Below are 71708 nucleotides of genomic sequence, written 5' to 3'. Positions count from 1 at the left end.
TGAATGTATTGTCACATAGACTTCTCAGGAAATAATTCCACTGATGAGGGTTTGTTTTAAGAATGTCACTGAAAAAATTGGGTTCTTACACAGAAACTGTCATCAGAGCTATCCCATGGAAAGCTTCATACCTGCATGTGCTTCTCAGTGTACACAATAACCACATTATTATCTACAATTAAAAAGAGATACCAGTCCTATGACTGCTAAATTACAGCTGAAACACAATTTGTGGTGGAATAGAGGATAGGCATCTTACACTGGGCAGCAAGCAGTAGCAAGAATTTTTAGCTATTTTTAAGACCAGAAAAAGCAACTTTCTGTCTTCTTACAATTAGAGCCTGCTTCACTGAGCCAGTGGCCTTTGTGGAATTGTCTCTTTTCCTACTTCCTTACTCTAAGGGATGTCACCTTTGTTGGGGGAATAAAGTTGATTATCTTCTCTCAATAGAGAACCTTTTTTTTTTTTTTTTTTTTTTTTTTTTTTTTTTTTTTTTTGGGAATCTAAAAAAAATTAATTATCCATGCAGACTGATAGACTGATGGCAGCTGAAGCAGACCCAGGAGTCAGGTCCTACACACATCATTAAGGATCCCTTTCAGGACAGGAAACCAGCTTGTTACTCTTCCTTTGTTAATTCACTTTCCTGGGTGATGAAATGGCAGGTGCTGGTATGGGTAGTGGAAGTGTGTGTAGGAACAGGAAAAGTGGATGAAAGCTGCTACAATAAAGAAGAAATTAAAAGAAGCAGCAGTGCCATGAGGACAGGAAAGAATTAAGCAACAGATTTAGGGTGACAGGCATGATGAGGCTATAAGAAAAGAGGAAACAACATGCAGTTCATCATACATAACTTATGCATAACCATAAAATGAGAATTGAAACAGCCATCATTAGAATGCCTATGAGGTGAAGCATTTCCTATGGGATATAAAGTAACAAAGCAGGAAAATAAATGATAATAAGTATTTTAAAATATTTTTCATCATTTCAAGTCAAATTTTTTTTTTTTGTATTTTCTAGATGCCACTTTTTTTGAGAGTTTACTTGGTATATGGGGAGGCAGATTATCTGCGTATAAAGTCCATGTAACAGTGTCTGATACAAAATCCATTTCGAAACCTGATTTATATATTGAGACACACTTGAAACGTCTTTATTCTGCTCAAAAAATGCCTCCTCGAGCTTAGTGGATTACGAGGCCTTCTGAGTGAACGAACAGCTGGTGTGATGTGAAAATTCTGCGCGTTTCCTAAGAATTTTAGGGAACAGTAAGGACAGACTTTCAAGCCACGACTCAGCATTCCCGGTGAAACGTGCAGATCAGTTTTTCCGCTCCCGGGGGCGGGAGACAGGTGTCCAAGGACGGAATTGGGGGGCAGGACGAGGGGGGCGGAAGGTCCCGGCTGCCGGAGCCAAACAGAGGAACAGTGGGCGCCACACAGAGCCCGATTTAATCGCCCCCAGGCGCCGCCGGCCCGGCCTCGCCGACGTGACCGGCTCGGCGCGGTGGCGGCCCCGCTACGTGCGGACCCGGTCGCCGCTTCCCGCAGCTACGTGAGCGCCGGCAGCGCCCGGGGCGGGGGCGTCGGAACCGGGACTCCGGGAAAGCGCGGTCCGTGCGCCGGGAGCTGTGCTGGCCCGCTGAGGTCACAGAACTGGGATGAGTCTCCCAATCTGTAGGTTTGTTTCAGGGATGAAGATCACAGTTGATGCTTAGAGAGTGAGGATACGTGAATTTGGAAGAGACTGCAAAGGAGGGATCCGGGACTGTGAGGTGCCCTGGTTGCAAAAAGAGAAAAAAGGTACCGTGTCCAGTTCTGGACTCCTCAGGGTAAGAGAGATGGAGCTCCCAGAGAGGGAGGGCCACAAAGATGATGAGGAGTCTGGAGCATCTCTCTTATAAGGAGAGACTGGAGCATCTCTCTTATAGGAGAGACTGGAAACTGGGCCTTTTTAGTCTAGAAAATACTAAGAAGGGATTTTTTAAGTGCATATAAATATCTCAAAAGCAGGTGCCAAAAGGACGGTGCCAGACTCTTTTTGGTGGTGCCCAGCAACAGGATGAGGAGCAGTGGCCATAAAATAAAACACAGGAAGTTCCATCTCAACACAAGGAAGAATTTCTCTGCATTGAGGGTGTCAGAGCACTGGAACAGGCTGCCCAGGGAGGCTGTGGAGTGCAGAGATTCAAAATCCACCTGGACACACTCGTGTGTAACCTGCTCTGGGTGACCCTGCCTTGGTCGGGTCACTGGACTAGATGATCTCCAGAGATCACTCCAAACCCTAACAACTCCCTGATTTTGTGAAATGTGATCCTGGGTGCTCCCAGTGTGTTAGGGTTAGCGTTAGGGTTAGGGTTAGGGGGTTAGGGTTAGGGTTAGGGGTTAGGGTTAGGGGTTAGGGGTTAGGTTAGGGTTAGGAATAGGGGTTAGGGTTAGGGTTCGGGTTAGGGTTAGGGTTCAGGTTAGGGGTTAGGGTTAGGGTTAGGGTTAGGTTTAAAGTTAGGGTTTAGGGTTTAGGGTTTAGGGTTAGGGGTTAGGGATAGGGTTAGTGATAGAGTTAGGGTTAGGGTTAGGAGTTAGAGTTAGGGTTAGTGTTAGGGCTAGGTTTAGGGTTAGGATTAGGGTTAGGGTTTCAGTGATGGTTAGGTTTAGGGTTAGGGTTAGGGTGTTAGGGTTAGGGTTAGGGCAGATTCTTCATGTTACAAAGGAAGTACATATGTGAATAAGATGAGGCACGGGAATATGGTGCTTATGGAGAGATACAGGAACTCAGGACATCTGCAGTGAAATATTTCCACCAAAACTAATAGGCATGTATCTCCCTCATTGGTGGAACTGGGTTTTTTACCCAAGAGATCTGAAAAGCTCTGGATCTTTGGTTTGCTGTTTTTCAATTTCAAGAGATTGCTTTTTTCTGTCTTCCAGTTTCCTGCATATTTAATCTCACTGTATTAGGATGACTGTACTAAATTACCTGGTCTTGGCCATTGGTCCCACTTCCAAAGCACTATTCAGGCAGAGTAGCATTAGGGCCAAGCTACAGTCATCATAATTTGTCTTTTCATTACCACCTACTGAGGCTGCATCTCCCTGCAGAAAGCAGAATAAGTTCTGGGCTGTAATAGGAACCTAGAAAACAAGGTAAAATGGTAATAGGGAAAGGAGCACCTTCACGTTAACCTTTGAGACAATGATTTCCAGTTGTGAGTTTGCACTGAAGCAGAACAGAGCACCATTTATGAATGTGTTTCTTCAGTATTGACATGGGGCTGAAATTATCATAGCTATACCCTTTAGCAGTGGAAACTTCTGTTTTCTCTTCCCTTTGTGAGGAAAACTGAGCAAGCAGAGGGGGGAAATGGCCCTGCTTTGGCTCCCCTATGGAACCCTCAAGCCCCAGTGAAGGCTTGCCAAACATCATCTCAGGTTTTCAGTGCTGATACACTGAGGACTGGCAGGCAGTTCAGTGCCCTGTTCTCTAAGCAATGACAGTGGGAAGGAAGAAGAGGCACTACTGGTTAGTTAATTGCACTTTATGCACTGGCAGGGTAGTGGTCAGAGAGATAAGAGCATCTGAAAGTTTTAGGGGAAAGATGGTATCAGAGTTTATAGGTGGAGAACAACAAAGCAACAAAACAGGGGTGCAGCTGCCCTTGTTTTTTTGTTATCTCCACACTGGCATTAGATGCAAAGAGAAACCATGAAAACTGAGCAATCAAATAAAAATGCTCATTAACATAAATTAAAGCACATTTAATCACAGGTGAAATTTGTGCTTTTTAACTGTCCAGAGAGTATTGTTACTGATGCTTAAGCACTTCTTGTGTAAGGGCAATAATGTCTCAGTGTATTGATTAAAGAAGGAATGTTTACCAATAACGACAGACACAAAAACTGAAGCCAAAAGTTTTAAATGAACACACAATGTTTTAAGATATGAGGGCCATGTTAAACCATGATTTAAGTCAGCAAGAGTATGTCTTAAGGACCCTGTCTTTTGGTGACATTACTCATTAATTCAGTCTTTTGCTGTTGACTCATTCAGAGTCCATCTAAACAGGGAGAAGAGATGCTTCTCTTTTCAGCTATGAAATGTAAATATTTTCATGAAGACAGAAATTGTGGCTAACATGCTACATGCTTAGAAGTCTCACAACTTAGCTGAAAGTAGCTGACAGGAAGCAGAAGAAAATGGGAGGTCCCCCAAGGCATTAAATATCTATCTCTATACCAAAGGTATGCCTCTGTATACAAGTTATTCAGGCAGGAGGTCTCAGAAGAAAAAGCCAAGTGATACTTCTTCACAGTTCAGCAGAACTGGTAGTTCTGGTAGTAAGTAGTAATCCAGTAATAAGGACCTCAGCTGAGATATGAGGAAACAGCCTAATTTAGAGAAGGGACAAATTGTGTCTTCCATCTCTTAGGTGAGTGTCCTAATCCATAGGCAATAGATGATTCTAGGATTGGAGCTTCTCCTTCTGTAGCAACTTCTGTTGTGAATCAGATAGTAAATATGGCACTGAGGAAGGCAGGAGTCTGGCTTTAGAGTTAGGTGACAAGAGTGGTCTTCTAGGAAGTCCGAGACTCCTGATACTCTGGTCTTCTGGACTCAGGATGTAATCTTGCACAAAGCTCTCTCGTAAGCCAGGTGACAGGCTACTATGCCTAGACTTACCAGATCCACCTGGAACAGACTTGTCCTGTCCCATTAATATTGCAACATTGCAACAGGGGATTTGATTCATCTGCACCTGCATCCTAATGGTCTGTTTTCCCTCTGACCTAGTTACTAGACCTAAAACTTTGATTGTCTAAGTCAAGCTCAGATGCATGCAAAATTGGAAAGTGTAAGCATGCTATCAAAAAAAAAAAAAAAAAAACAAACAAACAAACAAACAAACAAAAAAAACCCACCAAAAAACACCACCACCACCAAAAAACCCAAACCAAAACAAACAAAAAAACCCAACCCGCTTTCTAGAAAATTTGTGGTTTCGTGTGATACAAAATGAAGAAATACCTTCCAGACTTCAGAAATTTTAATGGCGTTTTAATGGAAAATTATTTCTTTACAGTTGTAGTGCTGTTGTGGACAATGGTAACAGAAATGCTAAGAGTGGTATGAATGTGAGTTGAGTGTGGAAATTCTGAAAGAGACCCAGCCACCACTCTCCCAGCCACCATGTTCCAGGGCAAGTCAGGAGCACCCCAGGACCTCTGTGTCATTAGTGCAGTGAATCAAGCCTGCTGGTCCTAGGACTCTGACCCTTTCTTGTCTGCACACACCTATTTTTCAGTCCTCTTGAGTACATTCATCTCCTCCTTTGTTTTAAGAGAACATTCTGGCCTGCTTTGGCCAGAAAATTTGTGCATCCATTTTCTGTGCTGTCCCTCAGAATTCCAAAAGCAAAAGTTTAGGTGCTCGACTGTAGTGAATCTAAAAGAAGACAACTCTAACAATCCCACAGATGACTGAGGACTGTCTTAATGCAAGTATCACATAAATGAATAATGTCTTCAGTCCTAACTCTTTGTCATGCACAACAACCAGTAGATGGAGCTTATTTACCAGCACTGGAAGAACCAAAGAGTCTCAATTCCAGCGTTTTTTTGGACAGTAGATAGCAGCAAGTCGCCCTGATGATAAATGTATTGTACTGCACCTTACAATGCACATCTTAATGTATGGCAGTGGCCTTGGTTGTGTCATTTTGTCAGTCCTTGAGTTGAAGAGATAACCCCTTGTGTTATGGATCTCAAGGTCTCCAATACAACTGAAAAAAGAATGACTATATTCATGTACCTTAAAATGTCCTTATTTACACACTCAACAAAAAAATCTGTAAGAAATCCTTCCTTCTTTTTCCACCTTAAAACTTGCTGACTGCAAAGTAGAACCTCAGACTTAGGAATTAGGCAGCACAAATTCTCCTATTACCTAGAGTACAGGGATATAAATCTTTTCCATCTGGAGTGGTCTCACAGTATAGTTTTTATGACTATGGCTCACCCTTTCGAGGGTGCTGTTTCCCTTGAGTTGCTAGACAGTGCTTTGGAATGAGGGCAAAACCAAGCCTTGTGGCCAAGGGGAGTAAGGAAGCCTCCATCCATTTATGCTGACCCCTCAGGGCAGGGCAGGCCAGGGCAGGGCAAGGCAGAGGAGCACATTCCCAGGAGGAACACTCTTACAGGCTTCTTCAAAAATTTGGAAGCTAACCTGTGCCTTAGATACTACTGCCCTTCATCACTGCTCTTAAACCAGACCAAAAATGGCTCAGCACCCCCTGTTGCTTTGGAACAGCAACCCCAAACCTTATGTGGTATATTTTTCAGCAGCAGCCAATGATGAAGATAGCAATGTAATAAAACTAACAGGCAGGCCCCTTCACTCTTAGAGTACATGGCCTCCTTATATGAACCTTTATCAAGTCATTTAGATGCAGCATCCACATATGTTTATTTCTAAACCAGAAGCTGACTCATAGCTCATTTGTCTCAAAAAATAGTAAGATAACAGTATGCTTTTTGCATCACCACTTTTTTTTAAACAAAAGGTTAAGTCACTTTAACTACAGACTTTGTGTATGTATGTGTGTGAAATGTGTATACGGACTAAGACATCTGAACATTTGTGTGAATTTTTTTAAAAAAGTGGTTTTTAAATGAAGTGTTTTTTCCTTCCTATCATAATTTTCTGGCTTTCAGAAAACCTTTTCTTTATAAATTTTCTAGTTCCATTTCAAAAAGAAACTTGTATAAGAAAACATATTAAAAAAAGAAATGCAAAACAATTAGCACATTTCAACCATCTCATCTAAGAACACTGCAGATTTTACTTGGGCATTTCCTGCCTTGAAATCTATTTTGGCATTTTCATACAGAGGTGAGTAATCTGCTGAGAGTACTTCCTGCTCCAAGGGTCCCTCTGGGCTATGAAGAACTGGTTTAGGATTGACACATTGGCTTTTCTCCCAGCTCCAGCATCCAGGGAAGATGAGAAGCCCAGCCAGAAGTCACTAAGCTCGGGGTAGTCTCTGCTTCACAGCACCTTAACAGAGGCAACACAAATGACGCCAGACCTGGGGAGGCTCCAGCTCACACTAAGAGTTACTGTGGCCCCTGCAGACTCCAGAATGTGGCCCCAAAGGTAACCAGACAATTTTGCTCCCATGCCTGCAATCATTCACCTCCTGCCTGCAGTGTACGAACTGAGTAACTGTGTAAAACCCCTTAGGTTCCTCTTCAGCATTGGGCTATAGAAGTCAAATTTCTTCCTTTTTTTTTGCCCCCCACAGTGAAAACTGGATATACAAATCAAAGCCAGTACTGCTGTCTCATAGAGATTCTATTGTAAGTCACAGCCACCAGTCAAGGAATTACACAGTAAACACAGTAAACACTTACAAGTTTCCAGCTCTCATAGTTATGAAAACTCCAGAACAAGGAGTCTAGAAGCCAGATGACGATTTATAATGCTCTAAGACTCTTAAAAAGAAAAATCTCATGAGTTTTAAGCCAATCATGATCCTAGAATCTGAGTCATGATTTTTGAGTATTTAGCACAGGTGGGGAAATCACTGGTTTTGTAGCCCTAAAAATGTGGTGGGTGCAGTCCTGAATAGGAGTGGGGCACAAGCAGCCTCACAGGAGCAGCCAGGACAGTGAAGATCAGAACAGGCAGCAGAGGTTCCAACACTTTGTAGATTTTGCAGCCCCTGTGACAGGTTAGGCACCTACACAGGGTTTTGAGAGTGGCAACATCATGTCCACCTCATAGCAACAGCACATCTGTGGAGAACTTCATCTTTGCTCTCTTAAAGTTCCTTGGCTGGCTCCTTGGTATCCAAACTAAGTTTGCTTGATGTATCAAAAAGTGTACTGCTCGCTTGACTGATGTATCAGCTACAAGCTCTTTTAATGACTTTCAAACACGGTGCCTCATTTTTTAAAATAAAGCAGTTTCTAAAGTTTTGGTTAGAGACAGTTTAAAACTTCTGAGTATCGAACCAGAAATTCCTGAGGACCAGAAGTACAGTCTTAGAGATCAGTCACTTTCTACCTTACATATAGGTACTCACTGGACATATCATCAGCTAGTATATGCCAAAGTACACTCTTGAAATTGACACAGTAACAGACTGTCTTTGATTTTCACGGGTTTGTTGTCTGGTGCTTTTCCCCCCACTGGCATATAGCTTTCAAATGTAAAGTTACCTGTTGCCTACTACAATTTTACCAAGGAAAGAAATTCGGTTACTTTGAGGGTCTCAACAGCTGCCAGTCACTAAAGTAAGAATCAGATGAAAACAAATATCTATGAGAAAACCCCTCTCCTTTCTCAAAAGAATGGCATTTTCTCTAAACATGCTATGTTTTGAATCCTTTTAAAGATTTCCATTATTCCAAAAAAAGCCTTGAAATGCAAAGAAAACAAATGAAAATTGTCAAAAGAACATTTGGAAGAAATGTGCATCTCTCTTTTCATGTGATTATGTGAGTGCTCACTGTCAAGGACCAGGAGTTCCTCAGCCAGGCAGTGCTCAAATCAGATCCTTTTAGGCATCACAGTAGGCTTTAGCAGTTGAATTGTTTAGTCACTGGAAAAGAACTATTAACTATGTGGGAGATGTTGTTGTATGGAAAAACACACTGTGAAAGGCCAGTGTCCACAAAGGAGACAGAGGAGACCTGCAAGAATCAACTTTATTCAAATAAAGGGAGAGAGGCCACTACGCCATACCTCCATGGGGCCTCTCCCAAGTTTTTGGAGGATGCAGCCTCCTTTTATCCTAAATTTTGAAGCACATGTTGCCCTCCTCCTTTCCCTGTTGGCTGAGGTACTAGGAAGATATAGCCACCCTTTAATTTAACATATTCCCCCTATAATATGTATCCCCCCTCATCACGCATTGTATGACCATTAAAATTTGTTTTAAGGTGACCAGAGAATTTAATATTCATAAGGCTCTTAAGTCTGTACATTTTCCCTCCAAAGTTCAGAAGTTCAGCCTGTGCTCAGTTCTGCAACAAATTTGTGCCACTTGATTTTCATAAAGACACCAACATCTCTTCTTCCAGAACCTAACAGGTTCTTTTGAATCAAGTCACTTGTGAAGGAATGCCCATTTCTCCTGTTAGTGGCCTAATGACTCCCTACTCCATGCTTTGTCACAAGGGGAAGGAGATGATCCTGGCATTTCAAAATCTGTTGCAATTTTTCTTTGACTGAGGTGTAGATACTTTCTTGGAAAAGTAGTATCTTTGGAAAATGGTGCCCAAAGGATCTGGCACTCTTTTCCATCTTTATTAATGGCCATACATAAATTACAGATTGTGTTTCTGTAGGTTAGAGGCACTTTTCACTGTGGTGGACAGTAGTTGCTGTAGTTTAGATGGGAAAAAAGATAGTGGTATTGATGTGGTATCTCTAGATCAGGTTTTAAAATCTGTGCCTGAGGTTCTTCAATAACCTGAAGAGGATGAGAAATTTCAGGAATGGATGCTTTGTCCTCTTGGTTAGCATGAGTTAGTGAGAAGCCTCATTGCAGAGAATGCTTTGAAGCTGGAATCATTACTCTGAGCATTAAAATCTATTGAAAACTTTCCTCTGCCAGCGAAGGTCATGCCAATATTTCCTTGCATGTGGAAATCTTCTTTGCTGTTCATTTGCTAATTCTCTAGCATCAGAACATATGTACTGCTGGTATCCATCTCAAAAAAAGCATTGATTTCCTGGGATTCTTCACTGTCAGCCACCTCCTGCCAAGGATTTTTACATTTACTTAGAGGACAGGTTTCATACCTGCCATGTGAGCTGAACTCTGGCTGCCTCTGGCTGCCCATATCTGTGAGGTCGCTGATGTTCAGTAGTTGCTCTTTTTAGTGTCTAAAAAATCAAGGCCACTTCCTCACAGTCAGGTAGTCCTTGCCCCAAAGAGCTTATGAAGCAGAAACATTAGAGAGAGAAGAAAGAAGTTTTTTCCCCTCTTATTGCTGACTGACAGAGTTTGGCTGACATGATACCCTGCTGTGATACAGGCAGAGGGGAGCAAGAAGCATAAAGCACAAATGTGGCTGTTGCACATATAACTTCTTTGTTGTGGGCAACCCCAGGAGTGACTCTGCCCTTCAGCACATTCACTGTTAACCACTTATGTGCCTATGAACAGATGGGGGTGAGAAACAGAAGATGGAAAGGAAGGACAGAGGATGGAAAGACAAGGTAAAGAGCAAAGTGAACTGCTGCAGAGCAGCAGCATCTTATGGAGTACCTCTGCACTTCCAGGGACACAAGGCGATACAAGCTGGGGGCCTATTTGTGTTATATAATGTGCACAGTACATCTAGGAAATTGTTGAAGTTACCACTACAGGAACATTGTAGTTACCACTACCCTACCATCCAAATATGGATGTCTTATAATGTATTAATATTTCTTTTTTGGTCAAGTTTGACTACTGTGTTAGGATGAGGGCCTAGGAATCCTGATGTTTCAGTCAGGGAGAAAATCTGCTCATATACAAGTGAATCTGCTCCTCTGCCTTTTGTGAAATTTCAGTGCAAACTCCAGTTTGTAAATTGTGTAGTTGAATTTACACAAGATGCCAACACAACTTTGATATGCTGCTCTGTGACATTTACCTTGCTCATCATGTTTTTTCAAGTCACAGTGGGGAACACTGAGAACACTGCAGCAAAAGGAAATAATGTCAGGAAAATTGCCTGGGTTTTTGAAGGAACCTAGTTCCTTACTAGGGATACACTGGGAATATAATGACTTTTCTGTCCTTTGGTATGATTAAGCACATAAATGCTCTGCACTTAAGGGCACATTGGTAACTGAGATGTTCTGGTATTTGAAGCTGTAGGATATATGCCAGTTTAAATCCAGATAGCCAGGGATTAGTATCACAGCTTATTTTAATACTGAAGCCACACAGGATTAAAGGAACTGCTTGCTTTTCTTCTCATACAGAGAGGGTGAAAATAACTCCTGAAGAGCTCAAGATTTATGCATCATTTAAGTCCTGTTCTGATGCTGCTAAGTAGAGCATTGTGATGTATCTCTGCATAAAGGTGACCTTGGCACAGCAGGAGTACCCCAAGGTGTTTATTGGGTCCCTGCCAGGACATGTGAGAGAACTGAAACTCTTCTTAAAGATTTATAGCACTAGCAAGAACCTGATTAAACAAAGAATTCTCTCCAAGGGTTTTCTGGCAAAACCCTCAACGTAAGTATTTTATTTCAATATTTATTGAGTTCTGTACTGTGTCTCATAAAAGGTATTTGTATTATTTAAATGTCTTCCACATGACTACTTTTGAATCCTGCTTCTAATCTAACCCTTTTAATCAAGTTCTCTTTATTTTAAATTAAATCTCCGCATTGGGATTATACAGTTTATTGCTGATTTATATCCTAAATCATTGGCTTTCTACAGTTTTCCAAAATAAGACCTGGCATGATGGAGTTTCTGCTGGAGCCTGCCTGCCAGCAGATGTACAGCAGTCTTCCGTGGACACATGAGATTAAACTCCCTTTAAGGTCAATAGCACTGTTCCCTTGTGTTATTGAAACAAAATCTCAGTTTCAAAGAGTTTAAAGTCATATATGTCAATTATGATGCTCTAGTCTGACTTCTTCCAGAGGACTGACCAAAGTAACCTAGGAATTCCTGTTTAAAGTCCAGGGCTCTCCTCTGGAAGGTAGCCAGGCTTCTAGGAAGATACTCTTTCTTGTCATAGAAACTACGAACAACAGGGAATTCAGTACACCCAACTGTCCTTCACTGTTAAAACATGCAGATACATGCACGAGTTGTAGTAAGAGTTTTAGATATTCATAACACACTAGATCTCTCATTTCTAATTTTTTCGAGTCTTTCTTCACCACCTTACCATGAGGTTTAGGTTTACTGCCAATCTTTGCATACCAAAGGCAAGCTCCTCTGATAATTTTTTTTTTTACTCCTTATGGAAATTGTATTTTGACTGGCAATCATGACACTGAATAAAGGCACAGAATCTAGAAGCTCTGAGTTCCTGGGACTCTGTGGGAGCAGAAAAAGTATACTCATGGCTATGACTGACAATGTGGGGCATTCAAGCTACTCTTCCAGTTACTGCTGCCTTCTACTTCTATGGGTCCAGAAAACCTAGAGTCTGTGGGGAAGCAAGAAGGAAGGAGAACACCATCAGTTTTATTTAACACCACCAGTTAAATCCCCAGCCTTTTCTATCAGCATAGAAAACAGTCACAGACTAGCTCCTGACACAAGAATGCAGGATCAGTGGATTGCTGTCAGTCCGAAGGATGGATAAATGCCACACCTAAATATTCATAGAAGAGTTGTAATGATTTAGCTAAAAAATATTGCATCACACTTCTTTAGTTCAGCTAGTGCACAGAGTGTGTATGTACATACTCTGTACTAGTCTGAGGGAAACTTCACCAGGATCAGCAAGGTTTAAAGGGAGCACACAGTTAAACTGGTGCAATATCATCCCTCTAATGAAACAGATCCATTTCCTCTGTGTAATGAACTGGTTTTCAGACTCCACTGCCTGGAGTGCACCATCATTTATACTGACAAGAAAAGAGTACCTTACCAAATCAGCAGAGAGGATACTTCTTATCAGATCAAAAATTCTCAAGGCAAAACCAAGGCTAATCTAATAATGACTTAATGCCTTTCCTGTTAGTTTTTTTGTTTATAAAGCAATCCAGGAAATGGCAAGGACTATAGGTCAGTATGATTGATCTCCATAAGCCTATGAGTATGGAGGTAATTGCTTATTTGACATGTGTGTGTGTCCATCAGGTTTCTTAGCTAAGCAAATTCCTCTGTGTAAATAATCTTGTCAAATGACACAGGGACAAATTCTGTCCAGCCTGCACTTTATATGCAAGCTGCTAGCAATTCTAGGATTCTGTATCTGTAGACCCCAGTGAAATGAAACCTTGTTCAAGAGTCCACACAACTATCTTGCTAAGTGCAGTGGAGGTCCTTGCTGCATCCTCCTGTATAACAGTGCTGGAGCAGCTCTGGGATGCTGCAGCACCCTGATGTCCTTCCTCCTGGAACAGCTGACTCCTACCCAGCTCAGTAAGCTACAGTCCTTAGAGGCTGACAGCCTGAAGAGCCAGAGAGCACCCAGAGGATGGAATATTTCAATGATTCACCCCTGGAACATGGCAGGGATCAATCATGTGTGTGACACACACACACATAATGTGCTGGTTCTGCAATTGCTCTGCAGTTCACTATTAGAGAAGGTGTTAAGCTGTGGGAAACAAAAGGCAGGAGAAGGTAAAAATTGATTGAAGGCCTATTTTACTTCTTTTGCTAGATGGCCTGCCAAACATACAGTGCCAGAAAGGTCTAGTTCCTGGCCTTTGTTCCTTCAAGACCTCCCATGTGAGACATGGGCTGCACGGAGGAGTATATGCCCCACAGATAGCCAGCTAGCTGTGAATAAGCAGAGATCTTATTTGTCTAAGAACTCTCCCTGAGCAGACCCAGTGGCCCGTGGACCATGGACTTAAATTCTTGCCCTGCACCCTCTGTTTAGCTCTATGAACAAGGAGTCCAATGCATCTGCAAGTTTTGAGGTAATCAGAGGCCACAATGCCACACACAGACACATGAGAGGGGCTGGGATCTGTCACAGTCCATTTGGTTGTCAGCTCTATTCTGATACCTACAAGAAACATTATCCCTTGCTTTGTAAGAATAAGCTTATTTGCTCAAGATTTGTATTTGAGGCATGACTCTAACGCTGTCTGCCTTAGTTATTCAGCAGGAAATCAGCAGTCTCTCACTGAAATTATACCAAGTCCCATATTTGCTCTGTATATGTTATGTAAGAGTTACTATTCTGGGCTATGCTAAATTTAAAAGAGAAAGCTATCAGGGACTCCCACCAGCAACTTGGGCATTGAAATGTTCAGGAGAATCTCCTTCTTTGATTAGGCAGATTGTGAGCAGAAAAGTAGAATTTGGAGCTTAATTTACATCCCAGTTCTAGTCAAAAGAGAAAACTGTAAAGCCCTAGACAACTTATCACTGATACTGTCATTTAATTTACCCGCAGAATAAAATTTCAGTTAGAGTGACACACAGAATTTTTAAGGGGCCATATCTGAGGCCCCTCACCAATAGATTAAATTCCTTTTCTAGACTGGTTAGGATGGCCTACACCCAAGCCAGGTAGGCTTACTAGAACCTTGTGAAAATAAGCTCTCTTCACTCTGGAAGGTTCATGGCTTAGGTAGGGCTCACATGCAGACCTTGTACTGTTTTACCTCCTAGAAGTGATTTTTAACTACTTTTGAGTGATTAAAATGTCAAGTGAGTGCCATAGAATATGTGATTGCTTGTTGCTTTCACCTCTACTCACATTTTACTAAATAGCAACAAAAATTGGATAACAATTTACCAGCACTAAGAAAATTATGAGGAGGGGAGGGGAGATAAACACTAAGAACTACATGTTTAAGTGTTTACTGGCTCCTAAGTGTATGGCATAAACCTGTAGAAACCTAGATGTTTTGATCAATGTTTGTAACATAATGAATATACACTGTCTCTGAAAACTTTTCATTGAATGACATAGGACAGCAGATTGTAAAAAGGCTTGAATAACTCTTTTTGGAAAGCTTTAGCAAGAAGGCAGATAAAGTGAGACTCCCCAAAGGATGATGTTGTGACAAACAGGTCAATATCTAAACCCATGCCTGATCCCACTCTGCTCTCTATCCTAACTCCAGGCAATCTCATTCTATTCAAATCCAGCTCCAAAGGCTGTGCAGGGCCTCAAAAGGTGCACAAGGTTTCTGTCCAGTGTTTCCTGAGGTGCTCTGAGCGTGCCAGAGGGGGAAACCCATTCCAACCTGGGCTAAGTCAGTTTGCTCCACCAGCATCAGGGTGACCCTCCTGACTGCCAGCAGCATTTCAGGAATGATGGAGCTGCTCAATAGCTTATTTCCCCCAAATACTCGCTTCCAATTCAACGATAAGGTGTTTACCATTAAACACCTTATCACGGCGGTGAAAGCCTGAGAGCCGTGTTTTCAGCGCTCATTTAGGAGGAGCTGGGTGCAGGCTCCCCGTGCACAGGAATGGAGTGTATTTACCACCATGTGTGGTGTGGTGTGAGCAGCAGGTCTCTGCTGCTGATGCGGTTTCCACCGGGACGGTGCCTCCTCTACACTGGGAAGGAGCTGGGGCTCCGAAAATCCCCATCTCCACCCAGCACAGGGAGGCATCACAGGTGGGGTATTGAAACCGCGCTACAACACTTGGAAACGCTTATATTTCTCCCCCTAAGGAGAAGGAGAAGGGTCCCCTCAGTCGGCGCCGCTCCGTGGCCGCACCGCCGCCTCCCTCCCGCCACAAGATGGCGCCCTGCGCGGCTCCCAACATGGCGGCGGCAGCGGGGCCGGCAGCGCTGCTCGGTGCTCCTTCTCCTGAGGGAAAACGCGGAGCCCCGGCTGTGACCTGACCCCCTGTGACCCCCTGTAACCCCCTGTGACCTGAGGGAAAACGGGAGCCCCTGCCCGTGGCCTCAGGTGCCACGGAGGACACACACTGCACTCGCTGGGGATGAAGGCTCAACCATCCAAGCACACTCCAAAGGACTAGGAGACCCTTGCTTATGGTCAGGTAGTGACGATTAACACACGTGTAGCACACACGCACGCCTCTCCTTGCCCCCAGATTTTCACGTTTTAATTTTCTTTCGTTTAAGAGACGAAGGCATTACACGAAGGTCTCCAGCGAAGTCTGGTCAGTGACAAAGCAGGGCAGGAGCAGCGGGTGCTGAGCTGCTGGTCCTGCTGGGAATGCTCAGGCCTCAGCTGGGATAACCCAAATAACCACCGCCCTCTGCAGCCACAACCTTTCGGGCAAACACCTTCATGGAGCTGAAACCCAAACGTGGCTGAAACCCGCTGTGTATCAAAAGCAGAAAAATCCCAGCCAGTTCTGATGTGCTGTCAACATCAATGGGGTTAAGTGGGCTCCAAGGATCCAAGGATCTTACTGCTCCAAGGATCCTGGAGCTGCTCTCACAGAGCGTGCCACATTTCAATCCAACTCCAGGCTAAAGAAAAGAAGGCTTAGAGGCAAGTAGTTAGTTGTACAGAAAAGTCTTACATTTTATCTTTTGGAAAACTGTGAAGCTGTATGGAAAAGTTTCAGGTCTGTAGTCCATGAATAGCTGCAAAACGCAGCCACGTTAGTGAGAAAACTCTAAAATATACAAAAATCTCTGCACTTTTAAAACACTTCCCATTGGTGTAACTTGTAACACTGATCCCCAGATCAGTGCCAAAGCTGGGATTTTAATTCAGGACTTTTACCTCTCAGCCAGTCTAGTTCCTGTGTAACAGTGTTATGATAGAAAATTATCCCCGTGGAGCCAATTGCACCTTCAGAAATTTGGAAAAGGTGGGGTTCCCCTTCCTGCTGAAGTGATGTTCAGCTGTTGAGAGAGTATCTTACTGTGTCTTCCTCCCAGGACTTTTCTGGGAATTGCATAATCCAAAATCTATGCCAAAAGAAGCGGATGGACTTAGGAGCTCACTCAGTGCCTCTGGAAAATCTCCATAAAGTTATATATTCTTCCTGGATGTTCAATCGTGCTGTGAAATCACCCTGCCAGAGCATCCAGAGTGGCTTCTGGAACAGCATCCGGGCAGAGATGGCCTCCTCGTGGCTGCAGCATCTCTCCCAGATCCCTAGAGGACATCAGAGCTTGCAGCAGCTCCACTGTCTGCAGGGAAACCTGTGGGGAGTCATGGAGGCATTTTTCCCCTCTACTGCACCTCCTGCAGATTTTTCCTGGGGAAGGGATGATCTAAGCCAATGCGATTTGGGATTCAATGTTTTTACCCTAACAACAACTGTAGTGCACTTCCCAAGTGGAAGTAAAGAGTTTTGCTTCTCTGCCGCTGTTGAGCAGCTGTTAATAGTCAGTACAAAGTATATCTCTGTGCCAAAATTCAGGCTTCTCCTTTAAGTAACTTACAAACTAGCCTTCTGGAAATGTCTTCTGCTTATTTAAGTGCCAGCACTGCCCTCCTCACTGGGGGAGGAGGGGAGAGCCGAAACATGAGGTCATGCTCTAGTCATGTGACTGCTGCAGCATCTGTCAACTGGGATACAAATACTAAGCCATAACTGTGCATTTATGACATTCAAACCTGCTCAGCAAAGTCTCTCCTCCTCTCTGGTGCCTTTGCCCTTTCTCTGCCTAGGGATCGTCTTAAAAGTTGCCTAAGCAAACCTGCACCACCAATCATAAAGCATACATTTTGGTGGTCCTGTTGTACTGAACATCGCATTGTACCACAAAAATCACATTCTAATTAAAATCTTTCCCTGCAAAAAGCTTCAGGGCAGTCTCTTGGGTGGGACTGTTAGGAGTGGCAAATTTAACCACTGTGTTTCAGGAGAGCTCTGAGCCTGTTCGGCTGAGCAGGACTGAGTGCAGTCTCCTGCCTGGAGAGGCTGGGATTTACGACCTTTTTCCAAACTATCTGCAAGATTCTCACCTCAGCTGCATTGTGGCTGTGGAGGTTATGCAATCACTGGATAAAGTAGTTCGGGATTTGGTGTTTTTTTTCAGTGACTGTTTTATGACCACAGGGATAGCCAGATCCATTGTGAGTTACGTCAGGAGGTGCAGCAGCACACCAGTGTTTTCTCTCTCTCTCTCTGCAGCCTGCCTTCTGTATTGCAGACTCAGAAGCACTGCCAGCACAGTGTGAACACATTCCCATTGTTTACAAGTTTCCATTTTTATTTGGTGAGCCATGGCAGAGAAGAATGAATACAGAGTGTGCACTGGGTAATCCCTGAATTATTAGAACCACAGATATATTTAATTGCATAGGATCCAGCAATAGCCAACATTTGTAGTTGAGTAGTAAATTCATCAGAACTGTACAAGGCCTTATAAATTAGCCCCTGTATGACACAGATTACTCACTACATTAGCCAAATGTAGTTTTTTTAGGGAAAATATAAGAACATTATGCCATACCAGAATTCAGCTAGCTCAGCAACTTAACATCAACAGAGGGCAAGGTCAATGCTTAGGGAGCATTTCTCTCTGAAGAGTGTTTTTTCTCCCAGAACATTGTAGCACTTTTTGGCAAGTTGAACAGTTCCCTGAGTCAGAGGTGGCATTTGGATCATCATATTTAATAGCCAAGGATGGAATCATCCTTCACAAATCTTTCCAATCTTTTTAAAGTACACATCCATTTTTGCTGCTACAACTGGTGGTTATGAGTCACAACAGCATTAAGCACCATGTTAAAGCAGTTGTTTCCTGATTGTTTAAAACCTGCTGCCTGGCAATTTCTTTACTTTTCAGCTCACACTTATCTCGTCTATTAAGCACCATAAAACCACTGGTCATATTTGATGAGTTATAAGCTGATTCATTATTCTCCCACATTCAGTGGAGAATCAGAGAGAAAAGCAAGCAAGCTATTGAAGTGGTGGGAAGAAGGACTATGATCCTTGCTGGCAGTATTTGGGCTGTCTCTGACAGCCAGTGGTGATGTGGGAAAAGAGCTGTACTCTGTAGCTACCCTACAAAACCCATCACATATTCCTGAAGAAATCTGTTGAAGGGAGAGTGCAGAATCTCTAAGGCTCTTGTAGCTGTTCACTGGAAAAGGTGAACAGAGGAGAAAAAAAGTTCACCAACAATTCCCCTCAAAGCTTTGAATCCCTTCTGCTGCTGCAGAAAGAAACCAGCTCTGTGCTCCTGCCCATATTCCCTCAGTTGAAGAAGACACTTACCCAGGTGACAGTGAGTGTGAGGCTAAGACAGATCACAAGTAGATGAACATATTAAAGCATCCTGAGGATGTGATGGCCAAAAATGCTTCAGGAAATGGCAATCTCTGGGAAATTTGTGATCTATGAATAATTTTTACAGAGCTTACAAAAATTGGCAGAGGCTAAGGCTGGCAAGGGAGAAGTTACATGGACCTTGAATGCAATTTGCTAGCAAAATCCTTAGTGACTAACCCAGCTCTGACACAAGTATCAATAACAGCAAGAGTGAGACCACCCTTTAGACATACCCAAATTTGAATCAGCCTCATCCCATGGTCTAGTGTTATAACTGACAGCTGTGCTATGAGTGTGATGCTTGCAGGCAACTAGGGACAAGACCTGTGTCACATCCCTTGGCAGAAAATGGATGTCTGTAGGTACTTGACATATGAGAAATTTCAAGGAAAAAGACCAGTAGGAGATAAGGGCAGGCTTCATATTCTCTCCTAGGTATGTAATGAGCTAAGAAGTGCCATCAGGCCCAGCCTCTCACTTTGGACTGTTAGGTGCAGTACAAGCCGAAGTCTGCGAGTTCTGACTGTCAGCTTTAGCAGTTTGGTGTGCACTCTGCCCTCTGCTTGTCTGCTGGTAGCTTCTGACTGTTCCCTTGCATTCTGCATCCCTGCAGGAGTCAGGCTTTTCTCAGACTGAAATCTCCTTGAAGACAGCAATATCTTACTTTAGGCCATAGTATGACAGAGCCTCTAATTGCAGCAGGAGATGTGTTGCTATGAATGCCTTCATTGTATGTGTCATATTTTGCATTTGATAAATAAGTTCTGCAATGGGAGAGGTTTCCAGATGCAAGAAGTTCTCTGAGAGCTTCCTTAATAGAAAAAGCATTTGATGCTTGAAAGAGCATAGTAGCAAGTTGGCACTGCATCTAAGCCTTTCATAACAGTTTAATTCACACCCTCTCTCCAAATGTAAATTAATCCAGATTGGGAAATGTTGGAAATCTGAAGCAATGCATGTAGTTTGGTACTAGCATAGGGGTGAGGAAGGAAGAATAAAAGAAAACATTCTGCTCAAATCCTTGTATGAACATTAAGCCAATGTTTTTAAGCCTTGTGGTCCTGAGGCTAATAGCACTGCTGACTTCAACAATGAGAAACTGAGCATACAGCCCCAAACTTCCAGCCCTGCACCCACTAAAAAAATTTTCTAGTATTTAAACTTTACAGTTCAGCTTTCCACCTTTTTCAAAATTTGGAGGGTGAAATTTTTAATGAAACCAAACTAAGTTAGGACTTTGGAAATTATTACTTCAGAGCACAGATTTTGAGGAAAAAAGGAACCTCTCAATAAAAACAATATGGCAGAAAAATATGATTCTTGCAAAAAAGTGCTTGTTGTGCATGTGTTGGAAAAACATACAGATACAGACCGAATCATGTTTGGAAATGCTTTTGTCTGGTTGCTATTCTGTAACCCATTTTTTTAAAAACAAAATTGTCCCCTCTAATTATTGATTTTTAAAAACCAGGCCACTTCCCACTAAAATATTCCTAGGCATACCCTAGCAGAGCAAAGGCTGGGATCTGCAGTCAGTCAGACAGGTGGCAGGGCCCTTGCATAAAAGCTGCCATTATTAGCATGAGCACTCCCTAGATGGTTCTGCTTTTAGCCCTTAACCCTTTTCCATGCCCTTTGGAAAGGATGGGTGTATCAAGTCCTGATCCTGGGAGCTGTCTGGGGGGTGAGTCTGTATTTGTGTAGGTGATGCAAAGGAGATGGAAGGTGTTTTGGTTACTGCAGATTACTGTGTGAGAAAGGCACAACCTAGTGAACAGGACTCATTCTCTGCAAGAGATTAAATTAATGGAGATAGCAGTACATCTGTTAATGCAGCAGCTTTGCATGCAAATACACAAAGCTGGCTTCCACATAACTATGCTACATCCAGCTCTACTGCCAGGAAAGGACCTGAGGTGTTGATGTTATCTCTGATTTCAGAGTACAGGTCATTCAAAATTAAGGGTGTTCATAAACACAGCAGTGTTACTTTCCTAGGGGGAAGGTGGCCTATATTACTTTCCTCTGATGACTTTATAGTGTGTAGTTATTTCTGCAAATGCTTATGTCCCTGTGTCTGTCTCTTTGGATTTCTTGTGGTCAGCAAGGCAGATTCTGGAGACCCACACACAGGAAGCAGCAGCATCTTTATCTTTTCCAGCTAGAGGATAACTCGAAAAGTGCAGTTCCATGTCTGAAAACATGAAGGAGAACTTTGTAGGACAATGTGAAGCTGGATGGTGAGTAAGGGAACTGGGATTTGTCTGATGCCAACAGACAATTCTAGAACAACTCAGCCGGCTTGAAATTAAAAATATTTACAACCATTTCTTCCAGGATTTTGGCACTCATTCTAGTGAACAGATATTATGTATTTCTGGGAAAGGAAGGGGGCACACATTGGAACATGTGAGGAGGTGGCCATTTTAATTTAGGAATTTGTGAATTCAAAAGCAAGCCTCTTTTGACCTGGGAAGAAACAGCTTTCTGAAAATATTTTGCATGGTTTTAATCACACTCAGTCACTGGTTGCCACAGAAATCTTCCTCAGAAAGAGTGTTGGAGTTGTCTGTGCTCAAGCACCCTTTTTTCCACTTCTGCACTGTTCAACTGCACAAAGGCTATGTAAAATTTATTTCTAAAGCAAGATTTGGTTTGTTTGGATTCATCCACTGACCAAATTCAGATATCACAGGAGCTGATGCAACTGGGCTGACTCATGCCACTGATGAATTCTTTTCAAAACCTATTACTATAAGCTGAAGTCTACACCAGTTTTATCTCCCTGAGCTCTTGATATTGCCCAGCATCAACCACCATTTTCTGATGATGGTTTAATGGGTGGAAGGAGCAGTGAGTTTGGTGGCAGGTGTGCTCCTGTATATTCCTGAATATTCATGAACATCTCCTTAGGTGTTTCCCCATATTTAAGCTGGCACGGTATCTCCAGTTTTCCAGTGGAAAACATTTCTTCATGCTATTCTTTGAAAAATTGAAATGCTTGAATTGATTTTAAAACATTTTTCCTTTGCCCTTGCCACCACAGCATTTTCCAGCCATCCTGGAAGGAGAGTTTTCAGGTTCTGGAAATGGAAGGTCAAGAAGGTTTCAGTTACCCTTGAGAGACAGTTGGGGTATACAGGTTGACATCAGAGGATGGAAAGGGTGAGAGGTGTGCATCCCCTGTTTTCACTGACACTGCTAGTCCTTCCTCTCTACTCTTCTGTCAGCATGACTCCTTTGCCACAGCATTTCCAGCCTTTTACGGAACTGTAGAATGAAAAATTCAGTAATGAGTGTGTGGCTGACTTTTGACAGAACTTGAACTGAAGGATTAGATTATCTGGTGTCCTAGGTCAAGACTTCAGCCTCACTCTATCACAGTTTAGATCAATTTTAAAGGGTGTTCATGTACCTCACAAAGAGCTCACTCATATACTTCTGAAAACCCAGCTGCAAAATGTGCCAGTGAGATCCACAAAATATTTTGGTTTAACTACCCTTTTTCTTTTTCTTTTTTCTTTTTCTTTTTTTTTTTCCTGAAGAGTTAGAAGCTGAGCTCAGTTGAAAACTGGTGCAGTGTTTTAGGCTTCAAACAGTTATACATACATTTTTAAAAGCTGGTTTCTCTGTTTATACCTGCTAAAGAAGACAGCTCATCCTTAGCTCAGTGCTTTCTGACTCTTATTTAAAACAGAACCCATGAGAGCAATAAATAAAATAGCAAAATGGTGGTGAACACCATTCATCTGGTATAAAAGAGTCAGTCAGCAGAAAAGTGTTGAAACCAAACTACCATCCCCCACACAGAAAAAACCCCAACCCAGTCTACCAATGTATCTAGTCCTTACTAGAAGCTTCAGGACACTTCAGAATTTTTTTCTCATCCTGAATCATGGACTGACACATTGCAAAGATGCTCTCTCAAATATATTTTAAGGATCAAGGAAATAGTGAATATCAGGTCTTTAAAGCATCTTTCCTTTTTACTGACTGACAAAACCCCTTAATTAATGCAGAGTTAGGATTTCCTGGCAGTAGTTGGAGCTCTTATAAAATACCTGCTTCAGCAAATTTCAGACTTTTGGAAGCCAGGAAATACAGAGTTTAGGTCAACATTCAAGCAACTTTATTTTTCCCTCCTGGGAGCTGGCAGCAGGAACAAGGAACTGGCAATATTTGCTGAGTTGATTATTGCTGTGTCAAATGCTAGAAAACTTAGTAAACTATGATAGTAGTGAAAATATGAGGCCATATCTTCAGATGGGATCTCAGCCCCACTGTGCTCATCAGTCCTGTGGGTGAGATCAAAAGTGCAAAGTAAAGTAGGAAAAATACTCTATGCACTTAATAATACACGTGTGACTAAATGGTGAGTCGGGGGAAAAGATAAAATTGAATTGTCATGGAATTTTTCTCTAGGAAATTGGGTCAGAGCATGCATGTAAAAGAAGTGTCACTTTGAATACAGTCTACTTTTCCAAAGACAAGGGGTGCCTGAGCTATAGCAGTTATATACTATGTTCTCCGAAAATCACTCACTGAAAAAGTGAATTATTTCCATTACAGGTATACAAGGATTGATTTGAGTATTACTTTATTATCCTCTGTATTTCCTGGTTTCTCAGAAGTTCAAATAATGCTGATATCGACTTTATGGAAGCAAGTGAGCAGCCTTAACCATATGTCAGCAAAGTTTTCTAGCAAAGTAATGTTTTTAATAAGGACTTTTTTTTATTTTTAGATCTTACAGGTTCTTCAGGCACTTGTAGTTACTATTGCAGAAACAGCACTAATGAAATGAAATAAACATGTGACTCTGAAGCCCTGTTCTCTCTGTTGTTATACTGAAGGAAGTTATCACCACTCACTGAAATCTTTGGCATGTGAAATTATCAAACACCATAATGAGAGAATCCTCAGAAATTATGGTTCCGCTTTTATTCCAATAAATACCTAAGAAGAAAATTATTGGTCTCTTCTCCCTCCCCTTCATTTCCCATTGGACTATACAAAACCCTGCCTGAGAAAATTTCCAGCATGTTCTTCTCTTTCAGTTCTGTTAAACCATTAGCTTTCTAGAAGCTGTTAGCACCTAAGGAGTTTCTAATACTTCACAGTGAGATGCTTACAGCCCATGCTCCCTTGCATATGCCAGACTCTCCAAGCCTGGACTTCTGTTCTCAGGTCTGTTTTCAATGCCCTCCAGCTTTCTCCATATGCCAGATTACACGACAAGTTGTTGAAGGAGACAGCCAAAGAAGGACCTGTCTTTACCTGCCAGTGCAAGGTGCGTTTGGGTCCTAAAGCCGGGGTGGGATACTGCGGGTGCTTCCCACTCACTCCTCTTGTTCTCCACCCACATTTCCCAGTATCCCATCCACTACCGTCCCTTACCTCCACATGGTGCTAGTCTTCATTTCACTAGGACACAGATAACTGTTGTGGGTTAAAATGTGGCTGCCTTTTAATGTGTGAAACACCCTTAAATCAAGAAAGGTGTATCACCATTTGGCTTTACAATTGAATCTTACTGGTGTACAGAAAATTAACTAATTTAGGGACTTCCTTCTGTCTGTCAAGCAGATCTAGAATCAAATTCAGAGGAGCTGTTGAAAGAAGTCCAAGCTTCATGAAAATTCAAACTCGAATTCAGACTTCATCAAAGGTTGGGGGAAATCCAGATGTCAGTTTTAGAGTTAAATTAATTTATAACAAATGGAATTTAAAAGGTATTTTTTTCATGCAAATATATCTAGAGCTGGAAGGTTTGTTGGTTGGTTAGTTGTTTTTTGCACAAAGAGGAATATTACCAGATTTACCAGAATTAATAAATAATAATTACTGGTAAGAATCAGGGGAAATAATTTGCATTGGATTAGTGCAGTTCAATAAAAATGAAATTTGGAACACATAGGCCTTGCAATGCCTTGCAATGATGACATCTATCCTAGTAAATTAAACAAAGTCAGAGTATGTTATCAAATGCTAAGACTCAATTGTCAATACTGTGACATCCCTAGAACATTTTTTGGGGGTGTTTTGAGTGGAGCAACACCACGATTCTCCCAGGGAACTCACCAGTGTCATGTAGCAATCAATTTTATCTTTCCAGAAACAGGTATTTTGGGGATTAGTTTTGTTTCAAAATACAGGAAGGAGCCAGTATTCCTATCTCCAACCCTGTCCCATTCATGTAGCAATACTTCTTCTAGCAGTGAGCCAAGGTTTAAGGTTTTATTTTCCTTCTCCTTTAGGTACACTGTGGTACAAACAGCCATTCCAGACTATACAGTCTTGAGTGCCGGGATGAATCCGGAGTGAATCAGAGGTGGGTATTTCTCAGCGCCTGTGAAAGGGACACTGATGCTGTGGGGATGTATGAAGCCATAGAGGTGGCATCAACTGAGGAGGTTAAGTGCTTAGTCCTCTCTTCCATGCCTGGGAATGGTGGTTATTCTAGCTGTACAAAAAGCCCCACCATGATGCAGATTTTATTTCCAACGAAATGCCTGATGAATTGCAAGGCATTGTTATGAGGCTGGCCTGAGGAAAAGAATTGCTGCTTCTTGACACTTAGCCCAGTGCTGAGTAGCTGAGTAGGAATTTAATTCTGCTCAGGTTCCTTCACTAAATATGAAATATGACCAAAAGAGCTCTAGCATAATTTATTTTATATTTTAATATTCTAACTTTAAATGCAAGATTTGTCAAGAAATCTGTGGGAGGCAGGTGCCCTAATCTCACCAAGTTTCCAACAGATTTATTCTCTCTGGTGCTTTAAATTCTTGTGTAGAAAACTGAATTTTATGTCAGTCTGAATAAAATACAAGATTAACTTTAAGCATGGGCCTGGATCTGTGGACTTCTCATATTTGAAATTTAGTACCCACTCAGAAGTTATCAAACACTTTTGTTTCTTTTTTTGTTTGGCTGTTTCTTTTTTCTTTTTCTTAGTATCTCTTTTGCCCCTGCCAAGAGTATGAGGAAGACATAAGCTGTTCAGAGGATGAACTGTCACTTTTATGAATTTTTTTGAGATTTGCCTTTGTTGTAATTAGCAATGCAATCTGAAAATTTTGCAGTCCTTAAAAAAACCCCAAAACTTCTGCAAGAAAAATGAAGCTGATGGAAATGATGGCACCTTTTCATTTATGTTACAGCATATGCTAACACTATGCTAACTTAATTGAAACTATAGTGATTTAGAAATGAAAATGTTTTACTCTGCAAAAAAATTAAAAAGGGAATGCTTTGAAGCTGTCGGAACATTTGTATGGCTTTCTTAAAACATTTTAATGGAATTGACATGATTTCAAAAGTTATTCTTCTCAAAGGATCTGATTTTTAAGAGAAAATGTTTCCACTGATGTATTTTCTTTGACCACTTTTAAAGCTCCTGTACTAGAGTTATTAAGAAAAAGCACAGAGTAGTGATTGTGACACTTTGCTGTGGCAAATGTAAATTTATTTTTGAAACATTGGATCTCATTCTCAGCAACTCATTCCAGTTTTGGTCCTGGTGCTACTATTTCATGATGGCGATTTTGCTGCTATGTTGCTTTTGTGAGAACTCCCATCTTACATCCATGCAAAAAGGAAGGAAATGTTAATAAAGAATCACAAGGTGCAACAGCATAACAGAATGAGATGAGGCCTGTGCAGGAGCTTTCCAGGCCGGGCAGCATACTAGGTTGTCCCTTGAAGAGAACAAGTGATGTTTCCCCTGTTTGCAACACTCATCCCCATTCAGAGATGGGGGCCACTACAGGTACAGTAAAGGGCCAGTGTGCTCTGGCAGACAACCACCACAGATGGCCTAAAATGTGTCATGCCATCATTCTGATTTCATATAGTGCTTGCCCTTGCTTGGAGATATCGCCATGTTCTTGAAAGAGACGAGGAAGGCAAACTCCAATCTTGCAGCTGTGACCCTTTAAATTGAGAGGAAATTAGAGTGGAAACTGACATTCAGAAGGAATTAGATCTGCAACTATCAAATTGCCTATCCTTTTCTGGCACATTAGAAATGTGATTTGTTTCCTCTGTATTAGCTGAGATAGAGACACATTAGGCATTACCTAATCTTGGGCAAAAAAGCAAAACTGTAATGATCAGATTCATAAACTGTAAAATTGGTGTTCCCACCATTTACGACAACAGTAAATTATTCTGATTAAAAACCAGGCTTGTCTTATGTTCATTCAGGTGTAACTCTCTGCTTAGGGATGTCTCAGCTTGAGGATGAGAGATTGATTGGTCTGAAAGACAATATGGTGCAAACAGGGCATTCAGATGGCATCACCCTTTTCACTGACTTTCCTAAACACTTAAGGTTCCTTATAAGTCTAGAAGGTGGTTTTTTTTTTTTAGTGAACCATAAACCATGGCTCAAATCTTCCAGACAGGGATGCCTAAAAAGAAATTAATCCTTTGATGGACTTCGTGGGACTAATTCGGGTGGTTTTCATACATTGCTTTGAGCTTTGATTAGGACTTGGCATTTTAGGGGTGTTTCCTCAAATACTGGCTATTTCCATGGAGTCATTTCAGCCAACGTGGGAAGATGTCCACCTCTGTTGTGAGATGCATGACCACACACTAGTGATGCACAAGAACCCAGTGATAAAGTGAGACACTGCAGTTTATCTGGCAGCTGAACAGGAGAACTGGGACAACACAGAGTGGCAGCTCAGTTGATGAAAATAACAACACTGTGTAAATTTCTAGGTTAAATTCACAGACATGTTAATAATGGACATGGACAGATCTATCTTTTCAAAATGTGTTGATTACATGATTAATCCCTCTTATTTCCTGGTTCCATAGACCAAACAGATCTTTTGCTGCTTGTACTAAGGCCTGGCTCCATTCCTTTCTCTTCTATTTTCCATGTTGCTGGTAGTGCAGATGAAGGATTTTTTTTTTAAATCCTAATTCATTGTCCTGTGCTATGCTCCCACTCACAAAGTCTGTATACCCCAGAAATTGCTTCCAAGAATGTTCAGCTGCACAATCATTATGGAGTTTTACTAGACTGGTGTCCTCATAGGCTTCCCATCATTTGTTAGACCTTCTCTTCTACACACTTTCCTCCACTACTGACCTGAATTATTTGGAACAGACCTTCTTTCTAAGGGTAATCTAGTTACATTTCGTGCTCCCAAAGGCTGCTCAGCCTCATATGCATATAGAAATCTTACAGAAATCCTACAAAGCAAAATTTTAAATCCTTAAATGAAAAAATGGGCTGTTTAGTATTGATACATGATACTGAAGTAATCATTCAGTGCATAAACTGGAACTAGTCAGATATTGTCTCTTTTGTGAAAAATTAGATGGAACTCTTTTCTCATTTCCTATCAACTTTATAGCAAACAATGAGGAATAAAAATACATTTTAAGTATCACTAAGATGATAAGAGCTTCTTTTTAACATTTCATACTGGTTTATTTTACGACCTTATGAAAGAAGTTAGGGGGAAATGGCTAGATTGTCTTTAATAAAGATATTTAAAAGAATATTTGTTATAGGTAATTATTTTAACACTTTATATTTGTACTGCTGAAAATGGAAGCATATTACACAGAACAGATTATTAATCTATGTGAAAGAAGGATGTGATAAGGTATCCATTGTGCCAATACAGCTGAACTGAAAACCTCCACTCAGCCAGTCAGTTGACACTGAGCAGACTATAATATAATCTTGAGGAGCTGCTGAAAGCCAGAGAAGTTTAAGACAATAAACAAATTCCCAGGAACTTTTGGAATGTATATTCTCCTTACAGCTGCACCTTTCTTACCCACTGCTGTGGGTGCTGGTTGGAAAAGGACATCTGCAAAGGGTGAAAAACAAACAAAGTAAGTAAGTATGCTGTGGATGAAACCAACGGTCCTACACCCCTATGGGTGATTCCATAGAGCCATATCACTCTGGAACTCTTGTTAGGTTTTATGAGATCCCAGTCCTGCAGCTATGTGATTCCCTGGCTGTACAACCAGCCAAACTTGTGAGGAGAGAGCCGAGGTGAACGTTTCCATTTGCCAGTTCTGTGTCTTCATTTTCTCTAAATATTTAGTGCAGACTAATTGGCTATCCTTTGTCTGAGCAAGATGGAGGACTGGATGAGAATCACTTGGCTGAGATTGTGCAAGCTCAAAATGATGATTACAGGATTTGGGAAGCAACACTAGCAATTAAACAAGCAGCAGAGTGGAGGAAGTATACTTCCCATTGATTGTGCAGACGACAGCCTGGGCTGCTGTTGCTCAAGAATGTAAGTGTTGGGTACTCCTAAATGTGTACATTGGCAAGCAAAAGGGAAGCAGATGTCACCTGGGCCACTGAGTATCTGCGTGATTTCAAGTCCCTCATGGACACCCAGAAACCTCTAAAGCTGCTCATGCAGGACGTATCTGCTCACTAGGAAAAGCTGTTGTCTGGGAGACCTCTGTGCTGAGTCCTGTGCTGGCTGCCAGTTGACTGACTTCTCAGTAAATCCAGCTTTCTTTTAGAGCTGGTATTTTCCAAGGGCTGAGGAAATACCTCCTGAGGCAGCTTCTGTCTGTTCATGGGTTTGATGCTCTCTGGATGAATTGTGACGAGATTGCACCAGAGCAGTCTTGGATGTCCTGCTCACGCCCTCTGAGGTCTGAAAGCATGAAAGCTTGACTGACTAAGCTGAAAAACTTGCAAAGTAATAACTTTTGTATCTTGTCCTGGTTTGAAAATGTGTTTTATTGAATATTCAGATAAGCTTTGTGCAATGTGGGATTTGCATTTATTTTCTCCCTGAAGCATGTCAGATCAAATAGAAAAACAAACTACATAACACAGAGGTCTCCTTGTGGCTTGCACTGTCGTGTGCTGGTTTTGTTGTAATTGGATAGGGCTTATAGGATAAATCTGGAAAAATTGTAAACTAAAAAGGCAATTGTTTCTGTCTGACTGTAGACTTATTTACACCATTGGAAAATGTGAAGTTGGGAACAGCTTGCTAAGGTGACAGCCTAGTGCTGCTGAACAGTGGAACTTTTGCCACTGACGCTAGTGGGAGCATGATTTCACTCATTTTTCATGCAGTATCTACTCTTTCTAGGTCTTGTCCTCTGGTGTTTTAGCCCTCCACGGGGTGTTCAAGCCTGCTCAAATGACACACGTTGGTGTGTTAAATCTGTTCCCACTACTGAATTCAGACCCAAAGACAATAAACTCAGAACTAAATCCTTTCGCAGCCCGTTGATTATTTTCATACCTACCGGCACAGTTAGGGGCTAATATCGGAGGATGCTACGGGAGGGATGCTCTGTACGCGCAGGGCGGTGGTGGGGGATGGCGGGGGCAGGGGGTGCCCGCAGCGCCCGAGTCCCTTGCGGGGCGGGGAAGCGCCGGGAGCCGCCGTGCGGGCGTGTGGGGCGGCGGGGCGGGGGCCGCTCTGGCACGGCCGCTCTGGCCTGGCGGCCCCGGCCCCGCAGCCTCCCCTCCCTCCCCCGCCGGGCGCCCCTCCCGCCTCCCCGTCCCCGCGGCCGGGCGGGCGCTCGGTGCGGCCGGGGGAAGGCGGCTCCCGCCGGGCCCAGCGCGGCGGCGGATGGCGGGGGGGCCGCGCCCGGCGGGGGCCGGCGGGGGCGCCCGCTGAGCGGCGGCGGCGGCGGCGGCGGCGATGCCGAGGGGCCCGGCTCGGCGGGGCGCGCCCGCGGGGCCATGAGGGCGGGCTCCGGCCATGGCCCATGGCAGCGCGGCCGTCATGCTCAAGTGCGTGGTGGTGGGGGACGGCGCCGTGGGCAAGACGTGCCTACTGATGAGCTACGCCAACGACGCCTTCCCCGAGGAGTACGTACCCACCGTCTTCGACCACTACGCAGGTGAGCGGGCGGGGGGCGCCGAGGGCGGCAGCCGCTCTCTGCCCTCCCTCCTCCTCCCTCCCTCCATCCCCTGGCCTTGCCCTGCCGGGGACTGGGGCCGCACAGGGGCCGGCCGGGCTTCCCCCTCACCCGCTGTGTTTCTCCCCCTCGCAGTCAGCATCACCGTCGGGGGCAAGCAGTACCTGCTGGGGCTGTACGACACCGCCGGCCAGGTGAGTGCCCCGCGCCGCCCCCGGCCCGACCCCCGCCCCGCGCTGAAGTTGTTCGGGGCTCCGCTCCGGGCTGGGCGCCGCACAGGCGGGCTGGCGGGGGTGGGGGGCGACTGATAAAACCCGGCTTTAAAAGAAAACCATCGGTTCAGCCTCGATTCCCGAGAGCGGGCAGGAGGAGAAGGGCGGTGTTTTTAGCGGTGCCGGGGCCCGGCGCTGGGGTGGGGGTGCTCCCGGCCGGGCATCGCCGCCGGCCAGACCCCCTTCCCCGGGCCCTCGGTGGGGAAAGGTGCCCCCAGCAGCACTGAGGGCACTCGCTGCCCCAGCCGCCCCGGGTGGGATGGAGAGCCAGGCTGCCGCAGCTCGCCTCGCTTGTGGTTTACAGCGCTCAAATAGCTACAAAGAGTTGTTCAAACTAAAGGTGGAAAATAATGACATGTAATTTTCAGCCGCTGCCTTTGAGATTAGCTGGGTTTCTTTTGCTTTCCCAGACAACTGAAGTGATTCGTTTGGTTGAGATTATCACAGCCAGTTGTGAAAGATGCCGTGATGTCAGCGTGGCTTTTAATAACTTTAGTGATGGATAAAACACTGGATGTTTGGAGGAGTCACTGGTCTAGTGGTTTCTAAAGGGCTCCATGATTCAAGTCATCTCTTCCTTAGCTTAACTTGCATGGCACCAGCCACGGGCCAAGCACAGTCTCCGGGAAAGTACTTTCTGGGTTCCCTTATTTGAACAGCTTGTGAAGGGCCTGACCCCAGGAGGTGCAGGCCTCTCCCAAGGAGGTGCAGAGCATATACGGAAAAGCAGCATGGGTTTCTGTAAAGTCGTGTGTTCCCTGTATTAAAACTTCTTCTTGCAGCGTGAGCATGTGCTTTGGTCTCACATGACCTCAGACATGCTTCCTTGTTGTAAAGAGCAACTAGTAAGACAATCTCACTGAACTGGCACAGACTGAAGCTGTAGTTTTTAACCATGTTGTTCCTATACTTAATTGAAAAACTGCTGCCTGAATTAGTGTACCTTTTTAGATCTGCATATATAGCCTTAAGTTAGGGAAGCAGCATTTAACCAGTCTTATAGTTCGGCCTGAAATCAGTAAAAAAATTAATTCCATGTGAATTGTAGGAAACAGCACCATTTCCAGAAAGCTGATACCCTGAAGGGTGAGACTCTTCCCACAAAGTCTGACTTCATGCTTGTCATCTCACTGACGTAAACACAAGCTAGTCAAATTTATGCCAGCTAAAAGCATTTCTTATTACTATCATAGTCCTGTTTTTGAATAGTAAGTGGTTCAGAACACGGCTTTAAAATGTTGCTTAAGTAGGTTGCAAAGGGAGGATCTAGTGCTCAGACGAAGCATTTGGTTAGTGTGCAACTAATTTTTTTTTTTTTTTAATAATGTGTGAAAGCAAGCCTAGCACTTCATGCACAATTTATTTGGGGATGCCATCTCAAACTGCTTGTGCTGGGCATGTTGCTATTAATGTATGTGTTGTTAGCTCTGAGTAACCTTAACTAAGGTGGCTTTGTGGTACCCCACTCTGCCTGAATGTGCTGACTGCAAACACGGGTGACCTTTGGCCTCCTCAAAAGTCAGTAGGGTAAACTGACCAGTTTACAACAAACAGCAAATTAAAGTGTTCCTGTTATACTACAACAAACTTTTTAGTGTGAAGCTGTATATAGAGAAAGTTGAGATAAGCTTTTTTTTTTCCAGTTTCTGAAAAGCTGAAATCTTCATTTTGAATTCCAGGGCAGTTTTTGAGGCACCTAGAAATAGATCTTGCTGGCCTGATTCACAGGACCCTTAGTTCACATAGGGTTTTTTAATGAGGCTATCTTTACAGATATATCTTGTCTTGTCAAAACTCCCCTTTTTGCCAGGCCTGTGGTACTAACAAAATCTTTACCACTATCCTCATCCCACTTCAGCATGTTTGGGGAACTGGTGGACATCAGAAACTGCCCACAGGAGCCCCATCCCAATATCCAGTACAACTAAAGGGAGTCTCTATCAAGATACCAGTCCAGCAACTTCATTCAGTTAAAAGCTGCTTTGTCAGAGCAGCTGACAAGTCTGTCTTCCCAAAGCTATGCAACAATAGAAAGTTTACATTAAAGCTTACATATATATATTAAAGAGCAGAAAAGATAGGAGTTGATGATGCCTTCTGTGTGTTGAGGAAACAGCATGCTGTACCTGGTACATGCCTGCTGCTTCCACAGACTTCCATATGGATCGGATACATTGCTGCCCAAAGTTGGGATTTCTATGCCAGCATACATTGGTACTTTTGTCTCTAATTCTGTAACTCCCAAATAATGTTACTGTAAAATATTGGCCTGATAGTATCATTTTATAGAACTTGGCTGTTTGTGATTACTGTGGTATCTAAGCAGTTCACAATCATCAGCATGTTTATACTTCAGCTCTGGACAAAGTAAATAGGTACAATCTACAGATCTCAATTTGGAGGAAGAAGAGTGAAGGGGGTTAATGAAAGTTCAGACAGTGACTTACTCCAAATCCATGCAGAAAGCCTATAGCAGAAGAAAGATTAAAAACAAGATTTTGATTCATAGCTGGTGCACAGCAGGCTCATTACTCTGAAATGCTGGCTTATCAGTGTGTGGGTCTCTTTAACTTGCGTGGTTATGTATTTAGCAACTTGTGACAGACTTTGCTTTGGCAGAGGAGTTGCAAGCTTTTGAGTTCATCCAGTACTCATTTCTAGCTCGCTTCCTCACAACACACACAGGATCACATGTAGTAACTATAACGATGACATAAGGCCTCATATCTTCGTGAGTTTAAAGTAGGTTGAAAATAAATCCATTAAAATCCCTTTTTCCCCCCTGGTAATATATATAGCAAGGAAAAATGCCACTAGTGGTTCACAAAGTTCAGTTTATACACAGGCCTTTGGGTGTGTGTAAGTTCAAGAAGGCTTTTCTCTGGCTGAAAATACTGAGGCCCTGGTTTAGCAAAAAATAGACAGTACAGCTGCTGGGCTGTGGGGGCTCTGAGAGCCCATTTGGGTTTGCAGCTGTGGAGACAGCCTCCTGTGTCAGGGAGGTGGCCGGGAATTTGGTGCCATTCCTCCAGCAATTCCTCCCAGAGGTGGAGCTAGCAGCTCCTTTTAGCCTTACTGCAGCATGCACTGGGTGGGTTTAGAGCAGCTCTTGGTTTCCCCAGGAGAGGAGAACTGTGGAACCTACCTGTGTTGAAGACTCATCCATGCACTTAAGTTTAAACATGAGGTGCTTGTCATACTGATGCTTGGATACCTCTGGCTCTGTTCTCTTCTGGGAGACTGTGTGTCAATACTGCTCTTCATTGAACAGGGGTACATGGCCAAATCAGCTTGGGAAGAGAACCATGGCTTCATCAGGGGTGTGTTAAGATCACCATGTTGGAGTGGTTTTGAACTGCTGGCAAGTGTTTATCATTTTGCTCTTCCGTGATATCAGAAGTAATACTGCCAGCTCTCAAGATGTTAACATTTTTGGAGGAATGTCTGCAAGCACTAAGGAAGAGGTGCCACATGTCCTCTTCCATGTCCCAGGTGGTCAGAAGAAGCATAGGAGTTGCATTTTGGGGATTTTGCTCTATATTGAAGGCTGTTGTTTAAAATGGCAGTTGGAGTCCATCCTTTTGCTGTAGGATTTTAATTCATGGTGTCCCTTCCTTCCAGGATGTGCTGACCACATACAGGGGGAAGTCTTGCTCTGCTCCTATGTCTTTGCTGTAGGATGGTTGGAACCTAGAGGAAAGATGGAGGAGGCTGCAGTAGCAGAGCCTGTAGTGCTTGTGTAGTTCTGGGAAGAGAGATGCTGAGGCATGGTGTGGCTGGTTGGTGCAGATTTGGCACCAAGCCAGCATCTGGACAGTGCAGAGCAGGGTACCGTGAATCTTACTACGGTGTAGTGCCACATAATAACATTTATATCCCTCAGCATCGCTTACTGTTGATACTAGTGGGGCCTGGTTGGACAAAGCTGAGGTGAACTGTATTCCTTGGCTTTCTGCTTTTATATCTCTGCCTTAAACACCCTCATACAGGGTCTGATACAGTGAAGCTCTTGGTGCCTTCCCACCTGTCCCCAGAGCAGTACCACACAACATGGTATTCACAAGCACAGAACAAGCCACTTCTTTGCACATCTCAGCCCAGATGGTCACACTGGTTGCAGCCACAGCCATCTTAAATTCAGATACACTGATTTTTTGGTCATAATAGAAGCCTTGATGCTAAAGCAAATTTATGTTAAAGTTGGTCAGGCTGCTGAAGTGTATGAAGTGAACTCTGTTATTAGGGAGATGAGTGTCTGCATTAAGGAGAGGTGTAAAAACAAGTGGTTACAAATGTGAAGGTATCTGTGCCTGAGCTGTGGTTATTAAAGTGGATGGTCCCAAAACTGTAGTGGTTGCCATAATTAAATAGCAGTAATCTTTATACTCCTTGCTGGCTCTTTGTCTTGGTTTTGGTAGGTAGCCCTGGTCTAGCCCTAGGTACCACTCCAGTATCTTACTGAGAAGAGAGGCAGCTGCTGGTCTGTTGTGAAATAGAAATGTCCCTCCTCAGAGCACACTGCTCCTTCCGAGTTGCCCCTACCAGGCAGCCATAGCTCCAAATGCCAGCCTGGAGTGAAGCAGTCTCACACAATGCAAACCTGCCACCCTTTATTGCAGAGGTGTAAACACCAAGACCTCCAACATAATTTTGGCAGATCTAAACATGAAATGTTAGCAACTAATATCCTGTACCCTTTCTGCCCCCCCTGTGCCTCCCTCCTCCCACATGCATTTTCCCTTGCTCCCTTTACATGTCCCAGCCGAGCTGGCAGCTGGCACTGGGAGGCTGGGAGTTCATGAGCTCACTCCCAGCCCAGCGTGCTGGCCTATGAATAGCTCAGCCTCTGCTGAAGCTGCTCTGTGCCTCAGGATGTTGCCAGCCACGTAGATATAACAACTGGATGTATGCAGATAAAATAAAAACATGCCTAGATTCTCCCTTTGGAATTTTTCAGTGTAAGAGGAGGTGAAGTGCCTGAGCTAACAATCTCTGTTTACAGCTCTCTAGATAAGGGTTTAAGTAAAGACAGGCTTTCTCTTTAAAAGGAAAAGGACTTATACTTTCAGATTGGTTATTAAAAATGGCCTTGCAACAATAATACTCTCAGTGCAAAGCCTGCATCTAAACGCCTCCTCATGAGCTGTGACTCATGCTTTGAAAGCACGGTAGCTTTCCTAGAAGGATAGGTAAGTACTGTTCTCACCAGATGGGGAGTTGCAGAATGGGAGATGGTGTTCTGAGTTCCCAGAAGCATTCACTAGATAGATGTCAGAAACTCAAGGCAGTTACATTTTTTTTTCAGAGTGCTGAAAGCTCCACAGTACTTCTGAACAGTGACACTGAGTTATGTTAAAATCAAATCTAAGGGATGCATTTGAAAATGTAGATCCAGAATATCTTTGCCACGTTGACAGTTGAATTTCTAACAAAACTGCTCCTCCTCTAATGAGAAAAAGTGCAAAATAAGGATATAGAGGAGAACTGTGTCTTTTTACTGCTCTGTTCTGTGGTTTTATAAGCAGTCTGTTTGAATTAGTGATTGGGTGAGTTACGAAAAATGTCTGAATGCTACGTGACACTTTCAGCAGTTCTGAAGAGGTTGTGTCATTTGACACTTTACAGTTACTGTCCCCAGTCTGTTTTAATCCTGCTCCATGCTGCATCTGTGCTGTGGCACGTGTGCAATAATTCTTTGCTACGCCAGGCACTCGCTGGTGTGCACATAAAAATGCAGGTGGCAGCATTATTCTCCAGAGCAAAGCAACATCTGTCAGCATCCTAGGTGAGTATATTGCTTCACATGAATAAAACACAGATTCATGAGTACCCCAGGCAGCTTGTGCTCTAAATTAGATGTAGTCATAAATGCTTTAAGATTATCATTAGCAGTTAATGCTAGTTCCTTGTTGGTCCAATTTCCAGTTGGGATTCAGTGTTGGAGTCAATAAGGGATGGATGCCAGGTGTGACCCGGGATGCATCTTTAGTTATGACCAACAGATAGGCCAGCCACAGGCAGTGAGATGGCTTACAAATTCCTCACTTAAGAAAAACTGCCTACAGTTTTTCTTTCAATTGCCTTAACATCTGCTGAGTGTTTCACCACATTCTTCAGTGGAAGCTGTTAACCCTAGCAAATGGGACTTGATATAAAATAAGGTGCAGAAGACTGTTAGAACTCCTTTAATTCCAGAAACTCTTTCACTGTGATGTGTTCATTCAAGGTGCACATGATGGCCCTGGCATTCTCCTGAGTTGTGTGATGGGAGTTAATCTTGAGGAAGCAGTAAAGCTGTAATCTTCTATGCGTTCCTCAACACTGGACGGAAGAATGTGCTTTTGGGGTTTATTTGTAAAAGGTGAAAGGGAATGGGACACCTAACTGATCAGTCTTGTTTGTCTGATCAGTCTTTATATAGGTAGCAAATTAAAAGACATGTCTGATATGATATGGGTAACTATTAAACTCTGTTCTGTAGGCTGTTTTGCCTGTGAGAACAGGTCATACTCTTCTGTGAAAATGAAGTCAGAGAACCCATTTTTCCAAAGAGCAGGTTCTGCAGAGGACCTGTCCAGATCTCCCATGTCAGGGTGCATTTTATTTTTTAACTTTGATTTGCTATATCTGAAAGAATGGAAAATCCTGATTGTTCATGGCTGCAGACACAACTGGGGTGAATTCCTTTCTCAGGGAAAATGGAAATCTGGTGTGGAAAGAATGCTGTTCATAAAGTCACTGACAGAAAGAAGTGCACTGCAGGACTGAGATTTCTCATGGGCAAGGAGTGAAAGGGTTTGTCCATGGCAGCTACTCTGCCATTTCTTACAAACTCCATAGTGGGTAGACAACAGGTTTAAGTGAAGGTGTTCAGGTGAAACTGTGCTTGCAGTCAGTTAAAAACATGTTCTGTTGATACAGATGTTAAAATAATAAGCCCTATAGAGAAAATTCAGGGACTTTTACTTTTAAAAAACCAAGAAGAAACCAGCAAGCTGAAATTCTCCCAGTGGAGTAGTGAGTGTGCTATTGAGACCATCTAGGAACGTAGTTTAGCATCACCACATGGCAAGATGTAGCATTTGGACAGTACCGAACCCCATATTAACACTAGGATCAAATCTGATCATTTAAAGACAATTTTGTGTAAAATATAAGAAATATTCTGTCCTTCCTGTCTCTAATGCTCTAAAATCCACCTTAATAGACTCCATCTTCCAGCTAGTTACTTCTCTCTCCCCAGAAAAGCTTTTCAGACATGTAAGCAGCTGCACAGTTCCCAAATATGCCAGGAGGAAAGTTTTGTTATTAAAAGGTAATTCACAAACCCTGGGCTTTTTCAATGTATAATTCATATGTCCTTTGAACAGTCCTCCTCACAGGAATTCAGAAATGGATTTAGATCAGTTTACTTCATTTTTAGAATACAATGGAAGAGCACTTACTCTGCATACTTGCAGTCTTTCCTATAAATTAAAAATAGATGCTGGGCCCAAACCAGCAGCTTTTTGCACTCTCTGGGAAACCTATGCGAACAAACCACAACAGGACAATTCTGCTTTCTTTAGCAATGCAAGCCGTATCCTCAGAAGAGACAGAGGCTCTGTAGTGCACTTTTCCCCTGCAGCCAGGGAATAATCACTGCATCTTTCTTGTTTTGTGTGTTCAAAAGCTAGGGGCTACAAATGTAGGCAACTGAAAAATCAAATGCAGTCATCAGCATAGCAGAGCTTGGGTTTCAGAATTGGATAAGCAGATGTTTTATGGCAATGCACTGTCAGTCCAAATTGCAGCTTTATGCCAAATGGTCCTGCATTAGTGGTGCCCTGTGAGTGGCAGTGCCAGGAAACCAGCATCCTGGGGGATGCTCCACACTCCTTCCTTGCAAAGGGTTACAGTGTTACACAGCCCAGACTGAAAAATTTGAAGAGTGTTCCTTAGCCAGGGAAGCAATTTGTGCTTGGCATGGGGCAGTAGAGGCCACTTCCCTCTCTCTCCTCCCCCACCAAGCATCTCCTAGAATCAGAAACCACAGGGTGATTCAGCGGAGTGAAGTCTGTTTCCTGGTGTGCTTTTGGACTAAGCAGTTGCCTTCAAAACCTTCAGACAGAGGCTTTGCCTGGTGCTTATGGCAAAGCTGCAGATCAGCCTTCAATTCTAAACAATCTGGGGGAGATGGTGAGGTGTGTCCAGAGGTAACTGTGAGCTGTTACTAAGTCCACATTGTCATGTACATCAGTCGTTATGGTTCACTTGTTATGTTTTCCAAAATATTACAGGGAGCCTCTAAAACAGAAACTTATTTTCAGGGAGGAAAATTGAAAAAGGCAGTCTTGAAGGACAGCTTTGAAATGCATTTCAAAAATTGAAATACGGCAATTCGTAATGAGAGAGAACTTCTGACTCTTGTTACTATGAAGGGGTTAAAACTTAAGACTTTTACCTAGGATTTTACTCTGCAAAACTCTGCCTCACTCAGCCCCTCTGAGCAGTAGTGATTACCCTTTGCTGCATGAAGGTTGGATTCCTCTAGCAACTCTGCCTGATGTCTATTTTTGGCTTCCCCTCTAAAAACAGATGGTTGAGAGTGAGAACCTCTTCTTACGATTGCTGTTGTAAGCTGTGAAAGCAACAGATGGTTGCTAACACAGAGATCACAAACGCAGAGATTTTGAGCTCCAGTTTTTCTTCCAGTGGTGCAAGCTTTATTTTGTTTCCACTCATCCACTTTACACCTCTTGGAATAGAACTAGGTTTATCAAGAATATGTCAGTATAACAATTGAAGATGCACTGTTAAAATTTCATTCCTAAGCTGCAAATCACATAAAATAATTAATTACTTTGGTTCTGTCAGAACATGACACATCTTAGGCCCCTGCATCACTGTTAATGACATACCAGAATTTGGTTTCTCCTATTTTCTTAAAAACACTAGCAAGGAAACAAAAATCAAGCAGACAGATCTAGGTTAACATTATCTTCACGACTTGCAATGGCAGATCTGAGAGGTGTGGACTTCCTCAAAGGTCTTGGTCACGGTGTGGGAAGGTATTGGTTGCACAGGACTAATTGCCTTTCATCTCTCCAAAGTGGACAGACATAAAAGATCCTAATACCATTCCAGATGAGCAGGAGGCCTGTGGTCTCACACCACTGACAGAGGGCTAAGGACCTCTGTCTCTGTGCACCACTTCAGCTCCAGCAGGGAGGAGAGATACCATAAATCAGGGGAGCTACAAGGTCTCTAGTAGAACAATCTCTGTCTGCACCTTGCACTTCAGTGTTCTAATAAATATAAGGAAATAGTGCTTTTTGTGGGTCAAGAAGGTTGTCCAGAAATTATTATGCTCCACTTTGTCTGAGTTTATTTTTTTTTAAATATCCCACTGCACATAAGCTGTGTACATCAAAGGCTTTTGGAGTGCTTTGCAAAGACTAATGCATTATTAAGCTAGCAAACCCCTACAGATGGGAAGATGCAAAATAGAGAGAGGATAATGATTTGCTCAGGACTACATACTGTGTCAGTGGCAGAATTCAGAATACAGTTGGTGTGGCTTTAGCTGTGTTTCAGCTGATATCCACAGAACTGGGCAAAAGTATTAGTTCAAAATCAAGTGCATGACTTGAAACGGGACACTGTGTTCTGCTTTTGGTCTGAGCAAACCCATGAAATGAAGGACATAATAAATGCTGTGGAATTGCAATACTGTTCTTCAGTCTGCATACAAGAAGTTTTTCAAGACCTCTGTTTCTGAACAGGTAAATGTTGGAAATAGCCAGATTTTGGATATGTTAGACCAAATGCACTTCACCATCCAAAATACAGTATTCAAGTACAAGGCAGCAGAAAATCTCAGGCTGATTATTAGGTACTGTAACATGGAAAAGGAGACAAAAAGGACAGATTTTAAGGAACTAAGATAAAGGCAATGCTAGACATACCTTCAGCCTACTGTAAGAAAACATAGTAATTTAAAAGTCTGAATTTCTATTCTCCACTCTAAATACAAAAGCCCCCATTTGTAGTTGAGAAGCCAAGTTCTTAGTTCCTTCATCTCATCTCCTTTTTCATGTCTATTGTGTACTGGCAGCTGTCCTGGGTTTCCACAGGGATAATAGGGAAATGATGAACAGCCCTGCTGCAGTGTCATGTATTTTAGAGGGATCACAGCTCCATAGAACATTAATTAAGTCAACATTCTTGTGTCCAGTTTTGTTTGAAGTTATTACAGCCCCTGTATTTTCTCATATTCACCTGCTTCAGCAAGCAATTTTGTTTTAAACTCTAGACTATGTTGGAGAATGAGCTGTTTCACTATTATAGCCTGGAGTTTTTGAGACTTACACTATTTCAATCCTTAGGGGCTTTCTTGCCCATCTTATTCATATTCTTAAAATACTCCTGCTAATATCCTTAAATATTTTTTAAAGCCTAAATATATATACAGTCCCTCCCCCAATCAGACCGTCTAATCAATCTAATTGCCGTATAGTGTGGTGTGTACCATGCACTCAAACTGGAATTTATGTTGACTGGCTAGTATGATCAATTTTGCCATTGCATTTAATTTTAGAATAAACCACATTTATTTCCCTTACACTAGATTCAGGAAATAAATTATAGTTGAAGGTATAAGATTTTGTCAGACTTCCCTAATATCCAATCCAAATTAATTTGGTATTTCAGATTCTTCTATCAGTTCTGCAGAAGTTATGTTGGCCCAATATATCAGAGAAAGTTTACAGATTTTATTGCTGTTTCTGAGGGGCTGTTGGGAGGCAGAAGGAGTCTTTAAGCACAGATGGCCTACTAGATGCTGATAAAAACTAAGCAGGGTTTCTCCCAGGAAGACTCAGGACCAGTCCAATCATGTGGTGGGAGCTTTTGTTAGAAATACTGCCACTATTAGTATCAATGCAAACCTGACATTCAGAGCACAGATAAGGTTTAAAGGAGAGCCTGAGAGCACTGACAGAAAGTTGTTTCAAGCAGCAGGACTGGTGGGTATAGCCAAATTCCCTGATAATTTAAGGAAGCTTAAATGCAGTGAAGCCACTGTAGCAAAATATCACACACATCTTTAGTCAGGGTACATGATGCATCCAACCATATTGTACTTGCCTTCCATTTAACTTCTTAATTACACTGGATGGACCCACAGCTTGCCCAGTGCAAGTGGGACAGGGTATAAATCAAAAGGCACATAAACAAATGCAGGAGCAGGAAAGGAGTTCAGACCTGAGACTGGCTTTAAGAATATTATTAATATTTGCTATGAATAGCAGGTCCACCTGTAATTTGAAATGGATTAACTAAAGAGCTATTTTAAGGTTAATGGACTAACAGTAATTTCTGGTAGTAATTTTCTCCATTCTAGCATTTAGTGTAGTATTCTAGATATCCTAAGCCAGATATGAGATTTTTAGAAAATGTAGAGTATAAAGATGGCAGCTCTTCAGTGGTAAGAACAAATTACAGCTTTTACCTAGATTTTTTAAAAACACAACTTATTCACTAATACCCCACGTATGATTTAAAGCTGAATTTCAGAGCAACTGATGGAACCACTGTGTGTTCTTTCATGCAGATTTTGTACTCCAGGGAACAGAGTAATTTGTAGTTGGGAAGCTTCTTTCAGGATTTTCATCTCCACCCCAGAAAACAGAGTGCAACCCTGAGCAGGATCTAGCTATATTCAGTAGTAGAAGTGAAACATTAAATACATGCCTAGAAAAACGAACTGATTGTTAAAGAGTTTCAACTTCCTGTGTTGACGTGTTGAAGTAATTTCTGCTTTCTCTGATGAATGTCCACAGATTTGGAAAAGACAGGGTTACTGTTTTTTTCTTCAGAATCAGGGCAAGAGCCTGACATTGACAGGGAAAAGGCCTGTCAAGTTTTAGTTTCAAAGTGGTGTCAGTTACTGTGGTTGTGAAATTGGGAAGCCATGTCAACAATTAAGCATGCTCTAGCTAATTGGCAAGCCTGTGTACAAAACTAGAGTGGATACTCAAAATGGCACAAGAGTATGACAAGTAATGATCACCTCCTCGCTACTGCAGAATTTCTTTCCTCCAGTTCATGATGAGAATACAGCTCTCTTCCCACAGCTGTTGACTTCCAAAAGATAAGCCAAGCAGAAACTGTTCTGAGGAAGTTCCACAGTTTTTCTGAAATTCTAGTGACCATGTTTAAAGCCTAACAAATCAATGAAGGGCATTTTTGAGGATGTGACTATAGGTTAATAATCTGGTAATGTGGCTGTTGCCAAGGAAACAAAAAATTCATTTTCTGGCTCATTTCAAACATGGGCTTGAATTATATTTCTGTCTCTATGTTTAATGAACAAATCATTGCAATATTTGTGAGATTTAATTAAGATGGGGAGTTTACATGGGGAAGAGGGAAACTGCTGCAGCTGCCCTAATAAACTGGTGTTTACTGTGGGAGGTATAAATCCAGCATTTGTCAGTGTCTCTGCAATGCCTGGGTTAAGTGTTAGTTTTCCATGTTACAAAAACCACCAAAATTCTATGGTAGGAATGGTCAGGAATTGGTTTACTGCCAAAGACCAAAGGAAGCCTTGCAGAGAAAAGCTGGGGCATGTTCCCTCTGGCTGTTAGCTAAAACACAGGGCAAAAATCCACTTCTCCCCTTGCTAGAGAGAACTCTTATTTACAACGGGGCAATGCTCCTAGGTACTTGTCTTGCTACAGTATTGTACACCCTGGCAGTAGGACTGCTGGCTTTAAATGCTGAGGTGCTCAATGTCGTAAATAATCTTTTCACACTAACTCTTTTCTCATACTCCCAACAAACAAACAAACAAACAAACAAAGGCATTAATATTCCACTGATAGTGTTATTGATCCTGAATTTCTGTTCCATCTGATCCTTTGCTGGGCTTGCCAATAGAAAGCACAGTCTGGACAAAAGAGGTCCCTTCTGATCCTTCCTACTGCCCTGAACACTAGGCACAGGACCATAAGGTTTCTAAGAGACAAAGAAAATTCTAAGGAGTGCTTTAAATATCACCTCTGTGTATGATCCAAAATAGAACATTTAAGTGCATCAAATAGCCTTAATCTAGCCTAGCTTTGTATAACCTGGATGACTCTACAGCAGTCACATCTGCTCATTTCTTTACAAATACTAATCTTTGATCTGCAAGTATGTTTGAACCATAAGCCTTTTGGTTTTTTCCTTAAATGAAAACTTTTTGAATGGTAATCTTCTGTATATTCTCATAGAGAAGCAATTTTCTATCAGTATTAACACATTTTTCAAAATACTTATATTCGCATATAGTTATCTTCATATGTAGATTTTGCTCTAACAGTGACACGAACTAATCTGGAATAGCTTTAAACATTCAGAAAGTTTGCCTCAACAACCTTCATGAAATACAAGTACAGTTTCTGAATATAACTGTTAAAATACAGGCAACAATTTAATATTGCAGATAACAGAATTTTTCTTCCTTAGGAAGACTATGATCGTCTGAGACCTTTATCTTACCCTATGACCGATGTCTTCCTTATCTGCTTCTCAGTGGTAAACCCTGCTTCATTTCAAAATGTGAAGGAAGAGTGGGTACCGGAGTTGAAGGAATATGCACCTAATGTTCCCTTTTTACTAGTAGGAACACAGGTATATTTGGTTCTGTTCTACTTTATTTAAACAATTAGGATCATTGTCTGGTGCCTTTTCTCTGGGCTGGAAGTTCAGGCCTGACAGGACCCGAGCAGCACCTCCTCCTGCCTTTGGAGAAACAACCCTTACAGGTGGCAGAAAAACATATATATGTTATTCTCCAATGAGCTATCCCCATTTTGTTAAAAAAACTTACGTCCATTGTAAACAGAGTGACAAGATGGGCTACATGTCTCCCATGTGACTTTCTAAAAAGTCGTGGGACTTAAGGAATAAAATTGTCCACTCATGCCCATGTTACTTGGAATTACTTGGGTCTACAACTATTAGTCACATGCAATATTTGCTGAGGCAAAGGAAAAGGGGAGAAGTGAGACAATTTCCTCTTGCTTCTTGTGGGTAGTGGACTGGACTTCATTTATGAAGTGGCCTACATGGTGGGTAATCTTTCTGCCACTGCATTTGGTATTCTAAGATGATCACATCTAATTGAAGTGCTGAATTACAGAATGAATGTGTTTCTTCCTTCTGGATTAAAGAGCTTAAATTTAGAGCTTTTGAATCAGGAATGGTCCATAATCTGAATCATGACATGACTCCATTTTTTATAGAGCTAATATTCCATTGAATAATTCTCCTTTAAAAAGAGGGCATCATATTGCCTGCTGGCTTTTGTTTAGAGAAAGTATTGCAGCATGACTTCAATCTTTCTTGCTAGATTGATCTCCGTGATGACCCAAAAACTCTGGCAAGACTGAATGATATGAAAGAGAAGCCCGTATCTGTGGAGCAAGGACAGAAGTTAGCAAAAGAGGTAAACTGGATACTTCTAAATGAAACCAAGTAACAAACAACAACAACAGCACCACACCCCTATTTCTACTTGACTTTGTCTTCCTTTACCACTTTTTGCATTATCTTTCAGCAGTCCACATATGAAATCTTGTGACTGCTTACCAATTAACAACACTTACTTACATTAATGAATATAGGTAACAAACAGACCTATGTAATTACACTTTCTTGGCAGTAATAATTCTAATTTTCAGTGTAGACACTTGTAAAAGCTATATAAGCTGTATAAATATTGGTCAAAGATAATTAAAATCCACAAACTGGTTGAGGTTGGAAGGGACTTCTCCTGCTCAAGCAAAATGTTAGAAGCATCTTTTAGACATTATGTGAGAATGTTATACTACCATTGTAACTACTGTGTTACAGTATGCTTATCAGGACACTTACAGAGCCTTCATTTTTGAAACACAAATGGGTCATGTCTTTTTTTGCTCTTTAATTATTAACCATATCTTAGGCCTCCACTGCCAATCTAAAGAACTTGCTTCCCATAGAAACCAATCAACTTAAAATACCTTCCAGATCTTTGGACAAAAGACAAATCTTATTTTCTCCTACAGGGGGGTGTACATGCAGATAACTTTTTTAGATTGAAGCCAAACATTGTAATGTTGCTGTGGGGAGGGGCGGGGGGGGGGGGGGGGAAGCAGAAGTGCCCAGATGGAATTGAACAGCTGAGACATTCTGCTATTGAATTAACTTATTTTCTTGACAGATAGGAGCCTACTGCTATGTGGAGTGTTCAGCTTTAACACAGAAAGGACTGAAGACTGTTTTTGATGAAGCTATTATAGCCATTCTAACTCCAAAGAAACACACAGTGAAGAAGAGAATAGGCTCAAGATGCATAAACTGCTGTTTGATCACGTGAGAGACATTTGACAATGGCCAGGCTTACTGTGAAATTCTACTGATTTTAAATACAATGCATTAAGTACATAGCGAATTTGTTCCAGGTTTGGAAGTTAAACTTATGATTCTGCCTTCTACAACCAGTGAAATCCAGAGGAATAAAATCAAACTCAACGAACATGTAATAAGAAGCCACTACATCTGTTACAAATATTTTATTCAGACTGGAAGGTACAATCTCTCAGGGTTACACAGTCTAGAGGAAGCAAAAACTGCACCATGCTGAAACAGCATCTATGTGTTTTTATTGAGTGGAGATGCTTGGCCTGAAATACTCTAACTGAATTTGAACAGTCTTCTGCTTTGACTATATATATATATATATATATATCTATATATATATATCTTAAAAACCCCCAACTTTTGCACAGTCTGTATGGAATCTGCACAAAGAAATACCTTGTCTCTTTTTGCTCCAGTTATCTGCTTTTGTATGTAAGCTGCTTCCGGTTCCAGTGTATCCACAGAGGTGCAATAATCAGACCAGCCATATAGCCAAAGGTAGCTCCGAGGGAACAGGAAATGGGCCATACCTGAGGGGAGAAGGCAAGGTAAAAGCAGATAATGAGGAGAATGTCTGTGGTTTTTGTACTTCATGAGCACAAACTCTAGGTACTGAAAGACAGTAGACTTATTCTACTTTGAAGCTTGATGTGCTTTCCTAAAAATGCCAAAAGCGTAACAATCATCTTCATGAACACTAAATGCTGTTGTACAGTTTTTAATTAATATGCATTAAAATGTAAGCAGGCTTCTGGCTATTGCAGACTTTAGTTTGATAGTCCAAAAACTATGTGGAAAAAAAACCCCTTAAAAGTATTTATATCCCCTGAAGCATTCAGCTGACCTAACTTCCTACTCTGCTGCACACATTTAGATACCTACAGATTTCTCAGCAATTTCTCCTTTCAATCTCTTATGGTGTTTTGAAACTTTCAGGTATGTATAGACAAACTAGTATTCAAATAAGGCCAGAGACTGAGATGGATAGAGATTTGTTGGCTTTTTTTCTTGAAAAATATGTAAAAGGATAAATTTTCCTCTGGCTAGCAGTAGGGAGAGAACACAAATTCACAAGTTTACTGAATATCTTGCACCCAGATCATCAAACTTGTAGTAAGCAAGTTATGTCAAAGAGAGCTTTAATGATATGCTCTATTTTCAAGTATAAGAAAAAGAAGCCAACCCAATAGAGCTAACTCACTTTAACAAACCATCTTGTACTGAGCCAGAGTAGTAATGGAATTCTCCCCTGCCCTTTTTTTGCTTTAATTGGTATTGATTTGCAGGGAGGAGTGGCCAAATCAAGAGTTAACCAGTTTGTCATCAGATGTAGCTTATAGTACCAGTCCACTACATACTGCATTTGATGAAAGTCTCAACTAAGGTGGTGATTAATTTTTTTTTTTTTTTTTTTTTTTAGAAAAAATAGACTTCCCAAGCCTCCTCAAAATTCTCCTTTGCATTTTTTTCTTTTTTTGCAAGGACAGTTTTGCAGTTCCTGCTGTACAGTGCATATTCCTAAAGCAAGTACAGACTAGACTCTCCTATTCTTTTGTTTTTTAAATTAAGGGGGATACTTCCCCCTCTATAGTACTTGAGACTGAGAAATGCACTAGACAATAGAGGAAATATCCCAATCTCCAGTCTTCTTTTCTACTTCACTTAGACTTGCAATTCATGAATATCAAATGAACTTACTCTTAACAGTACTGGTTCCTCCTTTCATTGATTTTCCTAGCTCTGATTCTTCTCTTTACTTCATTATCACTTAAAAGAATATATTTATTCACACCCTTTGATCATGGGAATTTTAACTATGAATAAGAGTAATGTATTTTGTCCTCTGCTCTTTCATCTTCAATCTCCTCAGTTGTTTCATCTTCACATTCCTTAGCATTTACAGCTTTATATGTTATTTGGAGGTCTTAAGGAGTGTAGCAAAGATGACTATTAAACAAGGTGCCTTAGGTACTCTTTATTGACCTTGTTTCATTCTTTCATACATTCTGTCTCTGCTGCTTGTTTTTGTTGCTGAGTATTTCAGCAGTTGCCTCTCAAGCCAAAGATTTGCTTGTTTTCATTCATTAACTGTGTATTATAGATCATCTACAAAAAGCCTTGAGAGGCTTTGGCATGGTAAGGTACTACATGTATTTGAAACTCACATAAGTTTGTGGCCTTGGCTAAACTTACACTTCAGGTGGATCTTTTCAACTTTTAAATGAAATGTAATTATTTCTAGCATTTTGCATATTACACACGTCTAAAGGACAAAACAATAAAAAAGTCCCTGAAACCCTTTTGCTCACTCAGTAACATTCGGATGGAACACAAGTCATACTTTTTTATCCACTGATGAAGTCAAATACCACTCTAATATTCACAAAATTATGAACAAAGGCTTCTTAACTTGGTGGTGCTTTTACATCAGATTTGCTGAGTGATCAATGATCAATCCTTCGTTAAATTTTTACCTACATTAGGTGAATTTGTAGTTGCCTATTTGCTTTACAGAACTATAGGTAGATGATGGACTCCGAATTGATCATATTCCCCCACCTAGAGAGCAAATATCCCTGATAACCCAATGACCCTGTATATTGTGCTATTTTGTGTATAGTGGGTGATTATTGGTATGATTAAAAAGATCTCTGATGACTGTTGTAGCCTCTTTCACCTGACTGAACTGCAACTCGGGATGTGTTTTTTCAATAGCTATGTACGTTTTAATATTAATTATGCCTCTGTCTGTTTTTTAAAACATTTAATTTTTGCTTTGGTTTTTAAAAGTCATTGTTACCTTACCTAAGTTTCAGGCTCTCTCTCTTAACAGTTGAATCTGACCTCTGAACATTCACAAATGGCAGGTGGCAAAGACAGGGAACAAAGGGAAGAAAATATAAAATATGCCATCTTCCCATCTATGAATAAGACAGAATGAGACACCACCTCATCCCTTCTAGTGGCATGGAACAGAGGAGTACTAGGCCAGGCACTTATTCTTACTGTGCTGCTTGGACAGCCCAGAGTAGTTTGAGGGCAGTTTGATTGGCCTTTTGAAAACTCCCGAAGCACAGCAATTAAAAGCCTGGACTTAAGAGCATTGCTGTCCTTATGCCATTTTCTCTAACCCTCAAGACAGGGAAAAACCCCCTAACAAATGGGTAATAATACCAGTTTCACAACTTTGATTCTTGGCTGATGGCTTTTAGGCTACCTATAGCCAGAGGCACCCATGGGTATATCTAAAGCAGCAAATTATCAAAGACAGGTTAATATATGGCTCTTAAGCATATCAGCTGCACTAAAATAACACCGTTTTCACATGCTTTTGACTGTCTATGAAAATGGGTTGCTTCTTTCTGTGGAAGTGGGTTGCTTTATTTTGTATTAGCTGCTGGCCTCATTTTTCTGAGACCCAATCACTTCCTTCTGGACCTTTTTAAATGACCTTGACTTACTCAATTGGCCTGCTTTTGCCCTCTCTTTCTTACTATCTCAAACTTGATTTAAAGTCCTTGACTTGGTATGAACTGCCTGTAAGTGATAAAAATCTAAGCAACAAATATCTGTCTGCCTGTTTCAAGAGATTCCATTCCGCTTGCTTAAAATATGCAACTTGTAATACACCCCTCTCATCCCCTGAGAACTTCTTAGCTCAGTTCCTCCTACATCATGCTCCCTTCTGCCTTGAGGAAGCTGACATATCCTGCCCCAGTACTGATGTCATGTCTGGGCTGGGTCAGCAGCAGGGGAATAAGATGTTGGGCCACATGACCTGGCTGCACTTTCGTTGAGGGGAAAATAGGCTGATATGGAGAGAAGAGTGTGGGGAGCACAGGAGATAGAACAGAACATTTATCATAAAATGCCTTACCTGTTTCAGCAGCTGGGAGGCACCAGCTACCATTCTCATAGCCTACCACAAGAAGAATCAGAGTTTACATATCAAATGCATGATGAAAAGGGCAATTTTAACAACCTGTAGATGATTACTAGGAACCTGAACAGCAGCTTGGCAAAAACAGATCTTAACAAGAACAAAAAATGCATTTTAATGGACAGAGCATGAGCCAGCGTTTAATGCAAAATGATTCTGACTTCTGCTACTTGTTTAAATTTTCTTTTTGCCTTTTCATCTGGCAGCAGTGTTAGGACTTCACAGGAATTTCTTTAGGCTAGCTAAATAGCCACTGCAGAACTGCCAGGTTTTTAGTATATATTAGAACTCATTTTAAGCATAATGACTCAAAATAGGAATTGCCAACCTTTCAGGACACAAATGAGCTAGTTTTCCTCAGCGCTCTTTAGAACACCTAAGATTCTATGATGTGAGAATGCTTAGCATATTGCATGGAAAGCAGAGCATGGTGCAGGATCTCAGCAAGGTATCTAGCTCTGCTGGACTGTGCATGTAGCTAGCTAAACCAGAATTCTGACTGCATGACAGTTTTGTCGTCTATTATGAGTCTTGCATCCCATGCAAGGGAATTACCTAGACATTGATAAGGACATAAAGGCCAGATTCTTATAGACCAGAGGAGCAACACAGTTTTTAAAGATACCATGAAGTAAGCAACTGCCTGCTGGAACTTTCATTTTACAAATGCAAATACAGTGGGGCAATCTACTGTACTTACTTTTCTTTTTAGTAAACTTAAGAGTGTTTTTCTCATATTCCTAAACACGATTTTTTGTACGCTTACTGTTTCAATAGACTCATTTCTGACTGTCAATTAGAAGGCTATGTAGTGATTTTTGTTTCATTTTAAAACTGAATAAACGAGCACAATTATTTTCCCTCCCTGTTTCTAACATGCCTTAAATTCCTGATTGTTTAGTCTGTACTGTCTTAAAAACTTCAGTACATGCCTTTAATCTATTTTGGTTGCATGCACATGTTAACTACAAGTGTCTTATCACATTGTACAGAATGTGTGTGTTGACAAGCACACACCAAGAAGAAAGTGTGAGGTTTTTTTTTTCAGGATGGCATTTGTAACTAGGAGTTGGTTTCATGGATTTGTGTTCTAAAGTTACAGCAAGCATAACTACCTTTGATCTCACCATTAAGGTTTACATTGAGAAAACACATTATTAAATAAACAATGATAACCACACTGAAGTGGAGCAAGCTTCTACCTCTGTTTAAAACAACTCCAGCTGCATATTATCCCTTCTTCTCACATTAAGCAACTTCTCTTATATCAAAACTTTCACAGCAGATAGCACATCCAAAAAGGAATACAAGAAGGAAACTCTCTGAGCTGTCAAAGTAGAGTGAAAGTTTAATAGTCCCATTTCAGCTTACTTGAGTAAGCACCAAGAACTGTACCCAAGATTCTCCGGATTACTTTTCAGGCTGTAAATGTCTGAGAGGTATCTAAGGCTAATATTTATAGTCATATTGTCTAAATTTCATGGCAGTCAGTCAACTCAGGTGAGCTGTATCAGCACTACCTATTATGTTTGCAGTATCCATTATGAAGTAGGAACATAGCAATTTTATTTTTACCTAATGATAACGCTGTATGCAGAATATTGTTTCAAAGTCACTTTTTACCACTAGTAACAGGTACTACAGAGCAAAATTATGCTGCAAAAAACCCCCAGATGTATGGGAGGGTGTGCACACAACAAATGCAGAGACATGATTTAAAAGTCTGTTATCAAAACATGCAATAAACCCAGGAACTCCCCAGTGAGCTAAATCCAGTTGTTGTCAGTGGCAAAGGCTGTGTCTGGAATAACAGTTCCACCACATATAAAGTGTGCTGATAAAGTTGTGGTCTTTAACTATACCATGCTGTTCTGCAACCAATTTCCTCAGGCTGAGTAGAGAAAGGATGTGTACCTCCTATGTCATCTGTCCCCTTCCGTTTCAGTGGTGGTGTGTTTTAAGGTTCCACTTCTCAGTGACAAGTGAAGCAGGATCCTGATCACATGTGGTTATTAAAAGTACACCATCAGCTTGAAACAGGCAATCCCGAAAAACTAGGCAACTGTAACAAAGGAAGTTATTTTCTATTTTTTCCCTAGAACTATCCTAGCTAACTGTAACCCTTACACACCCATTGTGCTTCAGAGGCCTAGAGGGACCAGGAGACAGATGTACAACTCCATAAATTGTCTAGAACAGCCTTATTTAAATCACCACAATTAAGTGTTGCAAACTGTTTTAAAAATTGCTGAAAAATAAGAATCTTAAAACACTGGCAAAATTAGTCTACCAGTCTAACAGAAACATGCCTGGCAGAACAAATCCTGGAAAGTTTGTTGTTTTGCTTTTTTTTGTTTTTAATACAGAAATGTAACTACTGTAGCACCTAACCTGCATTCCTGTAAGGCAATTATCTTTACCTTCCTCTGAGATAGGCTGAATTAACAGACTTAAAACCAGGAATAACAACAGACTAGGCCTCCCTGACCAACTGTTTTGCATAGTTACAAAATTTTTCTTAAAGCTAGTAGAGGAGTAACATACACAGCAGGCTTAAAAGTTGCTTTAAGAACAAAAACAGAATAATGAAAAATAAAATGACTCACAGGACACAAGCTGACTTTCAGCAATATATTTTATACTTCTAACAAAAATGCTTTATATATTTTTCATTTCCATTCTCAAACATTATTCAGATAATTAATGTTAGTTTATTTCTGAAACAATATTCTGTTCCTGTTAAGTAATATTTACTTAGTGTAGAAGTTGTTGTATGCTTTAAAAAATGCAATTAACATTATTATTTTTAAGGGTAGAGAGGCACACTAGTCTGAATATCCCCTGTATGCAATATTTTTCAAACATAAACATGGAAAATAAAGTGAAGATTTTCTGAGACATCTGTATTAATCTCAGTTTTGTTGCGTGTCACAGGATGTATGTACAAAGCAGCAATATGTTTCCTTTGGTTTGTAAATAAGTCAGGATGAAGTAGCATTTGGGCTTTAGTCGTTAGCATGTGAATTGGAACTCTCATTATGAAAGTCACCATCAGGTTTACTCCACAGAACCCTGAAGTACTTTGAAGTAAAAACAAATTCTAGTGAAGGATACGTAGGATGCTGACATCTGATTTCTGACCAGGTAAGATCCAGGTAATAATAGTACAAAAGACTTCTCAGCTTCTACTGATACATCTCAACCAATGTAAACCAATGACTACCAGGTAATTCTGCAGTTCTTCTGTTAAGTTTGCAGGAAAATATGCTAGACCCAAACCAGACTGCCAAGGGCAGGCAAACAGATTAGCAAAAAATGAAACCAATGTTGCTATTTCCTTGAAGAACACAAAACAGCAAAGTAACAGCAGAACTGTCCTATGTATGAGTGTGGCAATTCAGACAAGTATAGAACAGTGCAGACAGCTTTATTTAATACTCAACTGAGGTTGCAGCATTCTCAGTACTCCCTCCAACCTCTTGTTTGCTTTAGGTGAGTGACTACAGACCATTTTCATCTGAAGCTATTTCTATGAACAAACCAGACTTCACAGAAGCAGCTTTACATTCTCCCCTTTCTGAATGATTTGTCAATTTAAAAGTTAACTGTAGACACTCTTGAACTGTCTACAGTGTAAACACCAGATCTGATTAAGTGCCAAATCCCAATTAAGTGGAAAAATATGCCAATTCAAGACAGTGACTTTTTCTGTGAACCTTGTCCCATATTATATTCTAACAAAGCTAAATCAATAGCAATAACATTTTTCATCCCAAACTCACAGCACATTTCTGTATGAGGTAGATATTTTGTGGTTTTGACAACTCTGACATTCCAGGGCTACCAATAGAGCCCAAGGGCAGCAGCAACAACCCTTTGGTTGGCTTTATCACATGATATTTCTCAATTATTGCTGATCCATCCAGGTCTTGTAGTACCAATTTCACCTGTTTGTGACAGTCTGCCAATAATGAATTGTCTGAAGTTACAGGCAGCAACACAGCTGTGTTTCCACTGAATGTTGTTACACCACAAATACTAACTATAATCAATACAAACATAGAAGCAGATTTTGCAATAAACAGGCTTAAAGACCTTAACACTGCTCTCTAAAATAATACCACTTCAGTCTTCCCCAAGTAGTAGGATTTAAACCACATTTTCTGCTTTTAAACAGAACCACTTCCAATACAGATTAAAAAAAATATGTTTAGAGCACTAAGGCTAAAATACAAAAAGGAAAACAATCACTAATGAAACCTCATTTTATCTCAGAAGCTTGCCTTGAGTTCAAAGACTAAGCTGTTCCATTCGAGTCCATTTTTGGATAGGAAAAGGGTAAATCCAAAATTGTAATCCTCAAGCTCTCTGCTTTTAGGCTAATATGAGGAACAGCTGATGTCAGAAGCAGGACAGCTTAATTCTTTACTCATGCAGATGTTTAGAAGTAATTTGGTTTTGACTGGGTTCTGATTACTTTTAAGTCTACATTAAGATCTCCGTGATTTCTTTCAGACCTTGCTTGGGACTTCATCTGTAGGTGGTTCCTTTAAACATACCAGCTGGAGTTCTAAGCAGTTCTATGCAAACTTAAGTTCTATGCAAAACACTAGCAGTCCTTGTATTTGGGGGGGGGATTAAAAAAAATGTTATTAATCCTGCAGCTGTATTATGTGCAGGTATTTTTATGTTCAGTGAATGAGTTGTTAGGTCACTCAGGGACAATCAGCACTTAAGATCTTCTTCCCAAACAAAACAGATCTGCAACAACAGCAGACTCTTCTATGAGGATTATTCTTCTTTCTCCTGTCTGAGGCTGAAGACAACAAAGAAAGCACCTCTCCTCTTATTGTTACAGTGAAAGAATTTACTATGAGTTTCTGTAATCACCTGACATCAGGTAGCAAAAGGAATACTCTGCGAAAAGGGGCTTTGTGCCAGTGCCCAGTGAACTTGTGAAGAACACAAATGTCTTTTGGTTCTGAAGATTGCTGAGACAGCCATGCAGCTACAACATGCAATATCTGGGTTGCTGAATCCATACTGCTCAGCAGGAATGGAAAGACAAAAGCCATCAGCTGTTGCATGAAGCTGTATTTCCCCAGAACCTGCTTCACAATGTATCTCAGCCTGGCTGAGCTGGGCAAGCTGGGAAGCAGTGTTTCCTGGGCCAATACTGAAAATGCCTGGCCGGGACACTGCCCCCACTTCTATGGTTTGATGACCAATATTTAAGAGATCAAATTCACAAAAAAATATTACATGATTAATAGGTGATTGAAACCTTCTGAGAGCTGCGAGCAGGATCCTTGACAAGGTATTTTAAAGAGGCTGATTTCTGCCTTGAAGATCTGTTACAATTTTGGTACTTCACTGTGTTGCTTTGCTGAAACAACTGGACTTGTACAAACTACGTTACATTTTAACAAGAACTTCTTTTGTCTCCCCTAATACAGCAGATATTTTAAAAATAGCATTTAAAACTGCAGTTTTCAAAGACTGTTGGAATGGCGGCCTGCAGGACTGATAAGCAAACGTCTCTGTCGCTGCTCCTGAACTGCCCACATCATTAATAATCAAGCAGGTCAGACTCAAAATAGAACAAAAAATTTATTCCCCCACCCCACCATTTAAAACTACAAGGTGTAAGATGGAGAAGTGAGCAAATGCTGTAGATCTAGGCAAAAGAAAATTGCTTTGATATAGAACTTGAGAGTCATAAACTCTCCCCTACTAACTCTGGTATCAGGAGTATGTAAGAAATGAGGGTGGAGATGGTGAAGGAAAAGGGAAATTGCAGACACACAGAAAGCACTGGGGAGCATTCACACTCAGAAACAGCCAGTGACAAGTTTGGGTATCTGAAGTTTCTGCAGATGCTTTGCTGTTCTGAGGAGTCAGTATCATTTAAATGTTTAAATGTAGATTATAGTGCTAAATTTTCAGTCATGTTTGGGTTTTATTAACTTGGAAGAGTTTTCAAACAGAAGAAGTTTTCAAAGCTTTATCAAACTTGTGTCTCCTGCTACTGGAAGGTGTGGGAATGGACAAAAAGCTAAAAATCAACTCAATACCTAAAGTATCTGTCTTCAGCTATAAGTGTCTTTGTTTTGTTAATCACAGCCCCTTGAGTTCTCCTCATATCATTGGGGCATAAAAGGTGGAAGGCTTTATACACAGCATATTAACAAAGTCTGAGATTTTGGGAATAAAACAAAACCTGCCAGATGAACATGCTACTTTAAAATCCCATCCTGAGCAAGGAAAAAATGCTTGCCTCTCATCGGGACAGGTGAGTAAGACTTGGAAGGAAGACAGGAAGATAGGAGACTGCATTTCAATGAATCTCTTGATTCTTTGGGTTACATTCATGTCTGTCAACAATTAATTAGTACCAACACATACCTATGCCAGACTGATGGTGAAACATCTTGCAAGAATAAAACCAAGTGTTTTCAGCAAAGAATTTTTTTTTGCTTAAAATATTAACCTACCCCTCTATTATTTTTGAAATACAAATTATAATGTCTAATGACACTACTGCAATGAAAGACTAATGGCATAAAAGCAGGCTGTGAGCTACTTAGAGAAGACAAATTTTAAGTGCAGCTGTAAGCCATAGCGTGTCTACAAGATCACAGAGGAAAGTGTGCTGCCTGTTACACTGATTTCTGGAAGAAACTTCTGAAACCGTCTGCTTAAAAACAGGCCTGGTAGACACTACTTATCTAAGAGAGTGTGAGTTTGGTAACCAGACAGAAGAAAACATCCACTGAGCACATGTAGGAAGAAATTGTTACTAGTGCCATCATTTTATGGCAATTGCAGACTTCAGTTACATTCAATTGAATCATTTCTCCATGCCAAAAAACATAGTAAGAAAACAGCATAAACATTTGAATTCATAAAGATAAAACCTGCAATGCCAGCTTCACATTTTTCCTTGTTCAACTGTAAAACTAATGTTTGCCTTCCTTTGAAACCAGAAGTGTTTAGTACAGTGCTTTGGCTACACCATTTCCACATCCCAATCTAAATCCATTTAAAATACTTTCTGTTAAGTGCTTTTATGGAAGACAGAAGGGAGCTAAAACACCAGAAAAGCATCTTTCTTTCCCTACCCGTGAACAATAAAAGCTACTAGACTGAAGACAAACTCGAAGCCATCTTCATCATTTCGCATTTCTCCTCCAGCTTGTCTAGCTGCTTCTTACCCAAATCATTAGAGCTCTATCCCATTACAAAACTTGCATGCAACAGACACTCACAAGTATGTAATAAAGAACCTATTTAAACTGGAAGTAAAAATAATGCATTTTACTTCCTTACACCCTAAGCGCAGATGTTTCCAATGAATTTTTAAAAGTTTGGCATAACTGTAGGAACAGCTTATGATTAAGTGCAGTACACCTGAACAGCTTCAGAGCAACGTTGTGTAGCATGCAGCTCCAGAAAATGAATATTTTGTACATTTATGGTAAGGGTGTACATACTAACCTGCCAAGGCCGATCCCAGTCAAGAGGAATAGGAAATGCTCCAAACCAAGCTCCAAGTATACTGCACATGGAAGTAATCTGTAGACTGCTTTCCCAGATGGACATAGCTCTGTAAAAGTATGTTAGAAGTTTTCAACAACAGCAGAAGTTACCATGGCAGAGAGTTAAATCGGATTTCTTCCAGAAGTTTTGAGGCTATGAACAGATATAAAAATTCACATATTTGATAATTAGCATGCAGGTTTCTCCTAAAACATACAAACTGGAAGTAAAATCTAAGCTGCATATTTTAGCTATGATTACAATCTTTTTATACCACACTTTCAGGATTTTTTTTTCTTGAGATGTTTACTGCAAAAGCTAATTTATGTTACCTGGAAATACTCCTACTGAGCTTCAAACACTGCTAGACTGAGCAAATAAATCTATCTTGATAACTGTGTGCACTGCAGGGAGAGGCAGACATGAAAGGGTACTGTGGGATGGTACAGAAAAGCACAAGCACAGTCACAAAGACCTCTGTGGTGCAGACATATTTGATGACTACAACGATTCGAAATTTAAAATAGAAGTCCACTATGAGAATATTTCAAAACAAGTTTCCATCAACTGAAAAGAAACATTGGAAGTAAATATAACTGCACCCTGGAGCCCTTTGGTAGCAGTGAATCCAAGTTCAAGCACACTGGCTGCAGGATATATTTTTTGCTCACTAAAGAACTCTTACACTACCAGTCATGGCACACATTTTAAGACACATTAAGTTACTTCAGTTCTCAGTTTATAGCCTTCTGCCACTACTGATTTCAAAAGTTTTTGAAAAGCTGGATTTCTCTTTAACAGATGAGCACTTACTATCATCAATGTACCAACTGACTGCCCTGCTTTGCTCAGGCCACGAACATTTGGGTACTTGGTACCAATTAAGAAAGGAGCAACAGACATTCAGAACACAGTAGGGCACAGTTTCAAGACAGGAGAACCAGGCTAGAATCACTGCTCCAAATCAGTACAGTAGGAGATCTGAGTTTTAAGTTTGCTACATCTCAGATTATAAACATACACTTAGCTTCAGCTAACAGAGGAAAAAATATGAGCATTTTTATGGCTCGAAGACTAGATGCACAGTAAACTCCGAACTTTGCGTGTGCTGTTTAGGTTGCATGACATGAACACTTGGTTCTGAAGAGAATATAATTTCTTTACTTCTGAGTACACACTGCTGCACTTGCTATTGACCAAACAGCTCACAAGTTTAAAGCAAACATTTTTCAGTGTTTGCAAAAAAAAAAAAAGTCTTGCAGACGACAGTACTGACAGAGCAAGGTTAACATTTTGAGCAGAACTGTTTCTTTTACAATAACACGATCCCTTTAACTTAAAATATACCAGTTCACAATTCTACTAGTTTGAGATTCTTTTGCTTGAAGAGGAAAGTCCTGATGTAACTGTAAAACTGTTCAGGAATCTGCACACAGAAAATTCTTCTGTATTGTTTTCAGAAGCTGAATAACTGAGCAAAGAGCTGTTAGGCAGAACAAGGAAGAGACTTAAGAGACACTACAGCCTTAAAGCTGTAAAAGAGACAACAAAACACACCAAGGACTGACTGAGGTACCGTTATACGTCACAAGACATCTTGTGTGTGTGTGGCAGATTCACCAGAGACTGCTGCACCATATGGAGATATCAGACTGAGTCCAAAGGCAAAGCAACAGAATTAGCAAGGCACAGTGCCCAAGTGAGAAACAGCCATTGGCAGTTTGGCAACTATTTCAGCTGCTAATTGAACCCCTCTGCAGCAGGGACTGGCTACCCAAAGACAACCTGACTTGTTCTCCAGCATTATCCTGAAGAAGCAACGCTCCCATTACTCACTCTTCTTCATGGAATGACTGACACCTATTGGGACTTTTGAAGGTATTCTTTAAACCACCACAAACTCCTCATTTGCATGAGACTAACAACTGCAGCAATGTTTATAAACTTTGCATTTTCCAGGTTTCTTTCATTTTAAACTAAAATAATCCCACAGACAGAACTAGCAATGTTTAAGATTATAAATGAACACTAGTGGCAGAAAGGTCTTTAGAAGCCTAAAGTAATTATTTAGCCCTTTTAAATAATACAATGTATTCAGTTCAGCCTTAAATTATGTTTGAATTAAGAGGTGACATAAAATAGTCTACTGAGATAGCTCCTTCATAGCAAGATTTGGAATTCTTGGCTGCAGCAGGACTAAATACTAAGCAGCCTCGTGTGTGATGATGCCTACATTTACAAGGGACATTTCAAGTCTGTAGGAGTATGCAGTTCAGAAACAAAGTGATAAAATAGGCATAACAAAAACAGGAAGGAGCCCTAACATCATGGGTTTTTACTATTTTTTGGCAATATCCAAATAAAATCTCTGTTCTACCCTGGTGACACCTTACCTTATAATTGCTATTATAGCAGAAATTTCAACATAATTTCTCAGAGCAGTGATTTTAAATAAAAAGTCACCAAAAGAAGAGAAAGAAAAAAAAAGAGCAATTGAAAACTGGTTTCTTAAAGACTTTTATGCAGGAAGCTATTTCAGCTAAGTTGCTGAAACACAATTTATATAACAGCCACACACTGCCAATAATGCTGATAACCCTTTCTGTAGCTTTTACTTCCCTGTAACTGCTCACAGCAGCACACGACAGTCAGTATATGATCAGTGCCATGACACTGACAGCAGTCACAACTCCAGATGTCAGAATAAGGAGCCCAGAGATGCTGGTGTGGGCCCACCCCTTTTCAAATGCAGAATTAGTGAAAAGGGCCCTATTTAGAGCCAACTAAGAATGGAAGAGTTTGTAATGTAGAATACACAGACATTTCTCACACATTCTATATGCAAATAGGCTTAAGGTTACTTAAGTCTAAATTGCACTCAGGTACTTTTAAAACACTTTTTTTTTTTTGTACTAAGCTGTACACTTAAACAGACTTTCAAGCTTACTGTTCCAGTACAATTCAATTCCCTAAATTCTGCTTTCAAGGAAGGCAGCTCTGTTGATTTTACCTAACCATCCTTTTCTTCCATTTAACCAGTTCTACCTCATTCCACATGGTTAAGTTAGAGACAACCTTTTAATAACATGATGTCTGCACTCATCTCATGCCCAGACCCAGTTCCAATTTCATGAGGTCAAATGAAAAAACACAGGATTATTTTTAAATTAACAGTTTGCTACAATCCATAAAGAAACCTGTTACAATATTTCTTTGTAGTCTACATTCATTCAAAGTGCAAACAAACACGATTAATAATAAACATTTTACTCAGATAGTGTCACATGGCTCACTAGTAAGAAATACTAACAAATCCTCACAGGAAAAAAGTCAAAACAAGACAACTGTTTCCTATGCAATGATTGTGCTGAAATTGCATTAAGATCTAGAGTAGGAAAGAAAGAAATCAACAGGCATTCAAAATCTACGTGGCACAAAAACATACTGATATTGTCAAACATGTTACTTCAATTCAGCTGTTATTTCCAGTTGCAAAACCTTCAAAGATGACCAAATGAATCAGCAATGATGTATTCTGGCTAACAAATCATTGCTTTTATTACAGTATATTTAACTCTTCCACTGAAAAAACCCAAGTATAAACAACTTGAGAAGACCTCAAGATATTTTTCAGTAAGTTGAGAACTGAGATAAACCAAACTTCAATACCTGAAATTAGCATTAGTCTACCTTTGTCTTTCCCAAAAGGAGTACAAACCACAAATAATTCCGTGTAATTCCAGTAATTCCCGGTCAGCAGCATAATACAACTTTTCATTTCTTTTGAGATAAGACTCACAAACTATTAAAAGGGAATGAAAACTAAAATCTTATTAAATCTCAAGCCTTTTTATGTTTCGGTGTCCCAGTCTGTCAACCATGCTATTATTTATGGAATGCAAAAAGGCAGAAGAAATGGTAATCCTCTGAAAAATGCATTATCCTTGATACATGCTAATGCCATGGCTGTCAGTGGAGGTGAAAAAGGTGGTTAGAAGGCTTGTTTTACTTTAAACATACTCCTGAAAAAATTAACGCTTGAAAACTCTGACCCTGAAAACAGCTTTCTTTGAAAGTGGAAAAAAGAGCAGGGGTTAAGATTGCATATTTAAGCACACAGTAAGTCATGCATAATTTTCAACATTATATCCAAGTTTAAAACAGCGCTTGTTTTGGCTTCCTATTCCTATTTTAAAAGTTGTAAAATTCTCCATGCACAGCTCTTTGTCAGATCTCCCCTTTATTTGACAACCATCATATAGGATTGCACAATGTTTTTACTCCAGTAGAGTATGTGCTGGAATCTTTACTTCCTTCAAACACATATAAAGTGAGATTTAGCATCTGAATACCAAAAATAAAAAGCCATTTTTCTGAATCAGTGTCTTCAAAACTTTGTCAGAAAAGCTTTCATATGTTTGTAATCACAAATAAAATAAAAAAAAACAAACCCCATCATTCAGGAAGTTTTCTTTTCTTCACAAAAAAAATCATTATACATTGTTTACATCAATTCTGCCCATTTCTAGTCAGAGAAATGCCAGAAACTTTAGATTAGAACTTACCCATTTTTACTAAATACCCGTATCCACGCCTGTATGTTTGGTCCCAGCAAACACAAGCACTGTAAAGTAGTAAATGTAGACAGAAGAACTGCAAACAAAAATGTCTCAGTCACTAACCTACAAAAAGAAAAATAATATTACAAAATTAAGTGAGGTGGTTGCTGATGTTCTAACAGCTCCAAGATTTAGGAAGAAAAAAGCCTCTCTAACTTGTGTGTGCTTTGCATGTGTGCTTTCTTAAACCTCATACAGAAGACTAAAATACTTTTTTCTTACTCTGTAGAATAGTAAAGGAACTGGAAAGAGTTCTGCTGTTATCTCAAGAGTGAGATGTAATAAATTTTTGAAATGCCTGATACCTGTAATGCTTTTAAAAACAACACAGGTGTATCTTACATAGATCATTAGTTCTAAATTGAAGTATGCTTGGATATGTACTTCATTATACCATTTATTTATGCAGTTTGATGTTGTGACAGCAACCAGGAAACCAAACTACACAATTGGTAGTCGGTAACTTAGTGGAGTTCTCAAAATCCAGGTTGCTTCACACTTCTTTCTTTAAACTTTCATAGAAGTTAAAACACTAATATCAAAAGGATTAAAGATATGCAAGATGTGTGGTTTAGAATCTTACAGGGAAAATGGCTAAATGAAACTTCAAAAAATGTTTGTGCCCATATGTTTAACATAAAAATTAAAGTAAAAGAAGTTGTTTTTAACTGTCTTACAAATTTTACTTACAGAAGTCTTGTTTAAGAGCTGGCTTCCAAAAAACACCAACTGAACAAGAAAACAAACAAACAAAAACCAACCCAAAACCAAGAGAAAGCTACAACAGCCACCCTTCTTCCCCCAGCTAGGAACTTATCCCTTAACTTCCAGTGTACCAGAAAATACACAGGTACTTATACCAACACCTGCAAGGAGAGCTGCCCCTTAGAATGTTTAGAGAAAGAGAGGGTCTTCTGACTTACTCTATGAGAGGTGCTCCATAAAGAACAATAATCGCATGAAACAGTATGCAAGACATGAAAAAGTATATACAGCATTTTAGAAATCTGGATATCTAAAAAAGAGCAATGAAATATCAGAATAATGCTTCAAAACAGAGCATAAGTAACACACAGAGTCTATATATTATCAACAGCACTGTACTCTAATTAATTTCAGCTGCAGCACAATATAATAGCATGGCATATTTCAAGAGTTTTCCATATATTAATACTTTAAATAATTAATTTTTAAAAATATCACACTCCACCTACATTTTCTTTTTCATGCACCTCATTAAACAGGGCAAACATACAAAAACTATAACCAGAAATTACAAGATAACCAGAAGTAATTTTATTGGATATTTTTACACTTCTGTCTTACATGTGACTGTCAAATCCATTAATTAAAAGGCAACCCCCACAAAAAGTGAAAAAAAAAATTAAAAGCAAGAAAACATACAATATTAAAAAGTCTGCTACAGAGAGAAATAAAATTACATTAACTAAAAAACTACACTTTGAACTGGGCATCTTAAATTCTGACTATATTTGAGAAATATCCATAACTTTCTGTAAGTCTGCACAACACGTGATTTTCTATTAACTTAAACAACAGTTTCTGGGTACTCACTATATCATGTAGAAGCAAAAACACTTGATAACAACAGTTCTGGTTAGGTCTGTTCTGATCAGGTCACCAATGCAAAATCCATAACTTTCCTTGAACCCTTATTTTTCTACATTTATTCCTTTCTATATTTATTTCCTGGGATGGAATCTCACCTAGAACATGAAGTGTGCTTCATTTTTAAATCACAGATACTTAGAACACTTGCTTTCCATCACGGTTTTGTGTATTTCACATCCTCCTCAGTCAACAAAACTAGACAGAAGCTTTGCATAGAAAAATATGCTGGCAGGGACAATTCCTTAAATGTTAAAAGAACCACCTCAGAGCACTACATCTTGCCTGGCTCAGCAAGCACAAGACGATCCACCTGACTTCAAAACTCTGGGGTATTCCCCACTGCTGGGCAAGTTCCAAAGTCACTCTGTTCAAAAGTATTTCATGGGATTCACACCTTTAATGCTCCCCGTTGCAAATTTTAACTATAAAAAGATTCTTTAGATTCTTCTGTATGCAAATTTCATCATACAAGGAAACACAGCCATTTTATTACTTTTACATGTGATTATTTTAAATCGTTCAAATGTAGCATAGTATCTTTTTTATGCGTTTTCCGGATTTTTTTTTTTTTTTTTTGCTTTTAAAGTTATTACAGACTTAAAACCACACATGAGAAACCTGTGATGACATTTTTTCCTGGTATATCCACTTATCTAGAAGGTGAGGCAGGCCAGGCCTGGGCTAAAAAATTAGTCCTGTGCCATTTAATTTTGCCAGGTTTTGCCACATTGCAAATTCTTTGGACTACAAACAACATTGCATTGACGAGAAACAGGAATGCATAGAATCACTCACCTGAACGGGTTATTTACAGGCAGACAACGTTTAACATCATGAAAATACTGAAAAATTTGTTCCAAAAGGTGCTACACTCAACTCACTAACGGAAAACGAGAATTCACCATCAAAAAATTGTCTTCTTTCTCATTTGATTATTTCAGAGAATTTCAGAAGGGGACTCTGTTTGTCTGGTAACAACATAAGAATTAAGAAAAAAACTTACCTTGTGAGCAAAGGAACGTCTCTTAGGAGACTGATTTGGTTTAAGGACTAAGTGCAAGACTATATTAAGGGTAGCAACACAAAGAGAACAAACACAGATCCACGTCAGGTGCGTTCCCAGGAGGCTGAACCCGTCGAGGAGGAAGGTGGGGAGCACGGTGGACAGGACGACGGCCAGGGCGCGGAGCAGGTTGGCGCCCAGGAGCCGCCGCACCTCCGCCTCCCTCATGGTGTCCGTCCCTCCGGCCGCCGGCACCTGCAACACACCCAGTCACCGACACGCCGCGGCAGAGCAGCATCCTCCCCGAGCTCGGGGCCCGGCCCGGGGAAGGTGAGGATGGAGGGTTTTGGGAAGGGAACGGTTTGTTTGTTCAAACACTCCCTTACCGCGGAGCGCCGGCGCCGCCCGGCAGCGGAAGGCGGCGGGGCCCGGCCGGCGGCACTTCCGGGGCGGTGCCGGAAGCGGCGGCGGCTGTGGAGGGGCCGCCATGGTGTGCGACAAGTGTGAGTACGGGGCTACGGGGAGGTGTGGGGGGCCCTGCCCTGTCCGGACCTGTCCTCGGGGATCGCGGGCTGCCCTGAGCGGAGCGGCAGCCGCGGGTCTCGGGCTGGTCAAGGCAGGCCTTGAGTGGCGGTTCCCAGCAGGGCCCTGTGTGAGTTGTCGTTCTCCCCTGTGTGAGTTTGGCCTTCTCCGTCTGTGGAGGGTGTTTATGCGCATAGTTTAAATGATTCTGCCCTGTGTCACCGATGGTGTGAGCAGCAGGACGGGAGAAGGGATTGTCTCTCTGTACTCGGCAGTGGTGGGGCCGCATCTCGAGTGCTGCGGTCAGTTCTGGGCCCCTCACTGTCATAAAGACATTGAGGTGGTGAAGTGGGTACACAGAAGGGCAGCAGAGCTGGTGAAGGGTCTGGAGCACGGGGTCTGTTGAGGAGGGCGGAAGGTGTTGGGGTTGTTCAGTCTGGAGGGGAGGAGGCTCAGGGATGGCCTTATCGCCCTGTGAAGAGGCTCCCGGAAAGGAAGGAGGGTGAAGCCAGGTGAGGATCGGCCTCTCTCCCAGGCAACAAACAACAGGACAAGAGGACGTAGTCTGAAACTGGGCCTGGGGACTTTTAGGCTGGACATTCGGAAGAATTCCTTCCTAGTCATAGAGATCAGACACTGGAATGGGCTGCCCAGGGAGGTGGAGAGTCACCATCCCTGAGGTGTTTAAGGAAAGCCTGGATGTGGCACCCGGTGCCATGGGCTGGTTACACGGTGATGTTCGGTCACGGGCTGGACTCGATGATCTCAGAGGACTTTTCCAGCCCAACGATTCTCTGGTTCTGAGGTTTTTTTCCTTTGTAATGTGTGCCTGTGTAGGTGAGAAGAAGCTTGGAACTGTGATCACTCCGGATACATGGAAAGATGGTGCAAGAAACACTACAGGTAACCCCAGCAAGGTTTAGCAGCTTGGTTCTGAGGTGTTGTAAGGCCAGTTGGGCACCTGAGCTATGTTACCATCTTAAAACCAAAACTTTATATTACTAATCAGGTTAAATATTAAATCAAGTACTTTCTCTCCCATGCTGATTTAATGCATTGGGAATTTATTTGTCCAGGACTCTCCAGTATTGAATTTGTCTGGTTTTGTTTTCTGGTTTTTTTTCCCTTCTTGCACAGGAGGACAATACATAGAGTATTTAAATGGAGTATCAAGTGTTCTGTTACCCTGTCCCCTAATGCTGTGCTTAATGTTTTCTCTCTCTTTGTGACTTTATTTACATATGTGTAGAAGTTGTAAATGAAGATTTTTTTTAAGTATGCTTGAAACTGGGAAATTTATGTGGTTATTGATTTTTATTTTTTTTCTTTTAAGAAAGCGGTGGTCGCAAATTAAATGAAAACAAGGCATTGACTTCAAAGAAGGCAAGGTTAGTACTGTGCACTGATTTTGACTAAGAGCATCAGTTGAGCAACTATCTGAAGCCTGTTACCTGCATACCTGGGCAACTACTCCAAACTTGTCCAAAATACACTTAATAAATTAAAATTGCAGGGATTATGGTGTTTGATTAATCAGTAAAAATATGTCCATATGTGTTTCAAGGGTGCTTTCTGCTCAGCCATATAGTGTGAGCAAGTATTTTACTGCAGTTCTCACTGGAATTGCTAGGATTTGATGCTTTTGTAGGTGAGAAGCTGAGAATACTTATTTTCTGTGCTCATGTTGCCAGGATAATCTCTTGAGCATTTCCTTCATGCCTGCGGGACTTTCCGTTTGAGAGGGGGCAAGATGCTGCTGGAAGGTGTTTAAGTTCAAAGTCATGTTGTCTCTTAGTAAAAAAAAAAAAAACAAAAAACATTTTTAGTTCTGGTTTCATTAAGTTGTTGTCTGTGATGGAGGAAATGTCTCATAATGGGGAAAGTGGGAGCTTTTCTGTATACTTTGTGTAGCCTATTAGAAATAATTCTTGTATGTTCCTCTTCTAAATTATAGTTTTTGCTGGAGTTTCTGACTGCACCCTCTGGCTTAGACTTTTTAGGATGAGGCAGAAAAAGTACTTAATTTAAAAGTGTATCAATAAAATACTTTTCCTTTTCTTCCAGGTTTGATCCTTATGGAAAGAACAAATTTGCAATATGTCGGATTTGTAAGAGCTCTGTCCATCAGCCAGGGTCCCACTATTGTCAAGGATGTGCCTATAAAAAAGGTGAGTTTCACTGAGTGCCAAAATACCCCAGTTTGCTTGGAACAAGAGAGGAGGTACAACACTTGAATTTGTATTTATGAAGAGAAGGCTAAGATGAGATTTAATTACTGTCTTCAACTACTGGTAGGCAGGCACAGGGAACAGGGAGTCAGACCCTTAGGTACACAGGGACAGAATAAGAAATAGAGTACACAGGTTAGAATGTGGAGCATTCTAATTACATACAAAGAAAGCAATTTTTCAGTCTGAGAGTAATCAGATATTCTAGCAACAGGTACCACCAGAGGTTGTGGAATCCTTGCAGGAGGTATTCAGAGCATCACTTGAACAGTCCTGAGCCAGCCTTATCCAAGTTGGCTGTTTTGAGTGAGGCAGGACTAGAGACTGAAGGAGATTCTTTTTAACCTTTGTCATTCTGTAATTCTGCTTCTTTTAGAATATTTCTGGTATCTGAAGCAGAACATTTGGAAAAATAACTCTAAACTTAATCTTGGCAATTGCATAAAGAGCTATCATCTAACAAGTTTGATTTTTCTTAATTAAAACAAAACAAAACAAAACAAAAACCAAACAAACAAACAAACAAACAAAAAAACCCCAGGTCTTGTAAAACTCAATTGCTTGTTGCAGTCCCATTTCTGGTCCCTTCTCTCCTCTTTTTATAGTAGCTAAATCTAAAATTCCTGTATGGGAAAAAAGCATTATGAAGTCAGTTACATGATTTAATGCCAAGGAGTTCTTACGGCACATGAGATGAAATGATTTTTAGATGTACAGCTAACCAGTAGTTAGTTTTGTTTATGAAATTAATTGTTGGATGAATATGTGCTGTGTCACTGAGTGGGTGGTTTAGCAGCCTGCTGTAGGAATGTTGCCTGCTGGGTCCTCCCCATGTGGCTGCCTGAACCCCAGATGGCAGAGCATTCTATTCTTTCTTAAATTTATGTCTGGGTTGGGTGGGCTTCAGTATTTGATCTTTGTCTGTTGGTGTATCCTTCCAGTTACCTGAACCTGTTACCTCCATGAAACTGAGAGCTTTCTAAGTGCTTTAGGTTCTAGCTCTAACCATCACAGATGTCATTAGGGCATTTTTCTTGAAGCAAATGCAGTCCTACAGCTCAGTGCTTCAGCTGTTGCATATCTTTGAAATTGAGAGGCAATCTCAAGTTAATTAATCCTCAGTTTAGCCAGTACATAGTGGGCTGAATTTTGGTCTCCAGAGTAAATCATGTGGCATGTTCCTTGCTGTTCTCTTCCCTGATGGACTGCTAGGTATGTGTCCAGTCATGATGTCAATGTAGGAAAGCACACAATTGGGAGAAAGCAGGAGTAGATGCCGCTGGACATTTTTTGTATGCTGGTGAATGTTTCTGTAAATGGAGGTGTGGTTCTACCAGATAAAAGATTTTCTGCTTTGAAAGGAGAGGGAAAGATTGAGACAACCCACCCCTCTGCCAAACTTGTGTACATTTTGGTGCTCTGGTCTTTTGGCTTGACACTCTTGGAGTTTAGGACAAAGTCCTTTGGGACATCAGTTTTCATCACTTCAACTCTCAAGTATTCTTGGTGTTCACTGTTTTTCACTCCTGCTCTGTAAGTAGGGTGGAGTGAAAAATAATGAGCACCAATTCACTCTTAATTATATGAAAACATATTCTAAACTTTCCCAGTTCTCTGAAGCATCCCACCTGTTAATGCCCCATTTAGCAGTCTGTTGCGACTGTATTTTCTTAGCCCTGCTCCTTTCTGTCCATCTTAGGCCTCCTTTGGCTACAGGACTTAAAATGATTATCAATACACCATTTTTACCTTTTTGTCAGAAGTGAGCCTTTCCTGGCTCTCTTCAGGCTTCCAGCAGTATTATAAATGATAATACTCTCAAAAAAAAGCTTATTTTCTTTAGTGGAAAGGTTCCACATGCACTGCATATTAATTTGTATTAGGAGCTATAATATTACTTCTAAGTTTGTAGTATCTGTTGAGACTGTGTCTGAGAACAGAGAGATTGCTAATAAGAGCTCATTTGAACAATTTTTTGAAAAAATATCCTTAAAAAAACATAGCAAGTGTGTTTTGGAGGAAAGATTTTAGTGATTTTAAAATAATTTACACACTTTGTGTGTTACAGGCATCTGCTCAATGTGTGGCAAGAAGGTCTTGGATACGAAGAACTACAAGCAAACGTCTGTCTAATTGTACTGACTACTCTTTTTATGACCTTTAGCTTCTGTGTCTTTGTACAGTAACTTTTCTCTAAAATGATTTGTGAATATTACTTTCTGGAAGATGGTGCATTTACTTGGAATGAGAGGTAAAGAGAGCCTGATTCCCTAAAATGTACATAATATTTGATTGTTGTTGTAGCACTAATATTAACCGGTATTTAAAGGTAATGGTTTTGGGAACTGATACAGTTCAAAGGGAAGAAGATCCTAGTGGATAGGTTGAAACTGTGTTACCCTCAGAACACAGATCTTTGAGATGAATACCTTTTTTTTCCCTATCACAAGTCTTCTGCTTGGTAATATTTTGTAGATGTATAAAATATAAACTTGCATCACCTCATTAAAGTATCTTCATTTAATTGTAAGCCGTAAGTTTTTTGTAATTATTCACCTGTAAGTATTTATAATTATTCTCATCCCAAACTATTATGACTTTGCTCTTCAGAATTAATGCAATGGTCCTGTTGTCTTTCGTTTCTGCCTACAATATGGTTGGTTAAATCACAAATTGGTAAGCTAATGAAATCTGGTGTGTTGCCCTGCCAGTTCTTTATTTGGCATTGTTGTGGTTTAGCCCCGGACAGCAACCAAGCCCCCATGGAGCTGCTCCCTCACTCCCCCACCATCAGGACTGGGGAGGGAATTGGAAGGGTAAAAGCTTGAAAACTTATGGGATAAAGACAGTTTAATAGAGAAAACAAATAATTAATTCACTACTTCCCATGGGCAGGCAGGTGTTCAGCCATCTTCAGGAGAGCAGGGTCCCATCACCTGTTATAGTTTCTTAGGAAGACAAACTCATCACTCAGAATGTCCCCCCTTTCTCCTTCTTTCTCCCACTCTATCCACTGGGCGTGGTGTCAGGTGGTCTGGACGATCCTTTTGGTCAGTTGGGGTCACCTGTCCTGGCTGTGTCTCCTCCCAACCTCCCAAACAGCCCCAACTCCTTGCCACTGTGGCAGTACAAAAGGCAGGAAAGGCCTTGGCTCTGTGGAAGCCCTGCTGAGCAATAACAAACACATCTCTATCATCAGATCTGTGTTCAGCACAAATCCAGAACACAGCCCCAACAGGCCACTAACTGAAGAAAACTAACTCCATCCAAAACCAGCGCAGGCATTAGGACTGACCAGCTATTCCCTTGTTAGCCTCCAAGGAGACTTTACATATGGTATCAGGTGGCCCAAGGCAATAAAATAATGAGCATCAATTTCTAAATATCTCAGTCTCATCATTTTTTAAGTTAGTCTGTCTTTTTTTAATACTTGGTTTGAATTCTATGATGTAATTGCTTGTATACCTGTCAAATTTAACAGATCAAAGCAGACTGCCTGCTTTTCAGCTCTGGTTTGATACAAGAAGTTGGTGTCTGAACATGAGAGGCTGACTGTGGCTCTGCAATTCTTTTGTCCTTTGCTTAGTTTCTACATATTAAAACAATTTCTGTTATGGAGCATAATAATTACTCCCTTTCCATGTATTTTAAGAAAAAAGATTTATTCATTCTTAATTCATGGTTAATTTTTAATTAGTTCTTAACTTAGGGCAAAGAATTATTCATTCTTAATTCATGGTGAAGTTTTCACTAGACCTAT

The 71708-nt window shown here is 41.0% G+C and overlaps 3 protein-coding genes across 4 annotated transcripts; 2 read left to right on the top strand and 1 right to left on the bottom strand.

Moving 5' to 3' along the window:
- Positions 1-30588: 30588 nt before the first annotated feature.
- RHOQ (ras homolog family member Q) lies at positions 30589-46421 on the top strand (the record flags this gene model as incomplete). 2 transcript variants are annotated; one of them, XM_083856243.1, is made up of 5 exons in its annotated part: positions 30589-30746; positions 30900-30958; positions 44528-44692; positions 45414-45509; positions 46270-46421. In XM_083856243.1, exons 1-5 carry the CDS (start codon positions 30605-30607, stop codon positions 46300-46302), a joined length of 495 nt encoding a protein of 164 aa, XP_083712369.1. In that variant the 5' UTR covers positions 30589-30604. The 2 variants fall into 2 exon arrangements, with proteins under 2 accessions (XP_083712369.1, XP_083712368.1); XM_083856242.1 differs by having other exon boundaries at positions 46266-46421.
- On the bottom strand, positions 44732-65569 carry PIGF (phosphatidylinositol glycan anchor biosynthesis class F). The gene is made up of 6 exons (XM_083856241.1): positions 65199-65569; positions 63487-63578; positions 62510-62626; positions 57903-58011; positions 46862-46995; positions 44732-45477 (listed from the first exon to the last, which is right to left on the bottom strand). The coding sequence occupies exons 1-5, from the start codon at positions 65424-65426 to the stop codon at positions 46882-46884; spliced, it is 660 nt and encodes a 219-aa protein (XP_083712367.1). The 5' UTR covers positions 65427-65569; the 3' UTR covers positions 44732-45477; positions 46862-46881.
- Positions 65570-65616: 47 nt separating this feature from the next.
- CRIPT (CXXC repeat containing interactor of PDZ3 domain) lies at positions 65617-70472 on the top strand. Its single transcript, XM_083856244.1, has 5 exons — positions 65617-65701; positions 66558-66623; positions 67054-67108; positions 67785-67888; positions 70017-70472. The coding sequence occupies exons 1-5, from the start codon at positions 65686-65688 to the stop codon at positions 70079-70081; spliced, it is 306 nt and encodes a 101-aa protein (XP_083712370.1). The 5' UTR covers positions 65617-65685; the 3' UTR covers positions 70082-70472.
- Positions 70473-71708: the final 1236 nt, after the last annotated feature.

Source organism: Zosterops lateralis (genome assembly GCF_965231275.1).
Source record: "Zosterops lateralis genome assembly, chromosome: 3".
NCBI classification, from domain to species: Eukaryota; Metazoa; Chordata; class Aves; order Passeriformes; family Zosteropidae; genus Zosterops; species Zosterops lateralis.
Note: the sequence above shows the minus strand (reverse complement) of the source record. Positions and strands in the feature narration are given on the sequence as shown.

Excerpts from the sequence above, each read along its gene's own strand:
- PIGF (XM_083856241.1), bottom strand. The coding sequence starts at position 65,426 with ATGAGGGAGGCGGAGGTGCGGCGGCTCCTGGGCGCCAACCTGCTCCGC. Across the intron at positions 62,627-63,486 it reads TATGGAGCACCTCTCATAGA|GTTAGTGACTGAGACATTTT; the intron begins GTAAGTCAGAAG and ends TTCTTTTTGTAG. Across the intron at positions 46,996-57,902 it reads ACTGGGATCGGCCTTGGCAG|GTATGGCCCATTTCCTGTTC; the intron begins GTTAGTATGTAC and ends TTCTCCCCTCAG.
- CRIPT (XM_083856244.1), top strand. Across the intron at positions 66,624-67,053 it reads TGGTGCAAGAAACACTACAG|AAAGCGGTGGTCGCAAATTA; the intron begins GTAACCCCAGCA and ends TTTTCTTTTAAG. Across the intron at positions 67,889-70,016 it reads AGGATGTGCCTATAAAAAAG|GCATCTGCTCAATGTGTGGC; the intron begins GTGAGTTTCACT and ends TGTGTGTTACAG.